This window comes from Aegilops tauschii, chromosome 2, assembly GCF_002575655.3.
Source record: "Aegilops tauschii subsp. strangulata cultivar AL8/78 chromosome 2, Aet v6.0, whole genome shotgun sequence".
Classification (NCBI taxonomy): Eukaryota; Viridiplantae; Streptophyta; class Magnoliopsida; order Poales; family Poaceae; genus Aegilops; species Aegilops tauschii.
In genome coordinates, this window is record NC_053036.3 from 626,916,820 (window position 1) to 626,988,908 (window position 72,089).

Below are 72,089 nucleotides of genomic sequence, written 5' to 3' on the forward strand. Positions count from 1 at the left end.
CCCTAGTTCCCGACCCTCGACCGCTCGGCGATCCTCGACACCCTCGTTCCCGATAAAAATAAGAAGAGTAAGAAGAAGAAGAAGAAAAGAGGAGAAGAAGAAGGAATAGAGGAGAAGAAGAAAAAAATAGAAGAAAAAAAAGAGGAGAAGGAGAAGGAATAGAGGAGAAGAAGAAAAAATAGAATAATATTATTCTATTTTATCCTCTTCTCCTCTATTCCATCTTATTCTCCTCTATTCTATTCTCTTCTTCTTCTTCTCCTAATCGCACTCTGGCTGGTTGGGTTTCTAGTCGTATTCAGGCCATGGTGGCCCAGTAAGCGGCATTTTGCTATTTTTTCTAGATTTTTTTTTGCATTATTTATTTTCTTTTGTTTTTTGCTTTATTTTTTAATTATTTTTGCTGTTAGGTCACAAAAATTATAAACTTTCTGTTAGTGCAATTAGTTATCAAATTTGAATAGTTTAAATTTGAATTCTTTGAAATTTTTGTGAATCACTTGTTAGTGAATAACTTTATTATTAAAATAGATTTTTGAGTGACTCTTTTTCCTGCTATTTAATATTACTATCTTTTATCATTATATTCAAAAACAGATTTTGTTATTTTAGTTTCTAACAAAAAATTCTTTATGACAATTCTTTTTGCTATTAAAGTTTCAAACAAAAAAATTCTTTATGATAATTCTTTTTCCTATTAATGTTTGAACAAAAGGTACTTTGATAATAGTACTTGCATAATTTTTTTATAATTTTAGTTTCAAAAATACTAGAAGTTTATAAAATGTTTTTAGTTGATTCCTTTTGCTATTAGTTCGTTCTTTAAGCTAAATGACCCTGAAATTGAAAAGCACTTCAAATGAACTGTGAAAAGGTTGAAAGTTGGCATATTATCAGCATTTCACCCACATAGCGTGTGCTAAAAAGTTGAGAGGGTTATGGCAAAAACTGGATGCACTTCGTACAAAATGGACAATCTCTTTCGAAGTATCAGAGTTCCGGACGAAAACGCATCTTTTACAAAGGAATTTCATTTTTTGAACTTATTTGAACTCCAGACTTTTTGTGTGTTCAAAATGCACCATTCAAAGCCACATCATCAATTTTCAACTCTTTCTGGCTTCATTTGGTATTTTTCATGCATTTACTGATTTTTTTTAGCTAAACGGCCCTGAAATTGAAAAGCACTTCAAATGAATTGTGAAAAGGTTGAAAGTTGGCATGGTATCATCATTTCATCCACATAGCATGCGCTAAAAAGTTGAGAGGGTTACGGCAAAAACTAAATGCACTTCGTGTACAAAACGGACAATCTCTTTAGAAGTATCAGGGTTTCGGACGGAAACTCATCTGTTACAAAAGGCATTTCATTTCTTCACATGTAACTGCAATGATATTCTAGATCAAAGGCATCATCATAATAGTTGTGGAGAGAAAGTCATCACTTTTTCTTCGCTTGTGTCCTTTGCTTATTGCGCCGTAACCATGGATAATCTTCATCGTTTAACAGGGTGCTTGGGTCAGCCTTGACTTTGAAGGGAGGAATTTCATGAAACTTTTCATAATCTTCAGACATGTCTGTCTTGCCCTCCAATCCCACGATGTCTCTTTTTTCTGAAAGAACTATGTGGCGCTTTGGCTCATCGTATGATGTATTTGCTTTCTTATCTTTTCTTTTTCTCGGTTTGGTAGACATATCATTCACATAGAAAACCTGTGCAACATCATTGGCTAGGACAACTTGTTCGTCTGTGTACCCAAGATTGTTCAGATCCACTGTTGTCATTCCGTACTGTGGGTCTACCTGTACCCCGCCTCCCGACAGATTGACCCATTTGCACTGAAATAAAGGGACCTTAAAATCATGTCCATAGTCAAGTTCCCATATGTCCACAAAATAGGGCATGGACAACACATAAAACCATTCTGCTTGTTTGCCTCAACCACTGCGACAAAATTATGCACGCCCTTAATGTACTCGGGGGTGCGTCTGTTACCGTACATCCATTGTTGGTTCATCTGCGTGCACTATATATAATTAAGTGTGTCGAAAACCTTTACAGAACATCATGAATAGATAAGTGACCAAATTAACAGAAGTTCATCATCACATTAAAACCAAAGTACATACATAGTTCTCATTGAACAACATATAGCTCTCCAGAGCATCTAATTAAACCATACATTGAAACTATGTAAAACATTTCAATGCAACAACAAATGCGATCATAATCACAACTAAGGTAACAATTGATCCAACGGCATAATGATACCAAGCCTCAGTATGAATGGCATATTTTCTAATCTTTCTAATCTTCAAGCGCATTGCATCCATCTTGATCTTGTGATCATCGATGACATCCGCAACATGCAACTCCAATATCATCTTCTCCTCCTCATTTTTTTTCATTTTTTCCTTCAAGTAATTGTTTTCTTCTTCAACTAAATTTAACCTCTCGACAATAGGGTCAGTTGGAATTTCCGGTTCACATACCTCCTAGATAAAAAAATCTATGTAACGTTGGTCGGCATAATTGTCATAAACACTAAATGAACCAAATAGTTATAAAAGATAATATATACCACATCCGAATCATAGCCAGGACGAGGGCCGACGGAGGAGGATACCAAAACCATCGCACTATATAATAATAAACAATAATAAAAGTAAGAAAATTACACAAGTATCTATCTAAATCATACAAGTAAGAACTTTTTCTTTTAGAAAGAAGATAAGATCAAGAGGCTCACCACGGTGGTGCCGGTGACGAGATCAGCGCGGGCGATCGACAGCGGTGAGGACGGAGACGGGACAGGATGGACCGCCAAACCTAAACAAATATTGAGGAAAATGGACCTTGGACAAGGAGCTTCGAGAGAAGGCTTAAGTGTGGCTCGGGCATTTGATCGAACACCTCATGTGCATAGGAGGTGAGCTAGAGCACCACAAAGCTCTCCCACGGCCGGCCAAAAACACAGAGCACTCCACTGCTCTGCTCGCAGGCAAGGGGTATATATAGGGATCTCATTGGTCCCAGTTCGTGGCTGGAACCGGGACTAAAGGACCACATTTGGTCCCGGTTCCAGCCACGAACCGGGACTAAAGGTTGTGGGCCAGGAGCGAGCCGCATTGGTCTCGGTTCTTGTCTGGAACCGGGACCAGAGGGGCCAGACGAACCGGGACCAATGCCCCACGAGGCCCGGCCAGCCCCCTGGCCTCACGAACCGGGATCTATGCCCCCATGGGTCCCGGTTCGTGACTGAACCAGGATTAATGGGCTTATCTGACCTGGACCACAGCCCTATTTTCTACTAGTGATTACTTACATAGGCATCCAAATAGCCACAACTGCGAAACCCGATGGCAAAATATGTAGAGGAACCCAATATCTTCTTTAAGTGGCCACTGGTAATGCTGCTAAAAAAACAAGAGGCCAAAACATACACTATCTTATTATATATCACTAAATGACTTTCAACTATTGATGTAAAAGCATATGGAAATGAGCAGTTGATGGAGTCTGAATATGGTGCATGCTCTATCACTAAAGTGATACACATTGGGTACAGTAGAACCTTGCTATCTCACCAAGCGAGTAAATGCAAGTATCCGCTGCAGTAAGCACGTCTACTATCATCGCATCTAGCTTAAGCATTTCATCAAACAGCTATAAGTCACATGACTGCAACACTCACATGCACTGGGCTCTATCGTGAACTCTAGATCATCGATTCGATCAGACAATCGGCTCTGATTAATCCTTCCAGATGCGCTAGAAGGAGGGCTTGAACCTCCGACCTTGTGGTTAACAGCCACACGCTCTAGCCAACTGAGCTATTACAACTGATTGGTTGTAAAAAGTCACACAGTCTATAAAAGTAGAAGGTTATCTCACACGTAGTACATGCAACGAACGCCGAAGCTGTTTGTTATTGCTTGCACCTTCACACGAACCCACGTGACGGTTGGTAAGTTTAGCTTTGGTAATCATGGGAAGTTTATAGTCACATCCAGGTGCATGTGCAGTGCACGCGTGCACACAAGAGTTGAGACGATCGAGAAGCGCCATCACAGCGAACCAACGGTGGTGTCCGGGTGATCTATTCATTTCCCCTTTGCGAGTCCTCGGCGGATCATAGTGGTTTGTAACTGGAGATGCATGAGATGAGAGGTGAAAGCCAAGGTGCAACCGAAAAACCGATCAATCCTTCGTTGAGTGAGGTTTTTCTTTGTTTTTCAAGTAGGATTTTAGTTCTAATCCATCCAATGGTCAGCACATTTTGACCGGGCCGAAATAGACCGCTCTTTCCTTCATGTAGCAAAGTAAATAATTTTTGCCTAAATTAACCCTTTACAGTTCAGGCCATAGACCTTATATGATGCGCTTCTGCAATAGAGAATATCCAACTAATCTTTGTCAATTTCAAATAAGTGGTGTTTAGTTAGGTTATACAAATAAAAAAATCACAATGTAACCGTTGGACAAAGTCTTTGGAAAACACATAATTGTTTTCTCATTTTTATAGCATTTAGTTTAATTAACATTAATTAAAAAATAAAAAGATATGTTGTATTGTGATGTAACCATCAAATGATATTAATGTAGAATAACCTACTTGATTTTGCAATATAATTCCACTAATGAGTAAACAATTGATATTAACCCAAAAAACTACATTTGTACGATTGAATAAACAAATGTAAAAACTTAATGGACTAAATTTTCAGTCTATAATAGTATAAATTTAAAATTATAATTATATAGAAGAATAATATACTTTCGCTGTTTCAAAATAACTGTCGTTCTAGCTTTGTGTTAAGTCAATATTCTCTAAGGAACCAAGTTTTATAAAAAAAGTATAATATCTAAGAGATTATATAAATACATTGTGAAGATATGTATTATGATGGAGAGGGTGAGTATCTTGGTTTTGTAGATGTTGGTAATAAAAAAATTGACTTGGACCAAGTTTAACATAGTACAAAGTTAGAATGACAACGAATTGAAAAACAGAGGGAGCGCGTTCGAATTGCAATTCAAAATTATTTGCATTTTTTTAAAGAGCCCTTCCTCATCTTTTTTGACAAACATGATGCATATGTAGACGCCCATAATATGCACACACAGTCATCCCTACACACACACACACACACACACACAAACACCATATGTGAGAGAATGGGCCAGTAGGTCTTGAGATTGACGAAGTCACCACATGCACCTTGTAATCGACGGACGCGTCATACCACTGAAAAAAGATGCCCTGCTCTTGGATTTCTATCAATAGAAACCATTATGTTACAAACACTAACTAAAAGTAAAGATAAGCAAAGGAAAATATCGATCTATCATATTCACAGATTCAAAGAGACCACGGAAATGAACGTAGCTAAAGTATCACAAAGAAGATCAACAAAAAACCAATGCAATAGACATAGCAATATTTGCTCGCATTAATTATTTCTCCCTCTTGCTCATTTTTTAATTGTGTTCCTTCTTTACATTGTTCTTTAATATGTCAGCATTAATTTACTTCCTCATGTGGATGAAGCGATAAGTCCTAACTTTGAAGCACTACCTTTTATAGTATTACCTAACCACAGGTAATCCTAGGCACGTATTAAAAATATATTAAAAACTTCCCATGCATTAACGATCGTTACTAGTCTATATAAGGCCGAGCGTCCAACAGATAATGACACTCACCTCTGTAGCGCATCATCACATCGTTTGATGGCGATTGTCTCGCCATCTACTGATCTTCTAGCACTCCTCACCTTTCTCATCTGCCTCCTCCGTTGTTGCGACGCGGGATATGATGTCGGGGTCTACAGCCCAATAATTTTGATCCCATGTATCAGTTGCCCCAACCTGGAGGCGCGGCTGACCAATGTCTACGTGTCGTCACTACCTCGCTGCGGTGCGCTCAAGGGGAAGGGGTGGTTCTCGTTCTGGAACAACACATCTGACCTGTGTTGGAAATATGCCCTAGAGGAAATAATAAATTGGTTATTATTATATTTCCTTGTTCGTGATAATCGTTTATTATCCATGCTAGAATTGTATTGATAGGAAACTCAGATACATGTGTGGATACATAGACAACACCATGTCCCAAGTAAGCCTCTAGTTGACTAGCTCGTTGATCAATGGATGGTTACGGTTTCCTGACCATGGACATTGGATGTCGTTGATAACGGGATCACATCATTAGGAGAATGATGTCATGGACAAGACCCAATCCTAAGCCTAGCACAAGATCGTGTAGTTCGTTTGCTCAGAGCTTTTCTAATGTCAAGTATCATTTCCTTAGACCATGAGATTGTGCAACTCCCGGATACCGTAGGAATGCTTTGGGTGTACCAAACGTCACAACGTAACTGGGTGGCTATAAAGGTGCACTACAGGTATCTCCGAAAGTGTCTGTTGGGTTGGCACGAATCGAGACTGGGATTTGTCACTCCGTGTAAACGGAGAGGTATCTCTGGGCCCACTCGGTAGGACATCATCATAATGTGCACAATGTGACCAAGGAGTTGATCGCAGGATGATGTGAGTTACGGAACGAGTAAAGAGACTTGCCGGTAACGAGATTGAACAAGGTATAGGGATACCGACGATCGAATCTCGGGCAAGTAACATATCGATAGACAAAGGGAATTGCATACGGGATTGATTGAATCCCCGACATCGAGGTTCATCCGATGAGATCATCGTGGAACATGTGGGAGCCAACATGGGTATCCAGATCCCACTGTTGGTTATTGGCCGGAGAACGTCTCGGTCATGTCTGCATGGTTCCCGAACCCGTAGGGTCTACACACTTAAGGTTCGATGACGCTAGGGTTATAGGGAAAGTATGTACGTGGTTACCGAATGTTGTTCGGAGTCCCGGATGAGATCCCGGACGTCACGAGGAGTTCTGGAATGGTCCGGAGGTAAAGATTTATATATGAGAAGTCCTGTTTTGGTCACCGGAAAAGTTTCGGGTGTTATCGGTAATGTACCGGGACCACCGGGAGGGTCCCGGGGGTCCACCAAGTGGAGCCACCAGCCCCAGAAGGCTGCGTGGGCCAAGTGTGGGAGGGGACCAGCCCCAGGCGGGCTGGTGCGCCCCCCCACCAAGGCCCAAGGCGCATGGGAGAGTGGGAGGGGGCAAACCCTAGGTCCAGATGGGCCTTAAGGCCCACCCTTGTGGCGCCCCCCCCCCTCTCCTCCCCTTGGCCGCTCCCCTAGATGGGATCTAGGGATGGCCGCCAGCCCTTGGGGTGGAAACCCTAGAGGGGGCGCAGCCCCCTCCCCCCCCCCCCCCCCCCTATATATAGTTGAGGTTTGGGGCTGCCCAAGACATGAGAACGTCTCTCTTTCGGCGCAGCCCTACCCCTCTCTTCCTCCTCTCCCGCGGTGCTTAGCGAAGCCCTGCGGGATTGCCACGCTCCTCCACCACCACCACGCCGTCGTGCTGCTGCTGGGCGGAGTCTTCCTCAACCTCTCCCTCTCTCCTTGCTGGATCAAGGTGTGGGAGACGTCACCGGGTTGCACGTGTGTTGAACGCGGAGGCACCGTTCTTCGGTGCTTAGATCGGAATCAACCGCGATCTGAATCGCTACGAGTACGACTCCTTCATCCGCGTTCTTGCAACGCTTCCGCATCGCGATCTACAATGGTATGTAGATGCACTCCCCTTCCCCTCGTTGCTAGATTACTCCATAGATTGATCTTGGTGATGCGTAGAAAATTTTGAATTTCTGCTACGTTCCCCAACAGTGGTATCAGAGCTAGGTTTATGCGTAGTTTCTATGCACGAGTAGAACACAAAGTAGTTGTGGGCGTCGATGTTGCCAATTCTTCTTGCCGCTACTAGTCTTATCTTGTTTCGGCGGCATTGTGGGATGAAGCGGCCCGGACCGACCTTACACGTACGCTTACGTGAGACAGGTTCCACCGACTGACATGCACTAGTTGCATAAGGTGGCTAGCGGGTGTCTGTCTCTCCCACTTTAGTCGGAACGGATTCGATGAAAAGGGTCCTTATGAAGGGTAAATAGAAATTGGCATATCACGTTGTGGTTTTACGTAGGTAAGAAACGTTCTTGCTAGAAACCTATACAAGCCACGTAAAAACTTGCAACAACAATTAGAGGACGTCTAACTTGTTTTTGCAGCATGTGCTATGTGATGTGATATGGCCAGAAGATGTGATGAATGATATATGTGATGTATGAGATTGATCATATTCTTGTAATAGGAATCACGACTTGCATGTCGATGAGTATGAAAACCGGCAGGAGCCATAGGAGTTGTCTTTATTTTTTGTATGACCTGCGTGTCATTGAATAACGCCATGTAAATTACTTTACTTTATTTCTAAGCTAATTAGCCATAGAAGTAGAAGTAATCGTTGGCGTGACAACTTCATGAAGACACAATGATGGAGATCATGATGATGGAGATCATGGTGTCATGCCGGTGACAAAGATGATCATGGTGCCCCGAAGATAGAGAACAAAGGAGCAAAATGATATTGGCCATATCATGTCACTATTTGATTGCATGTGATGTTTATCATGTTATGCATCTTATTTGCTTAGAACGACGGTAGCATAAATAAGATGATCCCTCACTAAAATTTCAAGAGACGTGTTCCCCCTAACTGTGCACCGTTGCGAAGGTTCGTTGTTTCGAAGCACCACGTGATGATCGGGTGTGATAGATTCTAACGTTCGAATACAACGGGTGTTGACGAGCCTAGCATGTACAGACATGGCCTCGGAACACATGCAAAACACTTAGGTTGACTTGACGAGCCTAGCATGTACAGACATGGCCTCGGAACACAAGAGACCGAAAGGTCGAGCATGAGTCGTATAGAAGATACGATCAACATGGAGATGTTCACCGATGATGACTAGTCCGTCTCACGTGATGATCGGACACGGCCTAGTTTGACTCGGATCATGTATCACTTAGATGACTAGAGGGATGTCTATCTGAGTGGGAGTTCAATAATTAGATAAACTTCATTATCATGAACATAGTCAAAAGGTCTTTGCAAATTATGTCATAGCTTGCGCTTTAGTTCTACTGTTTAAGATATGTTCCTAGAGAAAATTTAGTTGAAAGTTAATAGTAGCAATTATGCGGACTGGGTCCGTAAACTGAGGAGTGTCCTCATTGCTGCACAGAAGGCTTATGTCCTAAATGCACCGCTCGGTGTGCTGAACCTCAGCATCGTCTGTAGATGTTACGAAACATCTGACATACATGTTTTGATGACTACGTGATAGTTCAGTGCGTATTGCTAACAGTTTAGAATTGTGGCACCAAAGACGGTTTTGAAACGTCGCAGAACATATGAGATGTTCCGAAGACTGAAATTGGGATTTCAGACTAGTGCCCACGTCAAGAGGTATGAGACCTCTGACAAATTTCTTAAGCCTGCAAACTAAGGGAGAAAAGCTCAATCGTTGAGCATGTGCTCAGATTGTCTGAGTACTACAATCACTTGAATCGAGTGGGAGTTAATCTTCCAGATGAGATAGTGATGGTTCTCCATAATCACTGCCACCAAGCTATTAGAGCTTCGTGATGAACTATAAATATCAAGGATAGACGATGATCCTTGAGCAACTCACGATGTTTGACACCGCGAAAGTAGAAATCAAGAAGGAGTATCAATTGTTGATGGTTAGTAAAACCACTAGTTTCTAGAAGGGCAAGGGCAAAAGGGATACTTCATGAAACAGCAAATCATTTGCTGCTCTAGTGAAGAATCCCAAGGTTGAACCCAAACCCGAGACTAAGTGCTTCTGTAATGAGGGGAATGGTCACTGAAGCAGTACTACCCTAGATATTTGGTAGATGAGAAGGCAGGCAAGGTCGACAGAAGGATATTGGATATATGTTATATGAATGTGTACTTTACTAGTACTCCTAGCAGCACCAGGGTATTAGATACCGGTTCGGTTGCTAAGTGTTAGTAACACGAAATAAAAGCTGCGGAATAAACGGAGACTAGCTAAAGGTGAGATGACGATATGTGTTGGAAGTGTTTCCAAGGTTGATGTGATCCAAGATCGCATGCTCCCTCTACCATCAAGATTTGGTGTTTGCGTTGAGCACGATTGGATTATGTTTATCGCAATACGGTTATTCATTTAAGGAGAATAATGGTCTCTGTTTATTTGAATAATACCTTCAATGGTCTTGCACCTAAAATGAATCTCGATCGTAGTGATACACATGTTCATGCCAAAAGATATAAAATAGTAATGATAGTTCCACATACTTGTGGCACTGCCATTTGAGTCATATTGGTATAGAACGCATGAAGAAGCTCCATGTAGATGGATCTTTGGACTCAGTCATTTTTGAAAAGATTGAGACATGCGAACCATGTCTATTGGTATATATGCATGAAGAAACTCCATGCAGATGGATCGTTTGGACTCACTTGATTTTGAATCACTTGAGACATGCAAATCATACCACATGGGCAAGATGACTGAAAGGCCTCGTTTTCAGTAAGATGGAACAAGAGAGCAACTTATTGGAAGTAATACATTTTGATGTATGCAGTCCAATGAGTGCTGAGGCATGCAGTGGATATCGTTATGTTCTTACTTCACAGATGATTTGAGTAGATGCTGAGTGTATTTACTTGATGAAACACAAGTCTGAATTATTGAAAGGTTCAAGTAATTTTAGAGTGAAGTTGAAGATCGTCGTGACAAGAGGATAAAATGTCTGTGATATGATCATAGAGATGAGTATCTGAGTTACGAGTTTGGCACACAATTAAGACATTGTGGAAAGTGTTTCACAATTAATACCGCCTGGAACACCATAGTGTGATGGTGTGTCCGAACATCATAACTACACCCTATTGGATATGGTGCATGCCATGATGTCTCTTATCGAATTACCAATATCGTTTATGGGTTAGGCATTAGAGACAACCGCATTCACTTTAAATAGGGCACCACGCAATTCCGTTGAGATGACACCGTTTAGAGAAACCTAAGTTGTCGTTTCTTAAAAGTTTGGGGCTGCGATGCTTATGTGGAAAAGTTTCAGGCTGATAAGCTCGAACCCAAAGCGGATATATGCATCTTCATAGAATACCCAAATCAGTTGGGTGTACCTCCTATTTCAGATCTGGAAGCAAAAGTAATTGCTTCTAGAAACGAGTCCTTTCTCGAGGAAAAGTTTCTCTCGAAAGTATTGAGTGGGAGGATGGTGGAGACTTGATAAGGTTATTGAACCGTCACTTCAACTAGTGTGTAGCAGGGCACAGGAAGTTGTTCCTGTGGCACCTACACTAATTGAAGTGGAAGCTTATGATAGTGATCATGAAACTTCGGATCAAGTCACTACCAAACCTCGTAGGACGACGAGGATGCGTGCTACTTCAGAGTGGTACGTGATCCTGTCTGAGATATCATGTTGTTGGACAATACTGAACCTACGAGCTATGGAGAAGCGATGGTGGGCCCATATTCCGACAAATGGTTAGAAGCCATGAAATCCGAGATAAATGGATCTTTGAGAAGAAGACGGACGTGGACGGTAATGTTACCGTCTATGAAGCTCGACTTGTGGCAAAGAGTATTTCCACAAGTTCAAGGAGTTGACTACGATGAGATTTTCTCATCCGTAGCGATGCTTAAGTCCGTCGGAATCATGTTAGCATTAGCTGCATTTATGAAATCTGCCAGATGGATGTCAAAACAAGTTTCCTTACTAGTTTTAGTAAGGAAAGGTTGTATGTGATACAATCAGAAAGGTTTTGTCGATCCTAAGGATGCTAAAAGGTATGCTAGCTCCAGCGATCCTTCCATGGACTAGAGCAAGCATCTCGGAGTCAGAATATACGCTTTGATGGAGTGATCAAAGTTTTTGGGTTTATACAAAGTTTGTTAGAAACTTGTATTTACAATAAAGTGAGTGGGAGCGCTACAACATTTCTGATAAGTATATGTGAATGACATATTGTTGATCCGAAATGATGTAATATTTCTGGAAAGCATAAAGGGTTGTTTGAAAGGAGTTTTTCAAAGGAAGACCTGGATAAAAGCTGCTTACATATTGGGCATCAAGATCTATAGAGATAGATCAAGACGCCCGATGATACTTTCAAAGAACGCACACCTTGACATGATTTTGAAAGAGTTTAAAATAGATCAGCAAAGAAGGAGTTCTTGGCCTGTGTTACAAAGTGTGAGTATTGAGTAAGACTCAAGACCTGACCACAGCAAAAGAGAGAGAAAGGACGAAGGTCGTCCCCTATGCTTTAGATGTAGGCTCTACAGTATGCTATGCTGTGTACCACACATGAAGTGTGCCTTGCCATGAGTTGGTCAAGGGGTACAATAATGATCCGGGAATGGATCACATGACAGCGGTCGAACTTATCCTTAGTATCTAGTGGACTAAGGAATTTTCTCGATTATGGAGGTGAAAAGGAGTTCGTCGTAAAGGGTTACGTCGATGCGAACTTTGACACTAATCCGGATGACTCTGAGAAGTAAACCGGATTCGTATAGTAGAGCAATTATTTGAAATGGCTCCAAATAGCGCGTGGTAGCATCCACAAGATGACATAGATATTCGTAAAGCACACACGGATCTGAAAGGTTCAGACTCGTTGACTAATAACCTCTCTCACAAGCATAACATGATCAAACCAGAACACATTGAGTGTTAATCACATAGTGATGTGAACTAGATTGTTGACTCTAGTGAACTCTTTGGATGTTGGTCACATGGTGATGTGACCTATGAGTGTTAATCACATGGCGATGTGAACTAGATTATTGACTCTAGTGCAAGTGGGAGACTGTTGGAAATATGCCCTAGAGGAAATAATAAATTGGTTATTATTATATTTCCTTGTTCGTGATAATCGTTTATTATCCATGCTAGAATTGTATTGATAGGAAACTCAGATACATGTGTGGATACATAGACAACACCATGTCCCTAGTAAGCCTCTAGGTGACTAGCTCATTGATCAATGGATGGTTACGGTTTCCTGACCATGGACATTGGATGTCGTTGATAACGGGATCACATCATTAGGAGAATGATGTGATGGACAAGACCCAATCCTAAGCCTAGCACAAGATCGTGTAGTTCGTTTGCTCAGAGCTTTTCTAATGTCAAGTATCATTTCCTTAGACCATGAGATTGTGCAACTCCCGGATACCGTAGGAATGCTTTGGGTGTACCAAACGTCACAACGTAACTGGGTGGCTATAAAGGTGCACTACAGGTATCTCCGAAAGTGTCTGTTGGGTTGGCACGAATCGAGACTGGGATTTGTCACTCCGTGTAAACGGAGAGGTATCTCTGGGCCCACTCGGTAGGACATCATCATAATGTGCACAATGTGACCAAGGAGTTGATCGCAGGATGATGTGAGTTACGGAACGAGTAAAGTGACTTGCCGGTAATGAGATTGAACAAGGTATAGGGATACCGACGATCGAATCTCGGGCAAGTAACATATCGATAGACAAAGGGAATTGCATACGGGATTGATTGAATCCCCGACATCGTGGTTCATCCGATGAGATCATCGTGGAACATGTGGGAGCCAACATGGGTATCCAGATCCCGCTGTTGGTTATTGGCCGGAGAACGTCTCAGTCATGTCTGCATGGTTCCCGAACCCGTAGGGTCTACACACTTAAGGTTCGATGACGCTAGGGTTATAGGGAAAGTATGTACGTGGTTACCGAATGTTGTTCGGAGTCCCGGATGAGATCTCGGACGTCACGAGGAGTTCCGGAATGGTCCAGTGGTAAAGATTTATATATGGGAAGTCCTGTTTTGGTCACCGGAAAAGTTTTGGGTGTTATCGGTAATGTACCGGGACCACCGGGAGGGTCCCGGGGGTCCACCAAGTGGGGCCACCAGCCCCAGAAGGCTGCGTGGGCGAAGTGTGGGAGGGGACCAGCCCCAGGTGGGCTGGTGCGCCCCCCCCCACCAAGGCCCAAGGCGCATGGGAGAGTGGGAGGGGGCAAACTCTAGGTCCAGATGGGCCTTAAGGCCCACCCTAGTGGCGCCCCCCCCCCCTCTCCTCCCCTTGGCCGCCCCCCTAGATGGGATCTAGGGCTGGCCGCCAGCCCTTGGGGTGGAAACCCTAGAGGGGGAGCAGCCCCCTCCCCCCCTATATATAGTTGAGGTTTGGGGCTGCCCAAGACATGAGAACGTCTCTCTTTCGGCGCAGCCCTACCCCTCTCTTCCTCCTCTCCCGCGGTGCTTGGCGAAGCCCTGCGGGATTGCCACGCTCCTCCACCACCACCACGCCGTCGTGCTGCTGCTGGACGGAGTCTTCCTCAACCTCTCCCTCTCTCCTTGCTGGATCAAGGTGTGGGAGACGTCACCGGGCTGCACGTGTGTTGAACGCGGAGGCACCGTTCTTCGGTGCTTAGATCGGAATCAACCGCGATCTGAATCGCTACGAGTACGACTCCTTCATCCGCGTTCTTGCAACGCTTCCGCATCGCGATCTACAATGGTATGTAGATGCACTCCCCTTCCCCTCGTTGCTAGATTACTCCATAGATTGATCTTGGTGATGCGTAGAAAATTTTGAATTTCTGCTACGTTCCCCACCAACCTGGTCCGGCACAACTACGTGTCATGCTTCGAGGAGCATATGCGCCTCGTCTATGACTCCGCTCTCAAAGACTACCGGAACCTACCTGGTGTCGAGACGCATGTGCCAGACTTCGGCTCCGCCCATGGATTCACCTCAAAGAACCTCGATTCGTAAGTACACACTATGTAACAAGTAATCCACCTGTTGGCTTCCTACTACCTGCTGATGTGTCTACTGATCTACGTTGCAAATTTGCACGCGGTGTATATATTTTGACCTTTTGGAAAAATCTCTAGTATGACGAATGCTTTTGTCCCCAACGTATGGAGTTGTGGATTTGGGAACTGATGTTTACATTGCATTTATGGTGTTTAGGAGCCATAAGGGATTTTGCATGACAAGGGTCCTCGAAGAGCTTGAGTTGCTTGGGTATCGTGATGGAGATACCCTTTTCGGAGCTCCCTATGACCCACAGCATGCTCCGCCACTGCCAGGCCAGCCATGTCAAGTGTTCTCGGACTACTTTGCCCGTTTCAAGGTTCTGGTGGAGCACGCAAGCGAGAAGAACCAGGACAAACTGGTCATCCTCAAGTTCATTAACTGGACTCCCATAACATGGAGTAAGAAACTCATCAAGCACCTGGTCCTCATATTGCCCGCACTTCCAGGAGGCTTTATGGAGGCGCTCACGAACCTCGCCTCAGGACCGAAACCCCTTGTTGTCCCGACAATTCCGCGCTTGAGTTTGCGGCCAATGTGGAGAACCTTCGCGAGTGCCCTTTTATTCCTCCCATCTTCCCTGGTTTTTGGTCACAGGCCGCTCGTGATCACCAAAAACAAGAACTACTCGGCGTATGACTACAAGGACTTCCTTACGGCAATCGGTTTGAACACCGAGGTCATGCAACGAGTGCTTTCGACGAAGCTGAGAGTTGATGCACCGATGGTGCTAATAACATACCTCAACGGCGTCGGCGTGCAAACGCCGGAGCAGGCAGTATACTGGGATGGTAACTTCGATGTGGCTTCCAAGAATGTATATGGCGATGGAGACGGGGTTATGAATTTGGTTAGCGTTCTTGCTCTCGTGAATGATTTGCATAGACAACAACATGCTAACATACACTGTAAGTTCATCAAGATTGTTAATGCTACACACTCTGACATTGTTGTTCAGGAGCATTCGCTCAAGAAGATCATGTATGAAATTCTAGAAGCAAATCACTGAGTCATCATATGTTATTTCTGTTTCTCTTCATATTAAAGACTTCCACCTCACTACGTAATTGTGAATTATTTTTTGATTCAAAATGCGGACCATACCGGTCTCTGCACCGATTGATGTAATTTGATACTATTGTAGAATATTATTCTTTGGGAAAGATGTCAATGTGGAATATTATCAACATATTGTAAAGATTTCCTAAAGGTAAGTGAAATTGGGCACAGCTGCCCGTTGTAAATTGCATACTGAGCGGAAACAATATCAGGAATTAAGGTGATTATATTATTCAGCAATCTTAGCTGGACTCGCGTCGTTGTATCAATGGATTGAAGTAGCTGTTCACAGCCGTGCACATGCACACCGGTACATGCCTTCTTTTTCCCGGTAATATTCAGCGAAAGTTCTCTGGGGTGCAATGAATGTTTTTGGCGGCAATTTATGCGCTGGGGGAATGGCAATTCTTTCATGCGATGCGAACACAGCAAATTTTGCGGAAAAATCCTCTGGTCAGAAGTTTCCATGTGTATGCGAAGAATTGTCATAGAAAACGTTCACAATTGTCATGCACCACCGCAAACGTTCGGCGGCTATTGACGTCCTTTTTGTTGGCAGAAACCCAGCCAGAATATATGTCACCAAGCGTCTGCTGTTCCGTGGCAAATGTCTTTATCAGAAAATAACACTCACACGCTCCCCAACGTGCCCATGCATGCTACTTGCAGGTAGTGTGGTATTTAAAAAAATATGCTCAAATATATACGCATGTACACTTACCTCATATGAACATATGCACGCATATTATATTCCTATAAGCACCACTCCTGCGTGTACTTTGTGTGTAGTTGAATGAATAATCAGGCATGGAGCAGGAGATCATAACCCACTTCAGGGGAGTCCATATTCCCAAGGGATTAAATTATCTCTCCAAATACTAATCGTCTAAACTGAGTGAATCCTCTACATAACTTTTCCTTTTTGCAGGAAGACTTTCCGGCTGTTATCGACAAGGTTGGGCCATCTCCGGTATGGGAGGGATGACAGTGGCCCGTCGACTGCTTGTTCTGGTAGCGGCAATGGTCGTTCGATGGTCCATAGACCTCGATGTAATTTTATGATGATTGAGGTGCTTTGTATTTTCGGTGAATCTTTATAATAGATCTACTCTTTTCGCAAAAAATAGATTTTTTGCAATTACAATAATTAGTAAACAATTGATATTAATTGAAATAAAAAGGCACATTGTATGGTCGAACTCACAAAGGTAAGATCTGAATTGATTAATTTTCTCAAATGATAAGTGCCACACGCGTGGCATGAAACAATCTGGACCTGATGTTTTTTACAACTAAAATTGCCATAAAAAAAAACTTGCTATCCAGATAGAAAGTTGCCATGCTTGACAACTAAAGTTTCCATCCTCGCGTCACTAAACTTGCCATAAAAAACGTTGAGAGTTGCCATGTGTTCGTGCCACACGTGTAACACTTATCAGGGTCCTTAATTTTTCATCTATAATATTATACAGCTAACATAAAATGGAAATACATCATACTTATGGGAATCAATATCTACAAGACTAGATAAATACAATGTCAACATATATTTCATGATGGATCTTATGTGAGTAATTCGGTTTCATAGACGTTGGTGTATATTATTCTTATAAACTTGGACAAACTTATACAAAATTGACTTGGAACAAGTTTTACTTAGTACGTAAAAAATTGAAATAACAATTAATTCGAAATAGAGAGAGTGTGTTGTAACTGCAATTTACATTTGTTGGCATTAATTATTTTCCTTCTTTGTTGTTCTTTAGTACTCTTTAATTTACTTCCTCGTTTGGATGAAGAGGCTAGTCTTAACGTTGAAGTACTGCCTTCTATAGTTTTACCTACCCAAAGGTAATTTTAGGCAAATATTAAAAACTTTCCAAACATTAAAGACGATTAATTACTACTAGTTGTCTATATAAAGCCGAGCATCCAATAGATCGATGTTGGCACTCGCTTGTGTAGCGCACCACCGTATTGTCTGATGGCGATTGTCTCGCCGTCTGCTGATCTTGTAGCGCTACTCACCTTCCTCATCTGCCTCATCCATCGTTGCGGCGCAGGAGGCTATGACGCCGAGCTCTACCACCCGGTAATCTTGGTCCCTGGTTTCACTTGCCCCAACCTGGAGGCGCGGCTGACCAACGCCTACGCGCCGTCGCTGCCCCGCTGCGGCGAGCTCAAGGGGAAGGGGTGGTTCCCGCTGTGGAAAAACACCACAGACCTGGTCCGGCAGGACTACGTGCCGTGCTTCGAGGAGCAGATGCGCCTCGTCTATGATCCCGTCCTCAACGACTACAGGAACTTTCCCGGCGTTGAGACGTGCGTGCCGGACTTCGGCTCCGCCCACGGGTTCACCTCCAAGAACGATTCGTAAGTACACACTATGTCCAAGCACTCCGTTTATTGGATTTGTTACAGGTAGTGCATACATATGCACGGATGACGTTTTCTTCCTCCACTGTTAGAGGTCTGGATCTGGAAACTGATGATCTTTGCGTTGAATTCGTGGTAATCAGGAGCCGTATCCCAACTTGTCTGGTAAGGGTCCGCGAAGAGCTTGAGTTGCTTGGGTATCGTGATGGTGAGACCCTTTTCGGAGCTCCCTACGACCCACGGCACGCTCCGCCGCTGCCGGGCCAGCCATCTCAGGTGTACTCCGACTACTTTGCTCGTGTCAAGGACCTGGTGGAGCGTGCGAGCGAGAAGAATCAAAACAAGCCGGTCATCCTCGTTGCGCACAGCTTTGGTGGCAAGGTCATCCTCGGGTTTGTCAACTGGACTCCCATGGCATGGAGGAAGAAATTCATCAAGCACCTGGTCCTCGTATCGCCCACACCTCCGGAAGGTTTCCTGGGGGTACTCACGAGCCTCACCTCGGGACCGTCCTTCCTCGTCCCATCGGTTCCACCGCTGCTTCTGCGTCAAATGTGGAGAACCTTTGCGAGCACCCTTTTATCCCTCCCATCTCCCATGGCATTTGGTCACAGGCCAACCGTTATCACCAACCACAAGAACTACTCGGCATATGACTACAAGGACCTCCTCCCGGCACTCGGTTTGAACACCGAGGTCGTGAAACGAGTGCTTTCGATGCAGCTGAGAATTGACCCACCGATGGTGCCGACTACATACCTCAACGGCGTCGGCGTCAAAACGCCGGAGCAGGTGGTGTACCGGGAGGGTAACTTCGACGTGGCTCCCGAGAAGGTATACGGCGATGGAGACGGGACCATGAATTTCTTTAGCGTGCTTGCGTTTGTGAAGGAGCTGAGTAGGCAACAACAAGCTAACATACCCTTCAAGTTCGTGGCGATTGCTAATGCTACACACTCCGATATTGTTGTTCAGGAGCATTCGCTCAAGAAGGTCATGGATGTAATTCTAGAAGCAAATCACTGAAGAGTCGTCGTATGTTATTGTGTGTTTTCCTTCATATTTTAAGGACGTTGAAATCTGATCATGTAATTGGGCATTGCTTTTAAAAGGGGGGTCATTCCAGCCTGCACATCAATTGATGTAATTGGACATTGTTGTGGAATATGATTTTCTTTTTGGGAAGATACTGATGTGGAAAATTAATACTCCTGAAGTTGTTGTTCACAGCGGTGCCATACACATCAGGTCAATTCCGCATTCCGTCTAGATAATACTGGAAGAGCACATTATGCATGACCATTTCTCTAGAGGAGCAGTTCGTAGTCACCTTTACAACAGCTGCTGGTCATGTGATACCAGATGCTTGTACTTCTGATCCACGTTCGCCACTCTTGCTGCCTCTGTCAAACCCTTGCTGACCACCATCTTCAGGATGTCAGCACCCTCTTTTATGGCTGAATCAATCTAGGTTCAGAGCAAAAGATGCAAAAAAAGAAAAACATAAGTGCCCGGCTGTCGTCCGTGAGTTAAGACAGATTTTTAATTATTGCCCTTCTACCATGTGGAAGGAACACTTAAGTGGTCCTTCGGTTATCTTCAGGTTGTGGAATACAGCTCCAGTCAGTAAGACTGTTTTCAGTTTGACACACAATATCTTGATGTATATATAGTTTATCCACAACAAAATCATATAATGAAGTTGTTTTGTCGCAGAAAATACTCCCTCGTCATACTATCTATAGTAGAAATGCAGTCATAATGCAGCCTAGATTAATTTTGGTTTGCAGGGAGCATGCAGAAATATGCTAAAAATTAACTGAAATTATGAAATATATTGAAGTCATTAGAACACAGAGCTTGCTTATATATGGGTGTTGGAGTCCTTAAAAATTAACTGAAGTAGATTAAAGTCATTAAAACAGAGTTTCGTTGTATAGCCAAGGGTGTTGTTGTCCTTACTGTTTGGTCACACTTGTCCTAGTGAATGAACACAATCATACAACAATAGAACAAAAGAAGGTGTTTCGAAATTAATTTATTAAGAACTACACCAGAATTAAAATTGGGTAATAAGAATAAGCATAACATTAAACTAGAACGCAAAGGGTAATTATACCCGTTCACGACCAGTCTTGTTGAACTTCTGAAGCACAAAAGCTTTGGGATCCATCTGACCAGGCGGGCGTCCAATCCCTATATAAGACGAACTTTAAATTTTGGTACAGAAAAGGAAAAGGAAATCTGAATCCTGCAGTTGTCAAACCTACCAATCCTTAATCGGCCAAATTCTCGGTTCTTGCGAAAATGGTATATCACACTCTTCAACCTGATAAACTAACAAGGTAATTGTTTCCTGTCAAGATCAAATGAACACCTTGTCTACAGAAATCAGATAGATTTGAGAGACTAATGGTCTGCTCACACACATAAAATAATTTAAAGATGGAACATTCTATTCTATCATACTGATTAAAGAGTGTGCTCATGTTCAGAAGATTTTGTTTTTCAGTAATTGACTAGACATCACAGGCTATGTGAAACGGCAAGTAAAACAAGTAAGGATCATGTTGAGATGTAAAAAAAAATAGGTGCATGCAGGAATACAACAACATACAAGAAATGTAGTTGCTGGAGTAATTAGCTACAGAACGGAAGAAAAGCTGACATCTATGCTTTATCGAAGGTAAGCCAGGTACCCCCTAAGGGCACACTGGCAGGATAGATTCAAGTACGAATATCGCAATCTTGAAAACTTAACCTGATAAATTTCAGAGCTACCACTTTTCTATTTATGTATTTAAACACAACACAGAAATACAAGGTTTTCCCTTTGTAAACTTTTGACACGCAAATAGAACTCTTTCACAAAGCACATAAATGTAATTTTTACTGACCCATTGTGACGTCCATATCCCCCTTTAGGTTGTAAACGAAGAACTCCACATGGCAGGTCTGTGTCATCATATGCCTGAAACTCATACAGCAAAGAACTCAGTTAGCCAATCTAAGGTGTCACCAAGGAAGATTGGATCATAAACACTTACCACTACGACACGGTGGAGTGGAAGCTTATAATAGGCAGCAAGTGCACCAGCCTGTAATAAGAAAGAAAGGTAGGAGTGTCAGGATCACAAGCATTTAACAAGTCATCACAGTTCACTGTCAGGCCAGTTATAATGAATTGTGTGCATGGGAAGGAAAATGTATAGCAAGGTAGAAATCATAAAGAAAAATCTTTCAAAATTGTTCCTTACAGATTCACCGCTGAGATTTATATATGTTTGAGGCTTGGCAAGCAAAACAGGGACGCCATCAACCATCCCTGCATCAATAGAAATGAAAGCACCTTCAGTTCAGTTCAACTCTTTGTACTTGAAAACAGAGCATCAATTGCCCGAAAAGTAAAGAGGAACGTTATTTCTGGGAGCATGTGGATGGAGTGAAACCTTCACCAAATAGTGCTTTGAAGTGATTTTTGGTTAGGGATATGTTCTGAGAGTCTGCAAATGCATCTATCATATCAAACCCAACCTGCAAGGTGAAACAACACAAATGAATTATGTACAATAAATCTGAACCACCTGAATTTCAAACAGAAGATGAGAAGCATAACTTACGTTGTGTCTGGTGGATTGGTACTTCTCACCAGGGTTACCTAGGCCAACAAAGAGCCATGGTTGGATTGCCGAGCATGATGGTGATGATGAGGAAGAGACATAACGCTTAGAAAGAAAGGGAGCAAGTCTGACCCAAAGCTTTCCCCGCATCATTTACAGGATCATAGGAATGTAAACAGCCACAAGTGCAAAGCCTGATGGCAAAATCTGCAAAGGAAACCAATTTGTTCTTTGAGTGCTCACTGGACATGCTGCAACAAACAAGAGGCCGAAACATACTTATATGCGACACAAGCCCTGCACATCACATACTATCTTATTATACATCACTAAATGACTTCCACTATGATGTAACAGCATATCGAAATAAGCAGCTAATAGTAACTGAATATGGCTCATACTTTGGCACTGAAGCGATGCACACTGGCCACAGTAGAACCGAGGCACTGAAGTGTTTCACTAAGCCAGTAAATGCAAGTATCCGAGGCAGAAACAGCTCGAACAGTCAAAATTTGTAACCATCGCGTCTAGCTTAAGCATTTCATCAAACAGCTGTAGGTCACATGACTGCAACAGCAACACGCACTGGCCACACCCTAACGCCTGCGTTGCAAAACTATCCTGAAATCTAGATCATGGATTTGATCAGACCGTCGGCTTTGATAGCCACCACGAAATGCTAATCCCCCAAATGCAAGCCGCCGTTACACTCGACGATTCAAGTGCAAAGCGAGGAGGGGAAACCAGAGAATGCTTACAGGTCGGCTGCAGAGGGCGCGACCCCGAAGCCCCGCGGCGGCGACGGCACGGCCAATCAGCGAACTTCTCCCCCACCGCGCAGCAAGGCCCAGCGGCGGCGGACGCCGGGTTCGGAACCGGAGCTGCCTCGCGAGGACGGCAACGACGCCGAAAATAAGCCCTGCGCTGAAGCCCACTGATGCACCCAATCCTGGGCGTCGTGGGTTGGGAGCGGCCGCCGGCTCCAGCGCCGTCGCGTGGCCTTTCTTCTCCGGGAGGGTTTGGCGTCGCTAGACAGTGTGAGGGTAACTCATGGGCTCATGGCCCATTCTGTGTGGGCTTTTGGTTCATAGGAAAAGCAGCACAACATTTTTACTTTATAAAAATAGAAATATTTACTTTAGTATCACTATTGATGTCAAAAATAAACTTAAGTATCACTATATTCATCCGTTTGCTTCAAAGGAATGAAGCAAAACAAAAGTGAAAAGATAAATCTTTAAACTCACTTTCAAAGGGAAAACTATCTAATTATACCGCTTCATGTGGTTGGAATTCAACTTACTATGTGTAGTAAAAAAAATTGGTCCCCAATTCTTGTGAACCAAAAACATCAATTTCAAAAATTGATGTGTTTTTATGCCCTCTGTTTTCACTTACATGCCTATCATATTGCCGCATTTTTCCTACTTTAAGGTGTCAAAATGCTACAAACCAAATAGACCCTAACACTTAGTGGATGTCACTTGGTATTTGAACTATATATTTGTTTTACAGCAAAAAGTCGTGATTGCTATTAAAAAATGTTTGCTAAAAAAGGTATGTACATTTTTTCGGACATATATACACTAAGGAAATATACATCGAATTTCTACAGTCAATTCTGGTAAGGTTCAAGAAATTTAGTGTATGCATCCTCTTTATTCAAGTTGTTCAACACCAAGACAGGCATATCAGGATAACGTGAAAAGTATACCCCATTTGGAATGTGAAAATTCAAAAAGTTGCTAATATAAAAGCAACAGCAATTGAATTTCACGTATCTTAAAAATCAATCAATATCTTAATGAAGAAAAACCATATGAAACCTTCAAAAATGGTGTTTGGATGTCATATAGGAAAAATACACGAAATTGTATACACATATATTAGAGAATTTAATTTCCTCCATCCGTATGAAATTCAATGGATTCTAGGATAGCTATTCCTTTTTGCTAATCAGCACAAGAAAGCATTTTTATTGGAAATCCTATCCTTCGAAGCTAATCATTTATTACAAAATGGGGTCCTAAAATAGTACATGAAACCGAATCAATGTTCATCGTTCGAAGATGTCTGTGTGCTTTGATGAAAACCGGTGAATAAAATAGATAGTGTGTGTCGTGTGGTTGTTGAAAACTAACGAATAAACATATATATACATTAAAAGTAAAATAAGAAAGTTGAGAAAAAATACAAAAATCAGGTGACAGATATATTAGGATAACGTGAAAAGTAGACCTCAATTGGAATGTGAAAACTCAAAAGAGTGCAAATAGGAAAAGAAAGACAATTGAATTTCACGTATCTTAAAAATCAATCAACATCTTTAGGAAGAAAAACCATATGAAACCTTTTTTCTTTGCAAATGTATTTGGATGTCACATAGGGAAAATACACGAAACTGTACACACATATATGAGAGATTTTAATTTCCTCCATCCGTATGAAATTCAGTGGATTCTAGGATAGCTATTTCTTTTTGCTATTAGCACAAGAAAGTATTTTTTATTGGAAATCCTATCCTTCGAAGTTTAAAGCTAATGATTTATACCAAAATGGAGTCCTAAAATAGTACATGAAACCCAACCAAATATTCATCCGTTCGAAGATGTGGCGTGGTTTGATGAACAAATAGGTACTGTGTGTCATGTGTTTGTTGAAAACTGATGAGTAAAAAAAAATATTAAAAATAAAATAATAAAGTTGAGAAAAAAATACAAAAATCAGGTGACAGATATATTAGGATAACGTGAAAAGTAGACCTCAATTGGAATGTGAAAACTCAAAAGAGTGCAAATAGAAAAAGAAAGACAATTGAATTTCACATATCTTAAAAATCAATCAATATCTTTAGGAAGAAAAACCATATGAAACCTTTTTTTTTCTTTGAAAATGTGTTTGGATGTCACATAGGGAAAATACACGAAACTGTACACACATATATGAGAGATTTTAATTTCCTCCATCCGTATGGAATTCAGTGGATTCTAGGATGGCTATTTCTTTTTGCTATCAACACAAGAAAGCATTTTTTAATTGGAAATCCTATCCTTCGAAGTTCAAAGCTAATGATTTATACCAAAATGGAGTCCTAAAATAGTACATCAGATATTCATCCGCTCGAAGATGTCGCATGGTTTGATGAACAAATAGATAGTGTGTGTCATGTGTTTGTTGAAAACTAATGAGTAAAAAATATATACATTAAAAATAAAATCAGAAAGTCAAGGAAAAAATATATAGAAATCACTAGGAGAGCTTGAACCTCATAGCTTGTGGTTAAGAGCCATATGGTCTACCCAGCCGCCGCCTCCAACGTAGCCAGCCGCCGCCTCCCCAAAACTAGGGTTCTTTGCCTCCCATCGGCGCGGGCGCCGGCGCCGGTCCGTCTCGTCTCCGGTGGCCTTAGGGCCATGGAGGCGGAGTGGATCTCGGCCTTTGCCAGTGGGAGGGCTCCGCTTTCATATCTTTTTTCGAGCTTTGTTAGGGTTTGTGTCCTGCTCAGGAAGGCGAGACGGCGGCGGCTCCCTGAAGATGGAATAAAGGTCTCCCCGTCTAGTCCCCGTTCCGGTGATGTGTGTAGCATCATCGGTGGGCGTGTGGAGGTGTGTCTCCGACGGATCTGTCTTTGGTGGATTTGCTCGGATCTGTTCGTCGTTCGTCTTCGTTCGTGTGTCTTCAGGTTGGATCCTTTTGATCTACGCTCTTCATCTGCGGCGGTTGCTGTTCTGGTGTGTTGGTTCCATGGGGCCTTAGCACGACGACTTCCTGACTGTCTACTACAACAATGTTTGCCCGGCTCTGGCGAGGGAGGGGCGATGACAGCTGTGCGCCTTCGGCTCACTTCAGTGCTTGTAGTCGTCGCTAGGTGGTCTACGGTTCTGGATGTAATTTTTATCATTTCTAGTGTCCGTTGTACTACCATGATTGAAGATGAATAGATTGAAAGTTTTTCCGCAAAAAAAAAGAGCCACATGGTCTGGCCAACTAAGTTATTCTAGCTCTTTTGCCAAAAATATTTTCAAATCATTATGATATCTTCAAGATCAAATGTCTTTTGATGAGAAAAAATAACATACACAAGTAACGTGACTGCAAAGAGTACCATGGTTGATGCTTTTTTTTTAAGGATTTTAGTACTAATACACAAAATGGTAAACTGATATGTTCTTTTTTTAGGACCAGGAATTGCAACCATACATGAGCACAAATTCTAGGGTTGGTGCTACTTGTATCTTATATGTTCTTAAAAACAAGGAAACTTGCATCTGCGTATGATATAATACATCCTAATACAGAAATAAGACTGCCACTTTGTAAGAGGTTTCAACACTTCATGATATATGATACTTCCCATGTCATAAACTCATAAAGTCATAAATACACGATGGATATTTTAAAGAGCAATTGAAAGACTAAATAAACCTCTTCTCAGAGCTCTTCTCTTTTTGCGAAGGATAAGATCTACTGTAAAAATTCATTGAAAGTACAAAGCAATTCACATATACTAAAATTTACATCGAGACTTCGAGACAATCGAACGACCACTACAACCTCAACAACATATTCGATACAGCCAGGAGGTAGCGAAAAGCAGAAAAATCTTAGTCCATGTTCGAATGGCAAGGAATCCGCAACATGGATACCAAAGATGGTGCCCTTAACCGGTTGCTAAAGTTGCTGATGTGATATCTCTGTTTTGCAGAGGTGATTCTCAACTAGACTAAACGCAGATTATGTCCATACTCACAATCAAGGGAGAAAAACTAACTGATCGATGGCATGTAATAATCAAGCTTCTTTCCATGCTTTACTCTTAGTTGGATCTCAATCTTAATGGGTTCCTCAGACACAATTGCACATTGTCCGGTCAAGTGCAAAAAAGGATCTTGCAACTGTCATCATTATAGTTGCCACTAACAAATCGGTAGTGTTGTCATCGAAGCAATTTTTTTTCGTAAAGGAACAACCACGTCAATGATTTGGCAGAAAGGGCCACCTTGGAAATCATTGACAAAACTACTACTCCCATGGCACCAGCGCTAGGTGACTCATGGCACTTGCCACCATAGGGGATGGTGATAGGTATTATTCATGCATTGCTGATACGTCTCCGTCGTATCTATAATTTTTTATTGTTTCATGCCAATATTCTACAACTTTCATATACTTTTGGTAACTTTTTATACTATTTTTGGGACTAACATATTGATCCAGTGCCCAGTGCCAGTTCCTGTTTGTTGCATGTTTTTGTTTCGCAGAAAATCCATATCAAACGGAGTCCAAATGGAATAAAAACGGACGTAGAATTTTTTTGGAATATATGTGATTTTTGGGAAGAAGAATCAACGCGAGATGATGCCCGAGGGGGCCACGAGGCAGGGGCGCGCCCTGGGCCCTCGTGGCCACCCCGTAAGGCAGTTGGTGCCCTTCTTTAACCGCAAGAAAGATAATATCCGGATAGAGATCGTGTCCAAAATTCATCCCAATCGGAGTTACGGATCTCCGGAAATTTAATAAACGGTGAAAGGGCAGAATCAGGAGCGCAGAAACAGAGAGAGACAGAGAGACAGATCCAATATCGGAGGGGCTCTCGCCCCTCCCACGCCATGGAGACCATGGACCAGAGGGGAAACCCTTCTCCCATCTAGGGAGAAGGTCAAGGAAGAAGAAGGAGGGGGGGGCTCTCTCCCCCTTACTTCCGGTGGCGCCGGAACGCCGCCGGGGCCATCATCGTCACCGCAATCTACACCAACAACTTCACCGCCGTCATCACCAACTCTCCCCCCCCTCTATGCAGCGGTGTAACCTCTCTTTTACCTGCTGTAATCTCTACTTAAACATGGTGCTCAACGCTATATATTATTTCCCAATGATGTATGGCTATCCTATGATGTTTGAGTAGATCCGTTTTGTCCTATGGGTTAATTGATGATCGTGATTGGTTTGAGTTGCATGTTTTATTATTGGTGATGTCCTATGGTGCTCTCCGTGTCGCGCAAGCGTGAGGGATCCCCGCTGTAGGGTTTGCAATATGTTCATGATTTGCTTATGGTGGGTGGCGTGAGTGACAGAAGCACAGACCCGAGTAAGTAGGTTGTTTGCGTATGGGAGTAAAGAGGACTTGATGCCTTATAATGCTATGGTTGGGTTTTACCTTAATGATTTTTAGTAGTTGCGGATTCTTGCTAGAGTTCCAATCATAAGTGCATATGATCCAAGAAGAGAAAGTATGTTATCTTATGCCTCTCCCTCAAATAAAGTTGCAATAATGATTACCGGTCTAGTTATCGATTGCCTAGGGACAAATAACTTTCTTGTTGACAAAAGCTCTCTACTAAAACAAATTTAGTTGTGTCTTTACCTAAACAGCCCCTACTTTTTATTTACGCACTCTTTATTATCTTGAAAACCTATCCAAAAACACCTACAAAGTACTTCTAGTTTCATACTTGTTTCCGGTAAAGCGAACGTTAAGCGTGCGTAGAGTTGTATCGATGGTCGATAGAACTTGAGGGAATATTTGTTCTACCTTTAGCTCCTCGTTGGGTTCGACACTCTTACTTATCGAAAGAGGCTACAATTGATCCCCTATACTTGTGGGTTATCAAGACCTTTTTCTGGTGCCGTTGCCGGGGAGCAATAGCGTGGGGTGAATATTCTCGTGTGTGCTTGTTTGCTTTATCACTAAGTAGTTTTTATTCTTTGTTCTAAGTTGTTCTCTATCTTTAGTTATGGATATGGAACACGAAATACCAAAATTTTAGGTGTACTTGCTACTCAAGGAGATGGGGAACCTCCTAAAACCCTCGATGCTGGTTATGTGAAAAATATTATGCACTACTTTAATAATCCTAAGAAAACCCCATTCAATTATGTAATGGGAGACACGTTGGATCAACGTGAATACTTTAGGGATTATCGCTTGACTCAAAAAGGGAAACTATTATGGGATCAAATTCATATGTTGCATTGGTATGCTCGGGAACTATGCTTGAGATATGATTATACTTGTTGCTTTAGGATGAAGGCTCCACACCTTCCCTTTTCATGCAAATTTAATGATAATGAAACCTTGGCTTCTTATGCTAAAGGTATATATGATTACTATGATGTGGAACAAATGGAGGAATTCATTGCTTTTATGGGTGCTTATGAAATCGAATCTTTGTTTAAAGAGTGTGAAAATCTTTATGATGCTGTTTACAGAGCTGAAAATTTTGCTATACTTAAATATTGCTATGAGAATTATAAATTCAATTCCGATATTGATGATTTTATTGAGAGAGTCTCCGCTGTCCAAGAAGAGACTAATATTTTGCAGGAGTCTATGGAAGAAGAAATTGATGAAACTGTGAGCTCATTGGATGAAAAAGATGATGAGGAGAGCGAAGAACAAAAGGAGGAAGAGCGGATTAGCTACCCGTGCCCACCTTCTAATGAGAGTAACTCTTCAACTCATACATTGTTTAATTTCCCTTCGTGCTTACTGAAGGATGATTGCTATGATGACTGTTATGATCCCGTTGATTCTTTTGAAATATCCCTTTTTGGTGATGCTTGCTATGCTTGTGGCCAAGATGCCAATATGAATTATGCTTATGGATATGAACTTGCTATAGTTCCTTATGTTAAACATGAAATTGTTGCTATTGCACCCACGCATGATAGTCCTATTATCTTTTCGAATTCTCCCGACTACACTATATCGGAGAAGTTTGCCCTTATTAAGGATTATATTGATGGGTTGTGTTTTACTACTACACATGATGATTTTGATAGATATAATGTGCATGTGCTTGCTGCTCCTACTTGCAATTATTATGAGAGAGGAACTACATCTCCACCTCTCTATGTTTCCAACACGATAAAATTGCAAGAAACTGTTTATACTATGCATTGGCCTTTACTTTGTGTGCATGAATTGTTCTTTTATGACATGCCGATGCATAGGAAGAGAGTTAGACTTCGTTGTTGCATGATATATGTTACTTTGTGCTCACTACTAAATAACAAATCATTATTAATTAAAATTGGCTTTGATATACCTTGGGATCCGGGTGGATCCATTACTTGAGCACTGTATGCCTAGCTTAATGGCTTTAAAGAAAGCGCTGCCAGGGAGATAACCCGGAAGTTTTAGAGAGTCATTTATTTCTGTTGTGTGCTTTTATAAAGTTTAAAAATAAATAAATAATAAAGAGGGGAACCTAAAACTTTTTCAAAAAGAAAAGCGGAAGTGAGAAAGACGAGCATTGTTAAAATGGGAGCTAGCCTTGAACTTTGTTCATGCCCATGGAAACTTTGTGACCCTTGATTACAGAAAATTTTCAACAAAAATAATTATCCCCTTGTACAATTCCATTGTATTATAAAAATAATGTGCCAAGATTTGCCTTTAGGATGTTTACATTGCTTGTTGGTTTGTGCGGTGCAGAACAGAAACGTGCGCGATTTTAATTTTTTTACTAGAACGTCAAACGGTTCTGAAACTTTTTGCACTGTCTTTCTATCCAATTTTTTTCCTAATTTTGGAAGAATTTTTGGAGTACCAGAGGTATGGTGAATGTTCAGATTACTACAGACTCTCCTCCTTAAAACAGATTCTGTTTTTGATGCATTGTTTGCTTGTTTTGATGAAATTATCGATTTCTATCAGTGGATTAAGCCATGGAAACATTATATTACAGTAGCTACAGTGCAAAAACAAAATATGAATTGGTTTGCAACAGTATTAGAGTAGTGATTTGCTTTATTATACTAACGGATCTTACCGAGCTTTCTGTTGAGTTTTGTGTGGATGAAGTGTTCGAAGATCGAGGAGGTCTCGGTATGAGGAGAAGGAGGAGAGGCAAGAGCTCAAGCTTGGGGATGCCCAAGGCACCCCAAGTAAATATTCAAGGAGACTCAAGCGTCTAAGCTTGGGGATGCCCCGGAAGGCATCCCATCTTTCTTCAACAGGTATCAGTATGTTTTCGGATTCGTTTCATTGATGCGATATGTGCAAATCTTGGAGCATCTTTTGCATTCAGTTTTTTCATTTTCTTTTATGCACCATGCTGGTATGAGATAGTCCTTGGTTGATTTATAGAATGCTTCATGTGCTTCACTTATATCATTTGAAGTTTGGATTGCCTGTTTCTCTTCACATAGAAAACCGCCATTTATAGAATGCTCTTTTGCTTCACTTATATTTGTTAGAGCGTGGGCATATCTTTTGTACAAAGAATTAAACTCTCTTGCTTCACTTATATCTATTTAGAGAGATGATAGGAATTGGTCATTCACATGGTTAGTCATAAAATCCTACATAAAACTTGTAGATCACTGAATATGATATGTTTGATTCCTTGCAATAGTTTTGCGATATAAAGGTGGTGATATTAGAGTCGTGCTAGTTGAGTAATTGTGAAATTGAGAAATACTTGTGTTGAGGTTTGCAAGTCCCATAGCATGCACGTATGGTAAACGTTGTGTGACAAATTTGAAGCATGGGGTGTTCTTTGATTGCTTTCCTTATGAGTTGTGGTCGGGGATGAGCGATGGTCTTTTCCTACCAATCTATCCCCCTAGGGGCATGCGTAGTAGTACTTTGCTTCGAGGGCTAATAAACTTTTGCAATAAGTATATGAGTTCTTTATGACTAATGTGAGTCCATGGATTATACGCACTCTCACCTTTCCATCATTGCTAGCCTCTTCGGTACCGTGCATTGCCCTTTCTCACCTCGAGAGTTGGTGCAAACTTCGCCGGTGCATCCAAACCCCATGATACGATACACTCTATCACACATAAACCTCCTTATATCTTCCTCAAAACAGCCACCATACCTATCATGGCATTTCCATAGCCATTCCGAGATATATTGCCATGCAACTTCCACCATCATCATATACATGACTTGAGCACTTATTGTCATATTGCTTTGCATGATCGTAAGATAGCTAGCATGATGTTTTCATGGCTTGTCCGTTTTTCGATGTCATTGCTACGCTAGATCATTGCACATCCCGGTACACCGCCGGAGGCATTCATATAGAGTCATATCTTTGTTCTAGTATCGAGTTGTAATATTGAGTTGTAAGTAAATAAAAGTGTGATGATCATCATTATTAGAGCATTGCCCCATGGGAAAAAGAGGCCAAAGAAGCCTAAATAAGAAAAGGGGGCCAAAGAAGCCCGCCAAAAAAAGAGAAAAAGAAGAAGAAAAAAAGGGCAATGTTACTATCCTTTTATCACACTTGTGCTTCAAAGTAGCACCATGTTCTTCATATAGAGAGTCTCTTGAGTTATCACTCTTATACTCTAGTGGGAATTTTCATTATAGAACTTGGCTTGTATATTCCGATGATGGGCTTCCTCAAATGCTCGAGGTCTTCATGAGCAAGCAAGTTGGATGCACACCCACTTAGTTTCCAATTTGAGCTTTCATACACTTATAGCTCTTAGTGCATCCGTTGCATGGCAATCCCTACTCCTCACATTGACATCAATTGATGGGCATATCCATAGCCCGTTGATTAGCCGCGTCGATGTGAGACTTTATCCTTTTTTGTCTTCTCACACAACCTCCATCATCTATTCTATTTCACCCATAGTGCTATATCCATGTCTTGCGCTCCTGTATTGCGTGAGGGTTGAAAAGGCTGAAGCGCGTTAAAAAGTATGAACCAATTGCTCGGCTTGTCATCGAGGTTGTGCATGATGGGAGCATTTTGTGTGACGAAAATGAAGCATGGCCAAACTATATGATTTTGTAGGGATGAGCTTTCTTTGGCTATGTTATTTTGAGAGGACATAATTGCTTGGTTAGTATGCTTGAAGTATTATTGTCTTAATGTCAATAGACTATTGCTTTGAATCACTCGTGTCTTAATATTCATGCCATGATTAGATTACATGATCAAGATTATGTTAGGTAGCATTCTACATCAAAAATTATCTTTTTTATCATTTACCTACTCGAGGGCGAGTAGGAATTAAGCTTGGGGATTCTGATACGTCTCCGTCGTATCTATAATTTTTGATTCTTTCATGCCAATATTCTACAACTTTCATATACTTTTGGCAACTTTTTATACTATTTTTGGGACTAACATATTGATCCAGTGCCCAGTGCCAGTTCCTGTTTGTTGCATGTTTTTTGTTTCGCAGAAAATCCATATCAAACAGAGTCCAAACGGGATAAAACTGACAGAGATTTTTTTTGGAATATATGTGATTTTTGGGAAGAAGAATCAACGCGAGACGATGCCCGAGGGGGCCACGAGGCAGGGGGGCGCCCCTAGGGGGTCAGGCGCACCCTGGGCCCTCGTGGCCACCCCATAAGGCGGTTGGTGCCCTTCTTTCGCCGCAAGAAAGCTAATATCCAGATAGAGATCGTGTCCAAAATTCAGCCCAATCGGAGTTACGGTTCTCCGGGAATTTAAGAAACGGTGAAAGAGCAGAATCAGGAGCGCTGAAACAGAGAGAGACAGAGAGACAGATCCAATACCAGAGGGGCTCTCGCCCCTCCCACGCCATGGAGACCATGGACCAGAGGGGAAACCCTTCTCCCATCTAGGGAGAAGGTCAAGGAAGAAGAAGAAGGAGGGGGAGGGGGCTCTCTCGTTGGATTCGAGACTCTTACTTATTGAAAGAGGCTACAATTGATTTCCTATACTTGTGGGTTATCAACTGCTTATCCATGCGACGATTTTCACGAGCCGAAATGAAAACGGGGATGGTAAACAATACATGCTGCTGCCCCCTACGGCGGCATGTAATGTTCATGTGGTTGAATAGTAATTAAAAAGAAGTTGGTAGAAAAATTCAAAAAAACTGAATGTTTTGGCAACAAAGATGATCGAGGGTTAATTGTGTGTCCAACCAGGACATGCACTTTCAGTGGCGGCAGCTCCATGTGATGACCTCGCAGATCTCTTCCATAATGAATTCCATCTCAAGTGATTGCAAATGGACGTCGTGAAGGTATCGATTTTTTAAACGTTGATGTCTGCCCACGAGATTGGAGATGTGGTAAAAAAAACCAAAAGCTTTCATCATTCCAACCCTATGCTTCGTCGATGCATACAACCGAACAATTTATTACTAAATTTATACAAACTAAGAAACACAGTGATACCATAAAAGTGTGACGGGTGGCACAAAAAATACTAAGAACTAAAGAAGCCTAGTAGTAGCACACAATCCAATATGGAACATCAATTCACTGGTAATCCACTCTTGGGGCCAAGCTCCATATGATCATTTTTGTCTATGAACGGAGACATGAATTATCCTAAACTCAAACAGACTTGGCGTAACTACAGAAAATACTTAGTAGTTTTGGGGGGACTGGTTGGGATAGAGAAGGGTACTTGCATTAGGTCTGGGAGAGTTGTTGGCCTCCTGAAGAGAAACATGCTCTGTTAATGCAAGGGTCTTGTAAAAAATACAAATCTAGTTACCTCGGGATGAAAGGAAATATCTTTTAAAACCCTAGTCTTGCCAAGAGGTAGTTTCTGTAAACATACAAGATCTGCAATGGTTTTTTTGTGTGAGGCAAAGTTTGATGCATATATGATGTTGGTCACCAGAAGTTAAAAAAAAAACACAAAAAAGTATAGGTCCTTTCTGTGACCATACATGATACTGCAATGTTTTTTTGGGGGGCATAATTTCATGCATATATGATGTTGGTCACCAAGAGCTTAAAATAACAAAAAAGGTATATATTATTGTTTTTCTTTTTTGGGGCAAAATTTGATGCATATATGATGTTGGTTGACAGAAATTAAAAAAAAATCAAAAATCGCTAGAAGGAGGGCTCGAACCTCCGACCTTGTGGTTAACAGCCACACGCTCTAACCAACTGAGCTACTCCAGCTATTTTGCTATCAAAATTATTTAAACTTATATAAACACCGGTGCAAGGTGTAACAGGACAATACCTAGGTTGATTGTTACTGGTTGCAGGTTCACACGTGACATATTCTGGTAAGTTAAGCATTGTTGGGGGCAAGTTTATTCCCGGACCAGCGCGTAGGTGCGGTGCACGCATGTACCGGACCCGTCACTCTAAAGTCTGAACCAACAACCACGTCGTCGTCGTGTATGAGGGCGGCCTCCTCAGTTTCAGTTCGTGGAGGTGCATTTTTTGGGTGATGACTTGTTCATCTCTACTTTTCGGCTTGAAGGGGCAGGGGCTTTTGAAATGATGCAACGCTAATCCTATTCTAGGTGATGCCATGCTATTATGCTGAACCGCCTGCAAATGATGCTTGTAGATCATGGTCACACAACTAGAGCATGAAGATCATCCTCATCCTTACGCCAACAAACATGACACGTTAGGAAGAAGCATCCTTTTTTTTTGCGGGGAAAGAAACATCCATATTACTTGCGCCAGCCTCATCCTGCTATGTTTTTCTTTGTTCTTTTTATAAAAAAAGGTTGAAACCTCGGATGCATCAAAAGATGCACAGAGTCATCTTTATTAAATTATCCAATAAAAGTCTATCAAAAATATACATGAAACATCTTGAAGCCACCACTTCACACCTACAAACTCGACAATGAGGATGTCATCACTACGCCCCATCATCTAAAACTGTGGTCATCACCGAGCCACCTGCATGGCGTACCGGAGCACAATTCCGTTCCAGTAGACCATAAGCGCGCACAACATGCACACACTTCAGAAGCTGCCACCATCATCGAACAGTCGACTCATCTTCAAGCTAGAGATTCGCATTATCCTTGCCAAGCCAGCCGTCGACACCGCTATGGCGCCAAATGGCGCCTCCACTGTGTTCATCCATCAAGATGCATCCGTAGCCGAGACTCCACTGCGCCATGTCGCCGAGACCCGTCGTTGAAGGCGGTGTATAGGACACCGCTCCACTTCCTGACCCCTCTAGCGGCTGCTCCAAAACGATGCTCCCATGAGGGAAAACTATGCTAAGCGTCGCCATCGTTCGATCCGGGAGACCCGGGTCTAGGGTTTCCTCCAGAGTAGCCCGAGGGAGGAGACGAAACCTGCAATGATGATACCTTCATCAAGGTAATAGCGTGTAGACGCCGCCGTCGCTCGCCATGACCGAAGTCGGCTTAGTTTTCATTGGTAGTCACGCCTACCCTTCCTCGTCGTCGGCAGTACCTAGCGTGCTAGTTCTTCCCCTAACTAACTACTGGTTATCGTGCTGCCATGCAGCAGCAGCCGCCGGTAGACACTAGACATCACCTCCCAGCCTCAAGCCACAGCAGATCCCACTCAATCGGCATGTCGACCCGAAGAATGAGGGCACTGAAGGAAATATGCCCTAGAGGCAATAATAAAGTTATTATTTATTTCCTTATATCATGATAAATATTTATTATTCATGCTAGAATTGTATTAACCGGAAACATGATACATGTGTGAATACATAGACAAACAGAGTGTCACTAGTATGCCTCTACTTGACTAGCTCGTTGATCAAAGATGGTTATGTTTCCTAGCCATAGACATGAGTTGTCATTTGATTAACGGGATCACATCATTAGGAGAATGATGTGATTGACTTGACCCATTCCGTTAGCTTAGCACTCGATCGTTTAGTATGTTGCTATTGCTTTCTTCATGACTTATACATGTTCCTATGACTATGAGATTATGCAACTCCCGTTTACCGGAGGAACACTTTGTGTGCTACCAAACGTCACAACGTAACTGGGATACCGATGATCGAATCTCGGGCAAGTAACATACCGATGACAAAGGGAACAACGTATGTTGTTATGCGGTTTGACCGATAAAGATCTTCGTAGAATATGTGGGAGCCAATATGGGCATCCAGGTCCCGCTATTGGTTATTGACCAGAGACGTGTCTCGGTCATGTCTACATAGTTCTCGAACCCGTAGGGTTCGCACGCTTAACGTTACGACGACAGTTTTATTATGAGTTTATGAGTTTTGATGTACCGAAGGAGTTCGGAGTCCCGGATGAGATCGGGGACATGACGAGGAGTCTCGAAATGGTCGAGACGTAAAGATCGATATATTGGACGACTATATTCGGACATCGGAAAGGTTCCGAGTGATTCGGGTATTTTTCGGAGTACCGGAGAGTTACGGGAATTCGTATTGGGTCTTAATGGGCCATACGGGAAAGGAGAGAAAGGCCCCAAAGGGTGGCCGCACCCCTCCCCATGGACTAGTCCGAATTGGACTAGGGAGGGGGGGGGGGCGCCCCCTTCCTTCCTTCTCCTTTTCCCTTCCCTTCTCCTACTCCAACAAGGAAAGGAGGAGTCCTACTCCCGGTGGGAGTAGGACTCCCCCCTTGGCGCGCCCTCCTCCTAGGCCGGCCGCCTCCCCCTTGCTCCTTTAGATACAGGGGCAGGGAGGCACCCCATAGACACAACAATTGATCTATTGATCTCTTAGCCGTGTGCGGTGCCACCCTCCACCATATTACACCTCGATAATATCGTAGCGGTGCTTAGGCGAAGCCCTGCGTCGGTAGAACATCATCATCGTCACCACGCCGTCGTGCTGACGAAACTCTCCCTCAACACTCGGCTGGATCGGAGTTCGAGGGACATCATCGAGCTGAACGTGTGCTGAACTCGGAGGTGCCGTGCGTTCGGTACTTGATCGGTCGGATCGTGAAGACGTACGACTACATCAACCGCGTTGTGTTAATGCTTCCGCTTTCGGTCTATGAGGGTACGTGTACAACACTCTCCCCTCTTGTTGCTATGCATCACCATGATCTTGCGTGTGCGTAGGAAATTTTTGAAATTACTACGTTCCCCAACAGTGGCATCCGAGCCTGGTTTTATGCGTAGATGTCATATGCACGAGTAGAACACAAGCGAGTTGTGGGCGATATAAGTCATACTGCTTACCAGCATGTCATACTTTGGTTCGGCGGTATTGTTGGATGAAGCGGCCCGGACCGACATTACGCGTACGCTTACGCGAGACTGGTTTTACCGCCGTGCTTTGCACACAGGTGGTTGGCGGGTGTCAGTTTCTCCAACTTTAGTTGAACCGAGTGTGGCTACGCCCGGTCCTTGCGAAGGTTAAAACAGCACCAACTTGACAAACTATCGTTCTGGTTTTGATGCGTAGGTAAGAACGGTTCTTGCTAAGCCCGTAGCAGCCACGTAAAACTTGCAACAACAAAGTAGAGGACGTCTAACTTGTTTTTGCAGGGCATGTTGTGATGTGATATGGTCAAAGCATGATGCTAAATTTATTGTATGAGATGATCATGTTTTGTAACCGAGTTATCGGCAACTGGTAGGAGCCATATGGTTGTCGCTTTATTGTATGCAATGCAATCGCCCTGTAATGCTTTACTTTATCACTAAGCGGTAGCGATAGTCGTAGAAGCATAAGATTGGCGAGACGACAATGATGCTACGATGGAGATCAAGGTGTCGCGCCGGTGACGATGGTGATCATGACGGTGCTTCGGAGATGGAGATCACAAGCACAAGATGATGGTGGCCATATCATATCACTTATATTGATTGCATGTGATGTTTATCTTTTATGCATCTTATCTTGCTTTGATTGACGGTAGCATTATAAGATGATCCCTCACTAAATTATCAAAGTATAAGTGTTCTCCCTGAGTATGCACCGTTGCGAAAGTTCTTCGTGCTGAGACACCACGTGATGATCGGGTGTGATAGGCTCTACGTTCAAATACAACGGGTGCAAAACAGTTGCACACGCGGAATACTCAGGTTCAACTTGACGAGCCTAGCATATAACAGATATGGCCTCGGAACACGGAGACCGAAAGGTCGAGCGTGAATCATATAGTAGATATGATCAACATAGTGATGTTCACTGTTGAAACTACTCCATCTCACGTGATGATCGGACATGGTTTAATTGATATGGATCACGTGATCACTTAGAGGATTAGAGGGATGTCTATCTAAGTGGGAGTTCTTAAGTAATATGAGTAATTGAACTTGAATTTATCATGAACTTAGTACCTGATAGTATCTTGCTTGTCTATGTTAATTGTAGATAGATGGCCCGTGCTGTTGTTCCGTTGAATTTTAATGCGTTCCTTGAGAAAGCAAAGTTGAAAGATGATGGTAGCAATTACACGGACTGGGTCCGTAACTTGAGGATTATCCTCATTGCTACACAGAAGAATTACATCCTGGAAGCACCGCTGGGTGCCAGGCCTGCTGCAGGAGCAACACCAGATGTTATGAACGTCTGGCAGAGCAAAGCTGATGACTACTTGATAGTTCAGTGTGCCATGATTTACGGCTTAGAACCGGGTCTTCAACGACGTTTTGAACGTCATGGAGCATATGAGATGTTCCAGGAGTTGAAGTTAATATTTCAAGCAAATGCCCGGATTGAGAGATATGAAGTCTCCAATAAGTTCTATAGCTGCAAGATGGAAGAGAATAGTTCTGTCAGTGAGCATATACTCAAAATGTCTGGGTATAATAATCACTTGATTCAACTGGGAGTTAATCTTCCGGATGATAGCGTCATTGACAGAATTCTTCAATCACTGCCACCAAGCTACAAGAGCTTCGTGATGAACTATAACATGCAAGGGATGGATAAGATGATTCCCGAGCTCTTCGCAATGCTAAAGGCTGCGGAGGTAGAAATCAAAAAGGAGCATCAAGTGTTGATGGTCAATAAGACCACTAGTTTCAAGAAAAAGGACAAAGGGAAGAAGAAGGGGAACTTCAAGAAAAACAGCAAGCAAGTTGTTGTTCAGGAGAAGAAACCCAAGTCTGGACCTAAGCCTGAGATTGAGTGCTTCTACTGCAAGCAGACTGGTCACTGGAAGCAGAACTGCCCCAAGTATTTGGCGGATAAGAAGGATGGCAAGGTGAACAAAGGTATATGTGATATACATGTTATTGATGTGTACCTTACTAATGCTCGCAGTAGCACCTGGGTATTTGATACTGGTTCTGTTGCTAATATTTGCAACTCGAAACAGGGGCTACGGATTAAGCGAAGATTGGCTAAGGACGAGGTGACGATGCGCGTGGGAAATGGTTCCAAAGTCGATGTGATCGCGGTCGGCATGCTACCTCTACATCTACCTTCGGGATTAGTTTTAGACCTAAATAATTGTTATTTGGTGCCAGTGTTAAGCATGAACATTATATCTGGATCTTGTTTGATGCGAGACGGTTATTCATTTAAATCAGAGAATAATGGTTGCTCTATTTATATGAGTAATATCATTTATGGTCATGCACCCTTGAAGAGTGGTCTATTTTTGTTGAATCTCGATAGGAGTGATACACATATTCATAATATTGAAGCCAAAAGATGTAGAGTTGATAATGATAGTGCAACTTATTTGTGGCACTGCCGTTTCGGTCATATCGGTGTAAAGCGCATGAAGAAACTCCATACTGATGGACTTTTGGAACCACTTGATTATGAATCACTTGGTACTTGCGAACCGTGCCTCATGAGCAAGATGACTAAAACACCGTTCTCCGGAACTATGGAGAGAGCAACAGATTTGTTGGAAATCATACATACAGATGTATGTGGTCCGATGAATATTGAGGCTCGTGGCGGATATCGTTATTTTCTCACCTTCACAGATGATTTGAGCAGATATGGGTATATCTACTTAATGAAACATAAGTCTGAAACATTTGAAAAGTTCAAAGAATTTCAGAGTGAAGTTGAAAATCATCGTAACAAGAAAATAAAATTTCTACGATCTGATCGTGGAGGAGAATATTTGAGTTATGAGTTTGGTCTTCATTTAAAACAATACGGAATAGTTTCGCAACTCACGCCACCCGGAACACCACAGCGTAATGGTGTGTCCGAACTCGTAATCGTACTTTACTAGATATGGTGCGATCTATGATGTCTCTTACTGATTTACCGCTATCGTTTTGGGGTTATGCTTTAGAGACGACTGCATTCACGTTAAATAGGGCACCATCAAAATCCGCTGAGACGACGCCTTATGAACTGTGGTTTGGCAAGAAACCAAAGTTGTCGTTTCTTAAAGTTTGGGGCTGCGATTCTCATGTGAAAAAATTTCAACCTGATAAGCTCAAACCCAAATCGAAGAAATGTGTCTTCATAGGATACCCAAAGGAAACTGTTCGGTACACCTTCTATCACAGATCCGAAGGAAAAACTTTTGTTGCTAAATTCAGAATTTTTCTGGAGAAGGAGTTTCTCTCGAAAGAAGTGAGTGGAAGGAAAGTAGAACTTGATGAGGTAACTGTAGCTGCTCCCTTATTGGAAAGTAGTTCATCACAGAAACCGGTTTCTGCGACGCCTACACCAATTAGTGAGGAAGTTAATGATGATGATCATGAAACTTCAGATCAAGTTATTACTGAACCTCGTAGGTCAACCAGAGTAAGATCCGCACCAGAGTGGTACGGTAATCCTGTTCTGGAGGTTATGTTACTAGACCATGACGAACCTACAAACTATGAAGAAGCGATGGTGAGCCCAGATTCCGCAAAATGGCTCGAGGCCATGAAATCCGAGATGGGATCCATGTATGAGAACAAAGTATGGACTTTGGTTGACTTGCCTGATGATCGGCAAGCAATTGAGAATAAATGGATCTTCAAGAAGAAGACTGACGCTGACGGTAATGTTACTGTCTATAAAGCTCGACTTGTTGCGAAAGGTTTTCGACAAGTTCAAGGGATTGACTACGATGAGACCTTCTCACCCGTAGCGATGCTTAAGTCCGTCCGAATCATGTTACCAATTTCCGCATTTTATGATTATGAAATTTGGCAAATGGATGTAAAGACTGCATTCCTGAATGGATTTCTGGAAGAAGAGTTGTATATGATGCAACCTGAAGGTTTTATCAATCCAAAGGGAGCTAACAAAGTGTGCAAGCTCCAGCGATCCATTTATGGACTGGTGCAAGCCTCTCGGAGTTGGAATAAACGCTTTGATAGTGTGATCAAAGCATTTGGTTTTGTATAGACTTTTGGAGAAGCCTGTATTTACAAGAAAGTGAGTGGGAGCTCTGTAGCATTTCTGATATTATATGTGGATGACATATTGCTGATTGGAAATGATATAGAATTTCTGGATAGCATAAAGGGATACTTGAATAAGAGTTTCAATGAAAGACCTCGGTGAAGCTGCGTATATATTGGGCATCAAGATCTATAGAGATAGATCAAGACGCTTAATTGGACTTTCATAAAGCACATACCTTGACAAAGTTTTGAAGAAGTTCAAAATGGATCAAGCAAAGAAAGGGTTCTTGCCTGTGTTACAAGGTGTGAAGTTGAGTAAGACTCAATGCCCGACCACTACAGAAGATAGAGAGAAGATGAAAGATGTCCCCTATGCTTCAGCCATAGGCTCTATCATGTATGCAATGCTGTGTACCAGACCTGATGTATGCCTTGCTATAAGTCTAGCAGGAAGGTACCAAAGTAATCCAGGAGTGGATCACTGGACAGCGGTCAAGAACATCCTGAAATACCTGAAAAGGACTAAGGATATGTTTCTCGTTTATGGAGGTGACAAAGAGCTCATCGTAAATGGTTACGTCGATGCAAGCTTTGACATTGATCCGGACGATTCTAAATTGCAAACCGGATACGTGTTTACATTGAACGGTGCAACTGTCAATTGGTGCAGTTCTAAACAAAGCGTCGTGGCGGGATCTACATGTGAAGCGGAGTACATAGCTGCTTCGGAAGCAGCAAATGAAGGAGTCTGGATGAAGGAGTTCATATCCGATCTAGGTGTCATACCTAGTGCATCGGGTCCAATGAAAATCTTTTGTGACAATACTGGTGCAATTGCATTAGCAAAGGAATCCAGATTTCACAAGAGAACCAAGCACATCAAAAGACGCTTTAATTCCATCCGGGATTTAGTCCAGGTGGGAGACATAGAAATTTGCAAGATACATACGGATCTGAATGTTGCAGACCCGTTGACTAAGCCTCTTCCACGAGCAAAACATGATCAGCACCAAGGCTCCATGGGTGTAAGAATCATTACTGTGTAATCTAGATTATTGACTCTAGTGCAAGTGGGAGACTGAAGGAAATATGCCCTAGAGGCAATAATAAAGTTATTATTTATTTCCTTATATCATGATAAATGTTTATTATTCATTCTAGAATTGTATTAACCGGAAACATGATACATGTGTGAATACATAGACAAACAGTGTCACTAGTATGCCTCTACTTGACTAGCTCGTTGATCAAAGATGGTTATGTTTCCTAGCCATAGACATGAGTTGTCATTTGATTAACGGGATCACATCATTAGGAGAATGATGTGATTGACTTGACCCATTCCGTTAGCTTAGCACTCGATCGTTTAGTATGTTGCTATTGCTTTCTTCATGATTTATACATGTTCCTATGACTATGAGATTATGCAACTCCCGTTTACCGGAGGAACACTTTGTGTGCTACCAAACGTCACAACGTAACTGGGTGATTATAAAGGTGCTCTACAGGTGTCTGCGAAGGTACTTGTTGGGTTGGCGTATTTCGAGATTAGGATTTGTCACTCCGATTGAGGGAGAGGTATCTCTGGGCCCTCTTGGTAATGCACATCACTTAAGCCTTGCAAGCATTGCAACTAATGAGTTTGTTGCGAGATGATGTATTACTGAACGAGTAAAGAGACTTGCCGGTAACGAGATTGAACTAGGTATTAAGATACCGACGATCGAATCTCGGGCAAGTAACATACCGATGACAAAGGGAACAACGTATGTTGTTATGCGGTTTGACCGATAAAGATCTTCGTGGAATATGTGGGAGCCAATATGGGCATCCAGGTCCCGCTATTGGTTATTGACCAGAGACGTGTCTCGGTCATGTCTACATAGTTCTCGAACCCGTAGGGTCCGCACGCTTAACGTTACGATGACAGTTTTATTATGAGTTTATGAGTTTTGATGTACCGAAGGAGTTCGGAGTCCCGGATGAGATCGGGAACATGACGAGGAGTCTCGAAATGGTCGAGACATAAAGATCGATATATTGGACGACTATATTCGGACATTGGAAAGGTTCCGAGTGATTCGGGTATTTTTCGGAGTACCGGAGAGTTACGGGAATTCGTATTGGACCTTAATGGGCCATACGGAAAAGGAGAGAAAGGCCCCAAAGGGTGGCCGCACCCCTCCCCATGGACTAGTCCGAATTGGACTAGGGAGGGGGGGGGGCGCCCCCTTCCTTCCTTCTCCTTCTCCCTTCCCTTCTCCTACTCCAACAAGGAAAGGAGGAGTCCTACTCCCGGTGGGAGTAGGACTCCCCCCTTGGCGCGCCCTCCTCCTAGGCCGGCCGCCTCCCCCTTGCTCCTTTATATACGGGGGAAGGGGGGCACCCCATAGACACAACAATTGATCTATTGATCTCTTAGCCGTGTGCGGTGCCCCCCTCCACCATATTACACCTCGATAATATCGTAGCGGTGCTTAGGCGAAGCCCTGCGTCGGTAGAACATCATCATCGTCACCACGCCGTCGTGCTGACGAAACTCTTCCTCAACACTCGGCTGGATCGGAGTTCGAGGGACGTCATCGAGCTGAACGTGTGCTGAACTCGGAGGTGCCGTGCGTTCGGTACTTGATCGGTCGGATCGTGAAGACGTACGACTACATCAACCGCGTTGTGTTAATGCTTCCGCTTTCGGTCTACGAGGGTACGTGGACAACACTCTCCCCTCTCGTTGCTATGCATCACCATGATCTTGCGTGTGCGTAGGAAGTTTTTGAAATTACTACGTTCCCCAACAGGCACCGTGACCATATATAGCACCGTCGTCGGGCCATCGTCGGCTGCCCTCACAGCCACCACCACCCCGACCACCACCGCTCCGAGGCCGCTGCCCCAGGATCAAGCTCCGCCTCACTCAAGGCCAACGTTTAGGGTCGCAACCACGCTACAGGCCGGAGATCTGCCACGAGGACGAGGAGACGAGGGCCAATTGATTGCCCTCCGCCGGGCAGGGCTTTTGCCTGCCAGCCTCGTCCGACGGCGACGGGTGATTGAAGGGGAGGAGTGCGGGCGGCGGCTAGGGTTCGCTCGAGCCGCCCCGCGGGGAGTGGCACAAATGCGGGCGGTAACCCTATGAGGTGGACGTGGGATGCTGATACCATGCTATGTTGGACTAGTAGAAAAAACACCTTTTTTTGTGTGGAATGTATGATAGCAAGATGTCCAAAATTTCCTACAAACCATATGTTGAGTGACCCAATAGACGGTCACTCCATAACCCGCTGCATGCATAGCCATGAAGTATGCGCTGAGCAAAAAACAAAGCTAGACTTTTCACCGTACCAAACCACAAAATCTTCACTATAAATTACTAGACCATGATGACGCGTGTTGCTGCGCCCGCCCATGTTACAATAGAATGATAAAATATCGTGTAAACTTTTGAAAATGTAAAAGATATGAATTAAATTTGCATGACCTAACATGCATATTTTATATGACAAAGTAATGACATCACCGGGAATAGAATTAGCCAGGTGACTACTCAGGTTTTTTAAATAAATAGAGCATATGAAAGATGTGACGAAACAAATACAAGAATAGATTTTTTAGCACCGAATACAAGAATAGCTGGGTGGCGCTGCTATGCGGGCATACGCATCTACGTATTTTAGGCTACACACGCAGCTAGTATGTTTTACGCTTCGTTCGCTAAAACCAGTTCACAGGCCCAATAAGCAATCAAGGCCCAATTAACCACAGGTGGCGTAGATGGTTCTGCGGAGCAGCAGCCCAAACAAACGTACAGACGACGTGATCGCGATCCTACGGCTAGCAACGCCAAAGCGCTGTGGAGCCTCGTAGGTCTCTCAGTTTTACTGTTTTGTAATAGGAAGACGCATCCACGTCATGAGGACAGAATGTGTGTCGAATAAGATCTTCATTCACTCTCAGCGGATTATGGACCAAAAGGCCAAAACCCTACTTTAGGCGAGTCCTGAAGTGCTTTGCCACAAAATTTTGAGCCCATATTCCCAAGGAATCCACGTGCAATAATCCTACACATACGAATGGTTTACACAAGTTTTACGTAATCTTCCAACTAATAATCCCCCCCCCTAATTTCACCAGGGTGGGCCCTTCTCTCTCCCTATGTCCAATCATAACCCCCCATGTTGATCTGTCTGTTAAACATGTAACTAATCTCCTGTAGGTCTAGCATTGCGCATCCATTAATCCTCCAACCTAAGTGAAACTCCCCAAATTACTACTTCCTCCGTTTCTAAATATAAGTCTTTTAGAGATTCCAACAAGTGACTACATACGGAGCAAAATAAGTGAATCTACACTCTAAAATATGTGTACATACATCCGTATGTTGTAGTCCATTTGAAATGTCTAAAAAGACTTATATTTAGGAACGGAGGGAGTATAACTTTTGCAATTATAATAATGAGTAAACAATTAGTACTAATAAAAAAATATCTACCATATCACTAAGCTCCATAGGGAGAGAAGGCATCTCTCAACTAAGGACATTGGTTTTGGATTGGATTCTTAATTTTGACTTGGTCAACAATTTTCCAAGGAACTCTCTCATTCAAGTGAGGTGTTCAATTTTAAATTTTGTTCATGATTTTGACTGGTCAATGATTTCTCAAATCAATCGGCAGCAGCCAACTTATAAAATATATCAGTCTCGCGCATGCTCTCATAACCTGACAAAAAGAACACCAACATGTAGTACTATAGAACCAATATGATTTTGGATTGAGTTTATAATTTTTGAGTTTGTCAATCTCATGTAACTCTCGCATTCAATTGAGGTGTTTAATTTTGAATTTGATTCATGATTTTGACTGGTCAATGATTTCTCAAATCCCTACAACAACCAGCTTATAAAAATACACCAGTCTCGCAGCCTCTCACCACCTGACAAAACATAACTGCAAACATGCGACACTGTAACACCAATACAATACATGTGGTCACGGCTGCAAGAAACTTACCTGCATACGTGCGGGTTAGTTTGCAAATAACATATTATTATACCCCAGAAAGAACCATCAAAATATCGCATTATAAAAAAAGGGAACACACTTCATTATCTCCCCTCACAGTCACACTAAACCTTTTTTATGAGATCCCAACAACACCGACCGCGCAGCATAGCGCGCCAAATATTTGTAGTATATTATATAGCTAAACTCATAGATGCAAATGCTGAACTGATTTTTTTGCATCTGTAACCGTAGAAAATAAATAGCAATTGGGAGAATAAGATACTTTGCCTTCCCAAAATAATTGCAATTCTACTTTTGTCCCAAATCAAACTTCTCTAAGTGACCAAGCTTATAAAATTGGCTTGGTTCATAAAGGATCTTATGTGGTTTTTTTTTGAAATTTTGGTGTATAGCTTTTATGAACTTGGTCAAACGTATTCTTTTTTTTCTAAGAAGAAGTTTTACCTAGTACATGAAGGAAATATGCCCTAGAGTAAATAATAAAGTTATTATTTATTTCCTTATATCATGATAAATGTTTATTATTCATGCTAGAATTGTATTAACCGGAAACATAATACTTGTGTGAAAACATAGACAAACAAAGTGTCACTAGTATGCCTCTACTTGACTAGCTCGTTGATCAAAGATGGTTATGTTTCCTAGCCATAGACATGAGTTGTCATTTGATTAACGGGATCACATCATTAGGAGAATGATGTGATTGACTTGACCCATTCCGTTAGCTTAGCACTCGATCGTTTAGTATGTTGCTATTGCTTTCTTCATGACTTATACATGTTCCTATGACTATGAGATTATGCAACTCCCGTTTACCGGAGGAACACTTTGTGTGCTACCAAACGTCACAACGTAACTGGGTGATTATAAAGGTGCTCTACAGGTGTCTCCGAAGGTACTTGTTGGGTTGGCGTATTTCGAGATTAGGATTTGTCACTCCGATTGAGGGAGAGGTATCTCTGGGCCCTCTTGGTAATGCACATCACTTAAGCCTTGCAAGCATTGCAACTAATGAGTTTGTTGCGAGATGATGTATTACTGAACGAGTAAAGAGACTTGCCGGTAATGAGATTGAACTAGGTATTAAGATACCGACGATCGAATCTCGGGCAAGTAACATACCGATGACAAAGGGAACAACGTATGTTGTTATGCGGTTTGACCGATAAAGATCTTCGTGGAATATGTGGGAGCCAATATGGGCATCCAGGTCCCGCTATTGGTTATTGACCAGAGACGTGTCTCGGTCATGTCTACATAGTTCTCGAACCCGTAGGGTCCGCACGCTTAACGTTACGATGACAGTTTTATTATGAGTTTATGAGTTTTGATGTACCGAAGGAGTTCGGAGTCCCGGATGAGATCGGGAACATGACGAGGAGTCTCGAAATGGTCGAGACGTAAAGATCGATATATTGGACGACTATATTCGGACATTGGAAAGGTTCCGAGTGATTCGGGTATTTTTCGGAGTACAGGTGTCTCCGAAGGTACTTGTTGGGTTGGCGTATTCCGAGATTAGGATTTGTCACTCCGATTGTCGGAGAGGTGTCTCTGGGCCCACTCGATAATACACGTCACTATAAGCCTTGCAAGCATTGTAACTAATGAGTTAGTTGCGAGATGATGTATTACGGAACGAGTAAAGAGACTTGCCGGTAACGAGATTGAACTAGGTATTGAGATACCGACGATCGAATCTCGGGCAAGTAACACACCGATGACAAAGGGAACAACGTATGTTGTTATGCGGTTTGACCGATAAAGATCTTCGTAGAATATGTAGGAGCCAATATGAGCATCCAGGTTCCGCTATTGGTTATTGACCGGAGACATGTCTCGGTCATGTCTACACAGTTCTCGAACCCGTAGGGTGCGCACGCTTAAAGTTTCGGTGACGATTGTATTATGAGTTTATGTGTTTTGATGTACCGAAGGTAGTTCGGAGTCCCGGATGTGATCACGGACATGACGAGGAGTCTCGAAATGGTCGAGACGTAAAGATCGATATATTGGACGACTATGTTCAGACACCGGAATGGTTTCGGGGAGTTTCGGACATATACCGGAGTACCGGGGGGTTACCGGAACCCCCCGGGGAGACTAATGGGCCTATTGGGCCCTAGTGGAGAAGAGGAGGGGCGGCCAAGGGCAGCCGTGCGCCCCCTTCCCCCCAGTCCGAATTGGACAAGGAGGGGGGCGGCGCCCCCCTTTCCTTTCCCCCTCTCTCTCCTTCCCTCTCCTCTCCTACTCCCACTTGGAAGGGGGGAGTCCTACTCCCGGTGGGAGTAGGACTCCTCATGGGGCGCGCCTAGGGAGGCCGGCCCCCTCCCCCTCCTCCACTCCTTTATATACGGGGAGGGGGGCACCCCTTGGAGACACAACAATTGATCTCTGGTCTCTTAGCCGTGTGTGGTGCCCCCTCCACCATATTCCACCTCGATCATATCGTAGCGATGCTTAGGCGAAGCCCTGCGTCGGTAGCAACATCATCACCGTCATCACGCCGTCGTGCTAACGAAACTCACCCGTGAAGCTCTGCTGGATCGGAGTTCACGAGACGTCATCGAGCTGAACGTGTGCTGAACTCGGAGGTGCCACGTTCAGTACTTGGATCGGTCGGATCGTGAAGACGTACGACTACATCAACCGCGTTGTGCTAACGCCTCCGCTTTCGGTCTACAAGGGTACGTGGACACACTCTCCCCCTCTCGTTGCTATGCATCACCATGATCCTGTGTGTGCGTAGGAATTTTTTTGAAATTACTACGTTCCCCAACAGTGGCATCCGAGCCAGGTTTTATGCGTAGATGTTATATGCACGAGTAGAACACAAGTGAGTTGTGGGCGATACAAGTCATATTGCTTACCAACATGTCACACTTTGGTTCGGCGGTATTGTTGGATGAAGCGGCCCGGACCGACATTACGAGTACGCTTACGCGAGACTGGTTTTACCGCCGTACTTTGCACACAGGTGACTAGCGGGTGTCAGTTTCTCCAACTTTAGTTGAACCGATTGTGGCTACGCCCGGTCCTTGAGAAGGTTAAAACATCACTAACTTGACGAACTATCGTTGTGGTTTTGATGCGTAGGTAAGAACGGTTCTTGCTCAGCCCGTAGCAGCCACGTAAAACTTGCAACAACAAAGTAGAGGACGTCTAACTTGTTTTTGCAGGGCATGTTGTGATGTGATATGGTCAAGACATGATGCTATATTTTATTGTATGAGATGATCATGTTTTGTAACCGAGTTATAGGCAACTGGCAGGAGCCATATGGTTGTCGCTTTATTGTATGCAATGAAATCGCCCTATAATTGCTTTACTTTATCACTAAGCGGTAGCGATAGTCATAGAAGCAATAGTTGGCGAGACGACAACGATGCTACGATGGAGATCAAGGTGTCGTGCCGGTGACGATGGTGATCATGACGGTGCTTCGAAGATGGAGATCACAAGCACAAGATGATGATGGCCATATCATATCACTTATATTGATTGCATGTGATGTTTATCTTTTATGCATCTTATTTTTCTTAGATCGACAGTAGCATTATAAGATGATCTCTCACTAAATTTCAAGGTAAAAGTGTTCTCCCTGAGTATGCACCGTTGCGAAAGTTCTTCGTGCTGAGACACCACGTGATGATCGGGTGTGATAGGCTCTACGTTCAAATACAACGGGTGCAAAACAGCTGCACACGCGGAATACTCAGGTTGAACTTGACGAGCATATGCAGATATGGCCTCGGAACACTAAGACCGAAAGGTCGAGCGTGAATCATATAGTAGATATGATCAACATAGTGATGTTCACCATTGAAACTACTCCATCTCAAGTAATGATCGGACATGGTTTAGTTGATATGGATCACGTGATCACTTAGAGGATTAGAGGGATGTCTATCTAAGTGGGAGTTCTTTAATAATTTGATTAACTGAACTTTAATTTATCATGAACTTAGTACCTGATAGTATTTTGCATGTCTATGTTGTTGTAGATAGATGGCCCGTGCTGTTGTTCCGTTAAATTTTATTGCGTTCCTTGAGAAAGCAAAGTTGAAAGATGATGGTAGCAATTACACGGACTGGGTCCATAACTTGAGGATTATCCTCATTGCTGCACAGAAGAATTACGTCTTGGAAGCACCGCTAGGTGCCAAAACTGCTGCAGGAGCAACACCAGATGTTATGAACGTCTGGCAGAGCAAAGCTAATGACTACTCAATAGTTCAGTGTGCCATGCTTTACGGCTTAGAACCGGGACTTCAACGACGTTTTGAACGTCATGGAACATATGAGATGTTCCAGGAGTTGAAGTTAATATTTCAAGCAAATGCCCGGATTGAGAGATATGAAGTCTCCAATATGTTCTACAGCTGTAAGATGGAGGAGAATAGTTCTGTCAGTGAGCATATACTCAGAATGTCTGGATATAACAATCACTTGATTCAACTGGGAGTTCATCTTCCGGATGATAGTGTCATTGACAGAATTCTTCAATCACTGCCACGAAGCTACAAGAGCTTTGTGATGAACTATAACATGCAAGGGATGGATAAGACAATTCCCGAGCTCTTCGCAATGCTAAAGGCTGCGGAGGTAGAAATCAAAAAGGAGCATCAAGTGTGGATGGTCAACAAGACCACCAGTTTCAAGAAAAAGGGCAAAGGGAAGAAGAAGGGAAACTTCAAGAAGAACAACAAACAAGTTGCTGCTCAAGAGAAGAAACCCAAGTCTGGACCTAAGCCTGAGACTGAGTGCTTCTACTTCAAGCAGACTGGTTACTTGAAGCGGAACTGCCCCAAGTATTTGGCGGATAAGAAGGATGGCAAGGTGAACAAAGGTATATGTGATATACATGTTATTGATGTGTACCTTACTAATGCTCGCAGTAGCACCTGGGTATTTGATACTGGTTCTGTTCCTAATATTTGCAACTCGAAACAGGGACTACGGATTAAGCGAAGATTGGCTAAGGATGAGGTGACGATGCGCGTGGGAAATGGTTCAAGTGTCAATGTGATCGCGGTCGGCACGCTACCTCTACATCTACCTGCGGGATTAGTTTTAGACCTAAATAATTGTTATTTGGTGCCAGCGTTGAGCATGAACATTATATCTGGATCTTGTTTGATGCGAGACAGTTATTCACTTAAATCAGAGAATAATGGTTGTTCTATTTATATGAGTAATATCTTTTATGGTCATGCACCCTTGAAGAGTGGTCTATTTTTGTTGAATCTCGATAGTAGTGATACACATATTCATAATGTTGAAGCCAAACGAAGAGTTGATAATGATAGTGCAACTTATTTGTGGCATTGCCGTTTGGGTCATATTGGTGTAAAGCGCATGAAGAAACTCCATACTGATGGACTTTTGGAATCACTTGATCATGAATCACTTGGTACTTGCGAACCGTGCCTCATGGGCAAAATGACCAAAACGCCGTTCCCCGGAACTATGGAGCGAGCAACTGATTTGTTGGAGATCATACATACTGATGTATGTGGTGCAATGAATGTTGAGGCTCGCGGCGGGTATCGTTATTTTCTCACCTTCACAGATGATTTAAGTAGATATGGGTATATCTACTTAATGAAACATAAGTTTGAAACATTTGAAAAGTTCAAATAATTTCAGAATGAAGTGGAAAATCATCGTAACAAGAAAATAAAGTTTCTACGATCTGATCGTGGAGGAGAATATTTGAGTTACGAGTTTGGTCTACATTTGAAACAATGCGGAATAGTTTCGCAACTCACGCCACCCGGAACACCACAGCGTAATGGTGTATCCGAACGTCGTAATCGTACTTTACTAGATATGGTACGATCTATGATGTCTTTTACTGATTTACCGCTATCGTTTTGGGGTTATGCTTTAGAGACGGTTGCATTCACGTTAAATAGGGCACCATCGAAATCCGTTGAGACGACGCCTTATGAACTGTGGTTTGGCAAGAAACCAAAGTTGTCATTTCTTAAAGTTTGGGGCTGCGATGCTTATGTGAAAAAGCTTCAACCTGATAAGCTCGAACCTAAATAGGAGAAATGTGTGTTCATAGGATACCCAAAGGAAACTGTTGGGTACACCTTCTATCACAGATCTGAAGGCAAGACTTTTGTTGCTAAATTTGGATCCTTTATAGAGAAGGAGTTTCTCTCGAAAGAAGTGAGTGGGAGGAAAGTAGAACTTGATGAGGTAACTATACCTGCTCCCTTATTGGAAAGTAGTTCATCACAGAATCCGGTTCCTGTGACACCTACACCAATTAGTGAGGAAGCTAATGATGATGATCATGAAGTTTCAGATCAAGTTATTACTGAACCTCGTAGGTCAACCAGAGTGAGATCCGCACCAGAGTGGTACGGTAATCCTGTTCTGGAGGTCATGTTACTAGATCATGACGAACCTACGAACTATGAAGAAGCAATGATGAGCCCAATTCCGCAAAATGGCTAGAGGCCATGAAATCTGAGATGGGATCCATGTATGAGAACAAAGTGTGGACTTTGGTTGACTTGCCCGATGATCGGCAAGCAATTGAGAATAAATGGATCTTCAAGAAAAAGACTGACGCTGACGGTAATGTTACTGTCTATAAAGCTCGACTTGTTGCGAAAGGTTTTCGACAAGTTCAAGGGATTGACTACGATGAGACCTTCTCACCCGTAGCGATGCTTAAGTCCGTCCGAATCATGTTACCAATTTCCGCATTTTATGATTATGAAATTTGGCAAATGGATGTAAAGACTGCATTCCTGAATGGATTTCTGGAAGAAGAGTTGTATATGATGCAACCTGAAGGTTTTATCAATCCAAAGGGAGCTAACAAAGTGTGCAAGCTCCAGCGATCCATTTATGGCTGGTGCAAGCCTCTCGGAGTTGGAATAAACGTTTTGATAGTGTGATCAAAGCATATGGTTTTATACAGACTTTTGGAGAAGCCTGTATTTACAAGAAAGTGAGTGGGAGCTCTGTAGCATTTCTAATCTTATATGTGGATGACATATTATTGATTGGAAATGATATAGAATTTTTGGATAGCATAAAAGGATACTTGAATAAGAGTTTTTCAATGAAATACCTCGGTGAAGCTGCTTATATATTGGGCATCAAGATCTATAGAGATAGATCAAGTCGCTTAATTGGACTTTCACAAAGCACATACCTTGACAAAGTTTTGAAGAAGTTCAAAATGGATCAAGCAAAGAAAGGGTTCTTGCCTGTGTTACAAGGTGTGAAGTTGAGTAAGACTCAATGCCCGACCACTGCAGAAGATAGAGAGTGTAAGTGCATCTAGTGCCACCCCTCGTTGGTTTTGGAGTATTGACGACAAACCTGGTTGAGGGACTAATGTGTTTGTGAGAATTGCAGGATAACACAGGTAGTAGTCCCTCATTGATTCGGTTTACCTACCGGAGATGACCCCTAAAAATGTATGAAGACATTGAAGACAAAGGTGGTATGTGAAGATATTCACATGGAAGACTATGACATGAGAAGACATCGCGTGCAGATTATGGAGCGTGAAGACTTAGTTGTTTCGTTGTTTCCTTTTCTTCTTTGTTGAGTCATAGGAACCACCATACTGTTAAGTGGGGTCCCAGTGAACAAATTCAGAGTGACTGAAGTGATGCTCAACCAAATCCTATGTCTTCGAGCGAAGACAATGAGAGCAAATCTTATCCAGAGTCGGATAAGTCAGCTTTGCTTGTAGCCCAAGTCAAGCTGCCGCGTGTGTTTGAAATCTGACCGTTGGAACACGTGTCAGTTCCTTAGTGACCCAGGGTCATTTTGGACAAATCAGGTTGGGTTGCCTAGTGGCTATAAATAGCCCACCCCCTACACCATAAATTGGTGGCTGCTCAGAGTTAGTGCACGACTTTTGTCGTTTGAGAGCAACCCACCTCCGAAGCATTTGAGAGAGAGATCCTTGCGAAGCCAAAGCCCAAACACCCAGAGCCAAAGACTGTTAGGCATCACTGAAGTATTTCTGTCCACGTGATCTGAAGACTTGTTACACTTGAGGACTATGAATCCTCCAGCCGGTTAGGCGTCGCGTTTTGAGCATTGAAGAGTCATTGTGGATTGCCGGTGAACGAAGTCTGTGAAGGTTTGGAAGTCTACCTTGAAGACTTACCAGAGTGATTGGGCGAGGATTGGGTGTCCTTAGCTCAAGGGGAATAAGGTGAAGACGCGATCTTCTAATTTAAATCTCAGCCTCCCTAACTAGACGTATAGTTGTCACAGCAACTGGAACAGGTCGAACAAATCACTGTCTTCTCCAAGCTACTGGTTCTATCTCTTCCTTCTCTTTACTTACTGTTTGTCTTCGTGAAGTCATTGCCTGCTTGCATTATCTGTTTGACTTCATTGTGTGACTACTTGTTCTGATTGGCTTCATACTATCTTCCATCCTCATTCCATACTGCCTAGCTGCTATTAGTCTTCGTGCTTTCACTTCATTGAATACTAGACTATGGCTTGTCTAGTGTAGTCTACCTTCCGCTGCATATTAATAGGATCGGTTCTATCGTTTGTCTTCGAAACTCCTATGTTTTGAAGACTTTCATAAAAATCGCCTATTCACCCCCCCTCTAGTCGATATACAGCTCTTTCAATTGGTATCAGAGCAAGGTACTCCCTTGTTCTGTGTGATTCGATTTAACCACCTGGAGTTTTAGCTATGTCGACTGCAGGGATAATCAAAGTCTCCGCTGCATGCCCCATATTTGATGGCACTGAATACCCCTACTAGAAGAACAAGATGCGCATGCACCTTGAAGCCATTGATGTCGACCTCTGGTATGTTATCAAGAACGGCGTTCCCAAGACTGGTGAAGGTGTCACCCCTGCTGATGTCAAGAAGTTCGTTCAACTGGATTCTACTGCCAAGAACATCATCTGTGGTCATCTGACCAAAGGACAGTATGGCCGTGTGAGTGCTCTGGAAACGTCGAAGCTAGTCTGGGACTGGCTCTCCAAGGTCAACGAAGGCGTCTCAACCCAGAGAGATCAAAGGATTAGTGTCCTTCGCAACCTCTTCAACCGCTTCAAGAGACACGACAATGAGAATGTCCAGCTCACATTTGATCGCCTCACTGACATCACAAATGAGCTTCAGGCACTTGGCACCACTGAGATCACCAAGCATGAAATCGTCAAGACACTCCTGAGATCACTTGACAGCTCGTTTGACACCCTAGCCCTGATGATTCAAGAGCGCCCTGACTTCAAGACTCTCGATCCGTCTAACATACTTGAGAGGCTCAACACACATGAGTTTCAGCTATCTGAGAAACGAGATATCTATGGTCCCAACTATGGCCGAACTCGCGCTTTGAAGGCAAAGGCTGTTTCCTCATCTGAAGAAGAATCTGACTGCAGTTCTGGTGATCCTGAAGACATTGGAAAGGAGCTTGCTATGCTTGTGAAGAAGTTCCAGAAATTCACTAAGAAGAAAGGCTTCAGAAAGTCTTCACGATCCAGCTCAAGAAATGATGAAGCTTCCACCCATGACCACAAGAAGAGAACATGCCACAAGTGCAAGAAACCTGGTCACTACATATCTGAGTGTCCACAGTGGGGCAATGAGAACAAGAAGAAGAAGAGCAAGGAATATGATTCTGATGACAAGAAAAAGAAGAAATCCTCAAAGTCTTCTTCCAAGTCCTCATCGAAGTCTTCATCACACAAGAAGAGTTCATCTAGCAAGGCTCGTGCGTTTGTTGGCAAGGAGATGGATTCAGAGGAGGAGTCTGCTTCTGAGGAGGCGGAGGTGGAGTCTGAGGAGGAGTCCGACTCTGGCGTTGCAAGTTTGGCTCTAGCTACTGCCTACGTTGCCAAGTCCATCTTCAACACTGAAGACAATGGCTCCGTCACCAACGCTGATGCTAATGACAAGGACGACTCTGCTCCCACCTACTGCTTCATGGCACGCGGTGCCAAGGTAAAATCACGCGATGCTTACTTTCACACATCCAGTGAATATGACTCTGATTGTGAATCCAAACCTAGCTACAAAATACTTGCTAAAATTGCAACTGAACAACAGAAAGCTATGGAACATATTCAAAAGCTGTTAGACAAAAGCGATGACCTGTTGGACGCGGAAATGACCCAATCTCAGTCCTTAATTGAAGACATAAAAAATCTTCATGTTAAGTACGAGGAACTTGAAAGTCGTCATGAAACGCTCTCAACAACTCATGAAAAGCTTTCCTATGATTATCTTCAAAGGAAGCAAGAACTTGAGAAATTGAGAGCGGCTCATGAAGATCTTCAAAAAGAGAACGAGTCACTCCGCGCTCAACAGATCAATTCTGCTCAGGAAGGATTTGAACCACCATGTCTAAAATGCATTGAGCGTGATAACGCTACATCTGTTGCTGAATGTTCCACTGCTGCTACTGTTGCTATATCTTCAACTGCTGATGTGGTAACTAACCCCTCTGCTGAGGATACCAATACTATTGCTGATGAAAATGCTAGGTTGAAGACATTGCTTGAGACCGGGATGTACAAAAGTCTCAAAGGGCATCAGACATTATGTGATGTCCTCAAAAAGCAGATTTTGAACCGAAACCCTAGGAAAGAGGGTGTTGGGTTCGAGAGGAAAATGAATGTTGATGGCTCTTACTGGAAGCCTGAGCAGTACCCCAAAACCACATGGGTTGCTGCTAAGGAACCTTCAGTGGATCCATCTACCTTATCTGGTTTCACTTGTGCTAACCCTATTACCATTGATGAATCCTTTGATGCAAACTACAAACTGTTTAAGAATCAGAATGGTGAAGTGTTTGCCAGGTATATTGGTACTAACTGCAGGAATGGGCCACCTATGAAGAAGATCTGGGTACCCAAAAGCTGTCTTGAGAACCTTCCGGTGAATGTCATCATGACACCACCTGGGAAGAAGACAAACCCCAGACCAAAGGCTTCATATGGTCCTAAGGCTTCATACAGACAAAGGACTCACCTGAGTCACCCTAACACCAATGTTTTGCAGGGAAATCATACTCAGACCCATGAATATGAGCGCGTTTCCTCAAACCGCTATGTTCATAGAACAAAGAACTTTTCTGCTTATTCTTATGAGTATTATTCTCCACCTGCAAGGCTATTTTCTAGGGCTCCAAAGCCAAAGTTCTCAGATGCTGCACTTAGACTCATTGCTTCGAAGTCACCCCTGAAAATGTGGGTGGTTAAGAAGAATTAACTTTCTTTTGCAGGGAAAGGTCTGCAGCCGAAAATCAAAGGCGTCTGATGCTATTGCTGGGGACCTAAAACATCTTGTAGGGCGCAAGATCAAATGCCCAAATGGTCTTACTATGTATTTTGTTCCTGAATCGCTTGCCAAACATCCTATCAGTCCTAACTTGGATCTAAGCTTTCATAATCCGCTTGCTCGTCAAATGTTTATGCTTCACAATACTCTTCGTGAAGCCTATCCCCCTAACTGCACTGTAGGGTATGACACCAAAGTCTTCAGAATGGATTATGGACAGCGGATGCACTAATCATATGACTGGTGATCGAAGTCTTCTCATGGACTCAACCTTACGTCCATCTGACAAGATTCACATCACATTTGCTGATACTGGTAAAAGCAAGGTATTGGGTCTAGGTAGAGTTGCAATCTCAAAGGATCAGCACATGGATAAAGTCATGCTTGTTGAGTCCCTTGGTTTCAACTTAATGTCTGTCTCAATGCTTTATGACTTAAACATGATTGTGATATTTGGAAAATATCGTTGCCTTGTACTAATGGAATCTAACAAGTCTCTAGTCTTTGAAGGATATAGGAAAGATGATCTGTATATGGTAGATTTCTCAGCAGGACCACAGATGGCTGTATGTCTTCTAGCAAAAGCTTCAGAGTGCTGGCTTTGGCATCGGAGGCTAGGGCATGCTGGCATGAGGAACTTGCACACTCTCGCAAAGAAGAAGCACGTCATAGGCATCGATGGCGTCAAGTTCAATAAAGATCATCTGTGTGGTGCCTGCGAAGCTGGGAAGATGACTAGGGCCAAGCATCCCTCGAAGACAATCATGACGACATCCCAACCCTTCGAGCTGCTACACATGGACTTATTTGGCCCTACTCACTACTCTACTCTTACTACCACTGCTTGCCTCTATGGTTTCGTCATTGTTGATGATTACTCAAGATATACGTGGGTGCATATAATCCTCTACAAGAATGAAGTGCAGGATGTCTTCAGACGCTTTGCCAATCGTGCCATGACGAACTATGGCGTCAAGATCAACCATATCAGAAGTGACAACGGCACAGAGTTCAAGAACACCGACCTCGACCTTTACCTGGATACATTGGGCATCACTCATGAGTTGTCTTCTCCATACACACCTCAGCAGAACGGCATCGTGGAGCGCAAGAACAGAACTCTCATCGAGATGGCTCGAACGATGCTTGATGAGTACAAGACTCCAAGAAAGTTCTGGCCCGAAGCTATTGATACTGCATGCCATGTCATCAACCGTGTTTATCTTCACAAGCTTCTGAAGAATGCATCCTATGAACTCCTAACTAGTAAGAAGCCAAACGTCAGTTACTTCAGAGTATTTGGTGCTAGGTGCTGGATTAAGGATCCACATCACACTTCAAAATTTGCACCGAAAGCACAAGAAGGTTTCATGCTTGGTTACGGAAAGGATTCGCACTCCTACAGAGTCTTCAACCTCTTTCACTATAAAGTGGTTGAAACTGTGGATGTGCGGTTCGATGAGACTAACGGCTCGCAAAGAGAGCACCTGCCAAATGTGCTAGATGAAGTTCCACCTAGTGAATCCATCAAGCTAATGGGTACTGGAGAAATCATACCGTCTGAAGCACAGCCTGAAGAGGAACTTATCATTTCTGCACCTAATCAACCTGAAGAAAATGCTCAGCCTGAAGACAATCATCCAAATGATGACAATGATCAGCAAGAGCAAAATCTTCATCCAGTTCATCCTCGTGTTGCAAATGAAGTACAGATTGAGAAGATAATTGATAGCATCAATGCACCTGGTCCACTCACTCGTTCAAGAGCAACACAGCTAGCAAATTTCTGTGGGCACTTTGCATTTGTCTCAATCTCTGAACCCAAGAAAGTTGCTGAAGCCTTCATGGAACCTGAATGGATTCAAGCTATGCAAGAAGAGCTTCAACAGTTTGAGCTGAACAATGTGTGGGAACTGGTCAAGCGTCCTGATCCTCGCAAGCACAACATAATAGGCACAAAATGGATATATCGCAACAAGCAAGAGGAGCATGGTCAAGTTGTCAGAAACAAGGCTCGTCTCATTGCTCAAGGATACACCCAAGTTGAAGGGATTGACTTCGATGAAACATTTGCCCCGGTGGCTAGGCTTGAAGCCATTCTCATACTGCTAGCCTACGCAAATCATCACAACATCCTTCTGTATCAAATGGATGTTAAGAGTGCCTTTCTCAATGGCAAGATTGAAGAAGAAGTGTATGTTGCACAACCACCTGGCTTTGAAGACCCAAAACATCCTGATATGGTATACAAGCTCAACAAGGCACTGTATGGCCTCAAACAAGCCCCTCGCTCTTGGTATGACACACTCAAGCTTCAAACCTGGTTCCCTGGATCCCACACTCTTCACGAAGACATATGATGGTGAACTGTTTGTGTGCCAAATCTATGTGGATGACATTATCTTCGGCTGCACTGACAAAAGATATAGTGATGAGTTTGGTCACATGATGCAAGAGCAATATCAGATGTCCATGATGGGTGAGCTGAAGTTCTTCCTTGGTCTTCAAATTCGTCAGCAATGCAATGGCATCTTCATATCTCAAGAGAAATACCTCAAAGATTGCCTGAAGAAGTTTAGAATGCAAGACTTCAAAGGATACACGACGCCAATGCCAACCAAAAGTCATCCGAGTCCCGATGCCAATGGTAAAGATTTCGATCAAAAGGTATACCGCTCCATGATTGGTTCTTTACTTTATCTATGTGCATCTAGGCCAGATATAATGCTTAGTGTTTGCATGTGTGCCCGATTCCAAGCGGCACCAAAGGAATCGCATCACTTAGCTGTGAAGCGAATTCTTCGATATTTGGCTTACACCCCAACACTAGGATTATGGTATCCAAAGGGCTCAGAGTTTGATCTAGTTGGATTCTTAGATGCTGATTATGCTGGTGACAAAGTTGATCGCAAGTCCACATCAGGCACATGTCACTTTCTGGGACGATCACTTGTCTGTTGGTCTTCAAAGAAGCAGAACTGTGTATCACTCTCCACTGCTGAATCCGAATACATTGCTGCTGGATCTTGCTGCGCTCAGCTTCTATGGATGAGGCAAACTCTCAAGGACTATGGTGTCCATCTAAAGCATGTGCCACTCTACTGCGACAATGAAAGCACCATCAAGATTGCCAACAACCCAGTTCAACACTCGAAGACAAAGCACATTGAAATTCGTCATCACTTTCTCAGAGATCATGTCATGAAGGAAGATATTGATATCATTCACGTCAACACAGAAGAGCAGCTGGCAGATATCTTCACAAAGCCCTTGGATGAGAAAAGGTTTTGCAAGTTGCGGTGTGAGCTAAATATCTTGGAATCCTTGAATGTCCTGTGATTAGGCACACATCCTAACACTTATGCATGTTGATGACTTAGATGTGCAACACACGAAGTAATGTATATCTTCAATCAATGAAGACTTACACTCCGAGTGTGAATACATTAATGCGGAATTTGACTTCGGAGCGCCACGATAATTGTGCACAGTGTCTGGGTCTAATACTTCCTATACGGTGGGTAACGCCACCACCAAACCTTTGTTTGAAGTGTTTCTATTGGCGTTACATTCGCAAAGTCTTCGCGTTTGATTTATCTTCACCTTTGATTTGACTTCATGTTTGTCTTCACAATGTTTATTTGGTCTTACTCAGATATATATATATAGACTTGTGTTCTATCCTCTACAGCATTCACTTATAGCTATGTCTTCTTGTTTGAATCTTTTGGACTAAGTGAATGTGATCGGACCCTAACCTCTCTATGCTTCTACCTCAAACTCTATCTGTCCAAATCATATGCATTCTGTTGAAACTGCCGAATGTCTTCTCTGCGTCCTTGTTAGCAGAAGATACAGAGACAAACATTATATCTGTTTTAAAAAATGCTCAATCCTTATTGCCTGAAACCCGGAGAAGCCGGAACGACCACCCGACAGTCCAGGCGTGCGTGGGAACATGGAACAACTCCCTATGTGTTGCATGTCCGCCTCGTGTCCCTCAGATGTGAACCGCCAGGGGCACCTGCGTAATTGCGTTCTGCTGTCCCTCTCCCTATAAATGCACATCCATCACGGTCAAAATCTTTCTTCCACTTCTCCACCTCGACAAACCCTAGCGCCACTGCTAGCTCGCGACGACGCCGGCGACGAAGCGCTTAGCTGCCGCGACCTCGTCGACGCCGTCCTCACGCCGGCCGCGGACATCTTCTCTGCCGCCGCCGTAGGTGTCCTCCGTCGCCAAGTTAGGGCACCAAAGATCGAACTGCTCGGCCTCATCTTCTACTCCATCTAGCAGTTCATCGTGTGGTAAATTAAAACCCTCTACTGTCTTTTTGATCCGATAGATTCATCCTTCCTACCAAAAGTGGTTTCTGTCTCCACAAATTTGATCTATCCTATTCTGCATCTCATATGATGCCTAGTATATTCACTTATGCTTCACACGTAGTTAGATTCCTCACTTGTACTTATTCTTGGATTTGTACAAATCTAGAACCGACTCTCAATATATAAGTGAATGTCTTCGCGCTATGAGGTCAATGTCTTCTAAACTGATTTATCTTCAAAATCTTCTGAGAATGCATATGACCTCTTCCCCTTCCCTCGCATCTCTAATGCTGTCATAGGTACATGTCCGTGGGAGAATCCCTTGGTTCTCATAGTCTGCATTCATTTGCAGAATTCTTACAGCGTCACATCAATTCTCCCGAAGCCAGTTCTTGTCTGACAAGCAGACGGAAGCCTTTGACAGCTTTGAAGCCATTCAGTTTGAACTATATGGCAACAGAAAAGTCAGCAAGAAAGGGCGGCAGACAGCACCGTGGAAACACATCCAGAGATTTGCCGCCTGATCTCTATGAGTTATACAAGACAGATCCAGAGGAGGACTACAACCAGCGAAAAACTCGAATCCAATGGATTCAAAGATATTGGGCAGAACAATGGTACAAGTACAGGTTCGTGACCCAGGAATATGCTGAGAAGAATGCCATCAAGCAACCCTGGGGAGACATCTTGTACAAAAATCTTCCACCCAGGTCCAGAGCAGAAGCCATTGAACAAGGCTTCTACCCTTGCATGGTCCGTGGACCACAGCCTGCTGATGCCGACCCATCTTCATTGCTATGGTGTCGTCATGACAATCTGTTCAAACGCAACTTTCAGTTTGCCAAGAACTCGGCCAAAGAGAACAAGAAGTTGCGGGGATTAGACTTCAACCCAGGTCCCTCTACTCCTCGTGCCGATGGCACACGCGATGCTGAACCTAATCTTGTTGGGCCCTTCTACAATCTTGAAGGTCTCATCACTCACATCAGGGTTCAAGGGACAGCCGTGGATCACTCTGTAGATGACGCTGATTCTGACGAAGCGCCTGCACCACCGAAGCCTAAGAAGCTGAAAAAACCCAAGGCTTCGAAGCCTTCCACTGCACCAAAAGCTTCGGAGCGAAGCCTCTGGCCACTGCTCCTCCTGCACCAAGCGTGCAGTCTGAAGATCACTCACGCATCTCCAGATCTGAGAAGAAGAAGAAGAAGCCCATGCAAACTACTAGTCAAGCACTGACCCCTGCTGCTGTTCTAAGAAATGAGAACGACGCCACTGATCTGTTGAGTGACGATGATCTTGCTGATGATGCTCTTGAAATGCTGATAAAGAGCAAGTAAGAGGCGGAAATATTCAATGATCTTCCCCTCTTCGATGTGAACATCCTGAACAAGTTCATTGACGAGTGGTTTGACAGCCCCAATCTCAGTTTTGATGATCTGCAACTCCCCATCGGCCTAAGCGTCTCCTTCCATGGAGCCATTGCTCCTGAGCTGGCTCTAGCTCAGAAAATTGTTGAACTAAAGCACAAGATCGACTATGAAAAGGCGCAGTTCAAGAAGCACATGGCCAAGCTCAGTGTGACCGACGTCCAGAACTTCAAGACAATGATGCATGAGCTCAAGGAGGCGTTTCACAAGAAACGTGATGAAGCCAAAGGTTCTCGAGAGCGAATGAAGCTTTTGGCTGCCAAGTGTGTTCAAGCTTACAATGAAGCTGAGAAGCGCAAGGCACTTGGGCGTCCTGGCATCGACCCCAAGATGGCTGCCAAGCAGAAGAAGCCTGCTGTGGACCAAGCTGATACATCCAGGCGGGAAGAGCCTCGCATTGTCTTCCCCGCTAGTATGACAAGCGTGAAGCCTAAGGTGCCCACAGTGGCTTCAGAGCTTCAGAAGACAAGGGCAGCTAAAGCCGAAGCCAGAAAGCACAAGACCAAGAACACCACTGACGATGCTCCACCTACCAAGAAGCGTAAAACCAAGAAGAAAGATCGGGCTGCTCCCACAGAGCCCCTTGTCGTCGAGCCAATTTCTGTTGCTCGTCCTGCATCTGCACAACAAGAGCCCCGTTTGATAGTTCATAAGCCTGCTTCCCCAGAGGCTCCTGAAGCTGAAGACATTCCAGCTGTTGACCCCGCCGCAGCTGAAGACATTGGTCATCAAGACAATGTTGAAGATGATGAAGTCCTTCCTTAGATCGAGCATAATGTGGTATCATCGCCTGTTCTCATGAACAGTGAACTCATCAGCATTGGTCGTCCTCTGACGCCAATTGCTCAGGATGACTCATGGGCTGATCACCCTCAAGAATCCCCCCGAGAAGAAGAATCCCCAAGTACTCCCCCAACTCAAGTCACCACTCCGGTGATTGAAGATGAAGACTTTGTGGCCCAACCAACTCCATCTCCACAAGCATCGCCAACATTCTGCAGGCTTCGCAAAGGACCAAGGCCACAGGTCGCTCTGTCAAGTGTTCCAGAAGGAGAAGAGCACCAATCAGTCTCTCGTCAAGTATTTCCTGAAGCCTCTCCAACTGTGAACAACTCCGAGTCTGAAGCCAAATCGGCTGAAGATATTCCGGCCGCATCAGCCGATGATCAAGAAGAGCCAAGATTGGAAGAAGAACGTGTTGCTACACCCCCGTCCAACCCTGAAGTTGTTCTCGAGGAGAACGTGTCCGACCCTCCAGCTACTCAAGTGGAGGTTAACAACATTGAGGCAACCACCAACACCAAAATTGAAGCCAATGACATTGTCATGGCTGACGCTAATGTGGCGCCTAAAGTTAATGTGGTGCCTGAAGTGATTGCTCTTGAAGCCAATGCTACACCTGATGCAAATCTACAGCCTGACGTCAATGCCGCTGCTCCTGTACCGCCTCCAAGGCCACACACAATCGAGCAAGCATATGATCATGGTCAGCTAGTCACTGTTAGATGGCCCATTCTGGTTCCTCCGCCTGCTGCTGGTCCTCAATTTGACTATCATGTCGAGCACAGGCCTCAGGTCCAGAAGCCGAAGCCAAGGTTGCCCAGGTTTCCAGGTACTGCCACTTCACCAGGGTCCTTCAATGAAAATGGCTTCATTGCGCACAACACTTTCTTTGATAGCGCCAAGAACCCCTACTCCAAGCCAAGAATATCATCTGATCGGTTCTGGAGCTATCAGCAGCGCAGTTACTATTCCCGTGTTCTCTATGATCAAGGTCGCATCTTCCATCATATGCGTCTTGACTGTGAAGCCATTGCTGGATTGCCATGCCTTGAAGAAGCCCTTGACTGCTTCCGTGATGCTGGACTGCTAAACTTTGTGACTGATAAGGAGCATTGGAATGAAGAGCTTCTGTTGCAATTCTATGCCACCCTTCACATTCGCGGCTACAACAGGGATCCGAAGACATGGATCCTTGAGTGGATGACAGGCAACATACACCATGAAGCTAAAGATCTTGACATTATTGAGCTCACTGGTCTGCCCACTCCAGGTGAACTCTATGAACCTGGTTGTCAGCTTCACCGCAATGCATTGGAGAGCATCTTCCAGAAGCCAGAGCCCAACATGAGCCAAATGCTAAGCATGATGAAGCCTTTGCCTCGCGACGCTGAATACCCAAGAGAATTCTTTGTTGAAGACCTAGAGTATCTGCCCCGCACGATCTATCATATCATAAGGCGAACTCTATGGCCCGTCAAAGGACATTCTTCTGCAGCGAAGATTGAAGGAGCGATGAAGACATTGGTCTTTTATATCTTCAATGGCATCAGCTTCAATGCTCAAGACTTCTTTATCAGGCAATTGGCTGCATCAGGCTCTGATCTCTTTGGACTGAAATTCTACGATCCATGGGTCATGCGTCTTATCAAGCTTCATTCTGCTGTCAACTATCAGCCTTCTGCTCGCAACCATCTGATATTTTTGCCAGAGGTTGATATGTCAGTTGAAGCCATATACCCAGGGCCTGCCAAAGAGCCTGTTTATCTTCACAACGTTGATCGCCAAAGCTTCACTCAGCCCATTGAAGGAGTTCAGGCCGTCACCCGTGTTTATCCCTTGGCTGGCAATACTCGTGCACCTCACCGTGCCCATACTGAAGCCACTGATAGCACTATTTCTCAAAGGCCTCGGAAGCGATCTCGTGTTCTCAATGACCGAGAGCTTCTCGTTGCCCTGCATCAGAAACAGGATAAGCATCACTACTGGCTGAAGCGGCAGATGCAAAGCCTCTTGGTGGACGTCAATCGCATTCGCAATCTTGCCACCAAGAATGCCTTTGTTACACATGAAACCTGTCGGAGGTCATGGAAGAGTTTGACATTGCTTAGTGCTGAAGCAGATCTTCAAGACGATGGCTTCACTGAAAGATTCAAGTTTGACTCCACTCCTCCCAGGAATGCTGTCTTGCGTCGAACTCCGTCTCTTGAACACTCTGACTATTCCTCCTTAGCTGCAACGGTGAATGCCAGAGTTATTGATGATCAAGATGATGCTACCTCACCACCTCCAACTTCACTGCGTATCGACACTGCACCAAGTTCTTCTGCACCGCCAAACCCCGACGCCGACCCTGCAGCTTCTCCTACTCCTTCTGGGAACGAGTAGAGGCTCTATGTCTTCAAACCTTTTTGGTCATTACTGACAAAAGGGGGAGAAGCATATGAGTTGATAGTCTTCAAGCGGGTCCATATGGGCGGTTGCTCTACATTTTGCCTAGTGTTTACAACTCTCGCCTTTGATACATTTGGTTCTTTGAGTTGTAACACTTAAACTTGATGGTCGTCTGCTACTTTTTCTGCCACTCTGTGATGCGATGATAAATTCCGCATGTGTGATGATAAATCCCACACGAAGTCATATTGCAGACGTCCATTTTTCATTATGCATTTCATTATCGTCATTACACCTTTTATGCATGATGAATTGTCTTCATAAGTTGAAGAGGATCTCCACAAGTACAACCTGCCATGTGCATTTGCATTCCAAAAGCAAATTACTTATATGCACATCTTCAGGGGGAGCCTTTTGCCACTTATGAAGACAATACCCTAATCCTTTACAATTTCACATACTTTTATCCCCGTTGAAAACCTCAACCAGTTTGTCATCAATCACCAAAAAGGGGGAGATTGTAAGTGCATCTAGTGCCACCCCTAGTTGGTTTTGGAGTATTGACGACAAACCTGTTTGAGCGACTAATGTGTTTGTGAGAATTGCAGGATAACACAGGTAGTAGCCCCTCATTGATTCGGTTTACCTACCGGAGATGACCCCTAAAAATGTATGAAGACATTGAAGACAAAGGTGGTATGTGAAGATATTCACATTGAAGACTATGACATGAGAAGACATCGCGTGAAGACTATGGAGCGCGAAGACTTAGTTGTTTCGTTGTTTCCTTTTCTTCTTTGTTGAGTCATAGGAACCACCGTACTGTTAAGTGGGGTCCCAGTGAACAAAGTCAGAGTGACTAAAGTGATGCTCAACCAAATCCTATGTCTTCGAGCGAAGACAATGAGAGCAAATCTTATCCAGAGTCGGATAAGTCAGCTTTGCTTGTAGTCCAAGTCAAGCTGCCGCGTGTGTTTGAAATCTGACCGTTGGAACACGTGTCAGTTCCTTAGTGACCCAGGGTCATTTTGGACAAATCAGGTCGGGTTGCCTAGTGGCTATAAATAGCCCACCCCCTACACCATAAATTGGTGGCTGCTCAGAGTTAGTGCACGGCTTTTGTCGTTTGAGAGCAACCCACCTCCGAAGCATTTGAGAGAGAGATCCTTGCGAGGACAAAGCCCAAACACCCAGAGCCAAAGAGTTTTAGGCATCACTGAAGTCTTTCTGTCCGCGTGATCTGAAGACTTGTTACACTTGAGCACTGTGAATCCTCCAGCCGGTTAGGCGTCGCGTTCTGAGCATCCAAGAGTCATTGTGGATTGCCGGTGAACAAAGTCTGTGAAGGTTTGGAAGTCTACCTTGAAGACTTACCAGAGTGATTGGGCGAGGACTGGGTTGTGACGCCCGGATAATTAAGCTACAGTAATCCCACGTTAACGATGCCATGTCACCCCGTTTACTGTTGATAAACTCTCGATAGTTCAGAACCGAAACAAATTCAAAATTTCAAAATTTAAATAAAAGCAAATGATAAAAGTTTTCAAACATTAAAACTAAAATGTTCAGATTGGAACAAATAAATCCTAAGTAATAATGGAGGAGAAACCACACTTTTATAAAATGTGTAAATACTCTAAAATGAGCAAAACAGCAGCTAAAACCAATAATTAAATGTTTTTTATAATATATAAAATATTAAACTAATTTATTTGGGAGCCCAAGTTATTGTGACAATAGAATAAGTAGTAACGCTAGTTTACGAACTAATTTAGCATTTTATAAAACTATAGTAAATAGAAAGTGAGATAAAACAGTAAAAAGGAAATAGATAAAAGAAAACCAAACCAAAAAAAAAAGAAAGACCCCCGTGCCAACCGACCGAACAAGGTCGGCCCAGTCAGCCACCAGGCCAGCCCACCCCGTCGCCTTATCCCCGCACCCCCTCCCCGTGACCTAGCGCCACCCCCCCACTTCTCCCACTTCCTCGATCCCCTTCTTCCCCTCCCGATCTGGGAGCCCCGTCGGCGTCGTCCCGACCACGCCGCGTCTCCCCGGCGACCGCGCCGCCCCACTCCTCAACACCGGCGCCCGCCTCCTCAACCCTCCCTCCTGCGTGGATCTGGTCGGGGGCAATCGTCGTACCCCGTCGTCACCATCCCCACCCGTCGACGGCGTTCGCCTCCTCGACCCCTTCCCCGACGGACTCTCCCGCGCCTCGCCGACGAACCCCTTCACCGGGGGTATGACCCCATCTCCCCCTGCCCCTTCCCCTACGCCGGTCGCTCCTTCACCGCGCTCACCGCGTCGCCCCGCCGTTCACCGTCCGACGCTGCGCGGCGCGTCTGGCTACGCACCACTGCGGCCAGCAACTGCTGCTGCCCGGCTCCGCCGCTCCCTGCTTGCGTGCCCCGCGCCCAGCCCCGCATCCGCGCGCCCATGCTGCCGCCCGCCGGAGCCCCGCCTCCGCCCGCTGTTGCTTCGGCGACTTCTGCAGCCTGCCGTTTCCCCCACTCCCTCGCGCGTGCGCCGGCGTCCCTCTCGTGCTCCCCGCACTGGCGCCGGGACGCGTCCTGCTCCCCCTCCCCGGCGCTCTGCACGTTGGCCGCTGGCGCTCCTTTGGAGCGGTTGGGCGTACCGTGCCTTGCCTTGCCGTGGCCGGCTCGGCCACTGCCAATGCCCCCTGGCTTAATTAGGGGCTAATTAACCCCCACGCCCCTGAGAACAAAAAAAAAGGAATTAAAAAAATAATAATAATAACAATAATAATAATATATTAAAAATAATTAATTAATTAAAGAATTAATTAACCTAATTAAATTTTGATTAATTAAACTAATCTAATAACTAAACTAATTAAACTGTAGTTAATTAATTATTCAGTCAATGACAGGTGGGTCCTGCACGTCAGTTTGACCCAGTCAACGCCCTGTTGACTGCTGACGTCATGATGACGTCAGCAGGCACTATTCTGGATAATGTTGAATTAAATAAATTAAATAAATTCTAAAATGTTTTAAAACTTTAGAAAATCATATAGAATAAACCGTAGCTCAGATGAAAATACTTTCTACATGAAAGTTGCTCAGAACGACGAGATGAATCCGAATATGCAGTCCGTTCATCCGGCAGACGTCCCTAGCATAGCAAACTTGCAACTTTCCCCCTCCGTTTCATCTGTCCGAAAAATGCAAACTTCGGGAAAACTTTCCCGGATGTTTCCCCCCTTTGCCGATATCACCTACTACCGCGTTAGGGCACACCTAGCACCGCGTATTGTCATGTTACGCTTTGTGTTGTTTTGATTGCTCAATTATTTATTGTGTTCCCCCTCCGTTACTTCTTTCCGGTAGACCCCGAGACTACCGGCGACCCCCAGTTCGGCTACGGATTTGACGACCCCTACTCGCCAGAGCAACCAGGCAAGCCCCCCCTTGATCACCAGATATCGCCTATTCTTCTCTATACTGCTTGCATTAGAGTAGTGTAGCATGTTACTGCTTTCCGTTAATCCTATCCTGATGCATAGCCTGTCATTGTTGCTACAGTTGTTACCCTTACCTGCTATCCTACTGCCTATTATAGGATGCTAGTGTTCCATCAGTGGCCCTACACTCTTGTCCGTCTGCCATGCTATACTACTGGGCCGTGATCACTTTGGGAGGTGATCACGGGTATATACTATATACTCTATACATGACACATGTGGTGACTAAAGTCGGGTCGGCTCGGTGAGTACCCGCAAGTGATTCTGATGAGGGGGCTGAAAGGACAGGTGGCTCCACCCCCGTAGAGGTGGGCCTGGGTTCCTGACGGCCCCCGACTGTTACTTTGTGGCGGAGCGACAGGGCAGGTTGAGACCACCTAGGAGAGAGGTGGGCCTGGCCCTGGTCGGCGTTCGCGGATACTTAACACGCTTAACGAGATCTTGGTATTTGATCTGAGTCTGGCCATTTGGTCTATACGCACTAACCATCTACGCGGGAGTAGTTATGGGTATCCCGACGTCGTGGTATCAGCCGAAGCCTTCGTGACGTCAGCGACTGAGTGGCGCGCGCCGGATTGGACTGGAACGCCACTAGGCTAGGTCTGCTTCCGGCCGCGTACGCAACGTGCAGGTGTGCATAGGGCGATGGGCCCAGACCCCTGCGCGCATAGGGTTAGACCGGCGTGCTGACCTCTCTGTTGTGCTTAGGTGGGGCTGCGACGTGTTGATCTTACGAGGCCGGGCATGATCCAGAAAAGTGTGTCCGGCCAAATGGGATCGAGCGTGTTGGGTTATGTGGTGCACCCCTGCAGGGAAGTTTATCTATTCGAATAGCCGTGTCCCTTGGTAAAAGGACGACCCGGAGTTGTACCTTGACCTTATGACAACTAGAACTGGATACTGAATAAAATACACCCTTCCAAGTGCCAGATACAACCCGGTGATCGCTCTCTAACAGGGCGACGAGGAGGGGATCGCCGGGTAGGATTATGCTATGCGATGCTACTTGGAGGACTTCAATCTACTCTCTTCTACATGCTGCAAGATGGAGGTGGCCAGAAGCGTAGTCTTCGACAGGACTAGCTATCCCCCTCTTATTCTGGCATTCTGCAGTTCAGTCCACTGATATGCCCCTTTACACATATACCCATGCATATGTAGTGTAGCTCCTTGCTTGCGAGTACTTTGGATGAGTACTCACGGTTGCTTCTCTCCTTCTTTTCCCCCTTTATTCCTATCTGGTTGTCGCAACCAGATGTTGGAGTCCAGGAGCCAGACGCCACCGTCGACGACGACACCTACGACACTGGAGGTGCCTACTACTACGTGCAGGCCGCTGACGACGATCAGGAGTAGTTAGGAGGATCCCAGGCAGGAGGCCTGCGCCTCGTTCGATCTGTATCCCAGTTTGTGCTAGCCTTCTTAAGGCAAACTTGTTTAACTTATGTCTGTACTCAGATATTGTTGCTTCCGCTGACTCGTCTGTGATCGAGCACTTGTATTCGAGCCCT

General features: G+C 43.8%; 3 protein-coding genes and 1 non-coding gene across 4 annotated transcripts; 2 read left to right on the top strand and 2 right to left on the bottom strand.

The window, feature by feature from the left end:
- The first annotated feature begins 5,727 nt into the window (after positions 1-5,727).
- Positions 5,728-16,873, top strand: LOC109778469 (lecithin-cholesterol acyltransferase-like 1). The gene is made up of 5 exons (XM_040400737.2): positions 5,728-5,970; positions 14,627-14,780; positions 14,986-15,810; positions 15,994-16,039; positions 16,817-16,873. The coding sequence occupies exons 1-5, from the start codon at positions 5,736-5,738 to the stop codon at positions 16,871-16,873; spliced, it is 1,317 nt and encodes a 438-aa protein (XP_040256671.2). The 5' UTR covers positions 5,728-5,735.
- Positions 16,874-17,856: 983 nt separating this feature from the next.
- Positions 17,857-19,449, top strand: LOC109778477 (lecithin-cholesterol acyltransferase-like 1). The gene is made up of 2 exons (XM_020337049.3): positions 17,857-18,261; positions 18,408-19,449. The coding sequence occupies exons 1-2, from the start codon at positions 17,873-17,875 to the stop codon at positions 19,288-19,290; spliced, it is 1,272 nt and encodes a 423-aa protein (XP_020192638.1). The 5' UTR covers positions 17,857-17,872; the 3' UTR covers positions 19,291-19,449.
- Positions 19,435-22,949, bottom strand: LOC109778487 (CRS2-like protein, chloroplastic). The gene is made up of 9 exons (XM_020337057.4): positions 22,643-22,949; positions 21,885-22,091; positions 21,714-21,798; positions 21,522-21,589; positions 21,312-21,362; positions 21,162-21,235; positions 20,535-20,593; positions 20,384-20,460; positions 19,435-19,731 (listed from the first exon to the last, which is right to left on the bottom strand). The coding sequence occupies exons 2-9, from the start codon at positions 22,035-22,037 to the stop codon at positions 19,597-19,599; spliced, it is 702 nt and encodes a 233-aa protein (XP_020192646.2). The 5' UTR covers positions 22,038-22,091; positions 22,643-22,949; the 3' UTR covers positions 19,435-19,596.
- An 11,729-nt stretch (positions 22,950-34,678) lies between these two features.
- Positions 34,679-34,752, bottom strand: TRNAN-GUU (transfer RNA asparagine (anticodon GUU)). The gene has a single exon. It is a non-coding gene; the product is annotated as a tRNA-Asn (tRNA).
- Between the last annotated feature and the right edge of the window lie 37,337 nt (positions 34,753-72,089).

Excerpts from the sequence above, each read along its gene's own strand:
- LOC109778469 (XM_040400737.2), top strand. The coding sequence starts at position 5,736 with ATGGCGATTGTCTCGCCATCTACTGATCTTCTAGCACTCCTCACCTTT. Across the intron at positions 14,781-14,985 it reads ACCTCAAAGAACCTCGATTC|GAGCCATAAGGGATTTTGCA; the intron begins GTAAGTACACAC and ends TATGGTGTTTAG. Across the intron at positions 16,040-16,816 it reads ATTGTAAAGATTTCCTAAAG|GAAGACTTTCCGGCTGTTAT; the intron begins GTAAGTGAAATT and ends TCCTTTTTGCAG.
- LOC109778477 (XM_020337049.3), top strand. The coding sequence starts at position 17,873 with ATGGCGATTGTCTCGCCGTCTGCTGATCTTGTAGCGCTACTCACCTTC. Across the intron at positions 18,262-18,407 it reads TTCACCTCCAAGAACGATTC|GAGCCGTATCCCAACTTGTC; the intron begins GTAAGTACACAC and ends CGTGGTAATCAG.
- LOC109778487 (XM_020337057.4), bottom strand. The coding sequence starts at position 22,037 with ATGATGCGGGGAAAGCTTTGGGTCAGACTTGCTCCCTTTCTTTCTAAG. Across the intron at positions 21,590-21,713 it reads CAAAGCACTATTTGGTGAAG|GGATGGTTGATGGCGTCCCT; the intron begins GTTTCACTCCAT and ends CTATTGATGCAG. Across the intron at positions 20,594-21,161 it reads GGATATGGACGTCACAATGG|GTTGAAGAGTGTGATATACC; the intron begins GTCAGTAAAAAT and ends TTAGTTTATCAG.